This window comes from Prinia subflava, chromosome 1, assembly GCF_021018805.1.
Source record: "Prinia subflava isolate CZ2003 ecotype Zambia chromosome 1, Cam_Psub_1.2, whole genome shotgun sequence".
NCBI lineage: Eukaryota > Metazoa > Chordata > Aves > Passeriformes > Cisticolidae > Prinia > Prinia subflava.
The window spans coordinates 97155316-97227404 of NC_086247.1; the positions used below are offsets into that span (position 1 = coordinate 97155316).

The 72089-nt window shown below is 41.1% G+C and overlaps 1 long non-coding RNA gene across 2 annotated transcripts; it reads right to left on the minus strand.

Moving 5' to 3' along the window:
* Window positions 1-32056: 32056 nt before the first annotated feature.
* Window positions 32057-53537, minus strand: LOC134562742 (uncharacterized). 2 transcript variants are annotated; one of them, XR_010083250.1, is made up of 4 exons: window positions 53338-53537; window positions 43474-43560; window positions 39446-39579; window positions 33523-34425 (listed from the first exon to the last, which is right to left on the minus strand). It is a non-coding gene; the product is annotated as an uncharacterized LOC134562742 (long non-coding RNA). The 2 variants fall into 2 exon arrangements; XR_010083257.1 differs by lacking the exons at window positions 43474-43560; window positions 53338-53537 and adding an exon at window positions 32057-33514 and having other exon boundaries at window positions 34328-34425; window positions 39446-41356.
* Between the last annotated feature and the right edge of the window lie 18552 nt (window positions 53538-72089).

A 72089-nucleotide genomic window follows, 5' to 3' on the forward strand; every position in this document is an offset into this window, starting at 1 on the left:
GAAGATATTTGGTTGCTAAAGTAAGCACTTGTTTTAGCTGGTATACATGTACCTCTTTCCTCCACCTGGTTTGTAAGTACAGACTTCTTCCCCATACTAGACAAGATGTTGCACTTAAAAGTATATGAGTGAGGAAAAGAGGACTGTTGATTTTAGCTCAAGGGGATTACCATTTCTAGCATAAGTAGTCTCTCCCCCAGACCTAAATGATCCATTTATTCAGATAGTTGTTAACAGATCTGCAGGAGGAGTCCAGACTGGGATATGTTTGTCCTGATGAACTGTAGTCCACCACAGTGGAGCAAGCAGGTGAAAAGAGTGAGTAAGCAGGAGTGACAGAGAACAACTGAGATAAGTGGTGAAGCTGATTTCCTTAAAGGGATGGATTTTATCGAGTGAGACCTTGACAATTTTAAGGAATGAGCCCATTTGAACACCATTACATTTAACAAGTGCAATGCCCTGCACATGGGTCAAATTCAATAACAATGCAGATGGGTCTCAGGGTTGTTGATTCCCTGAGATTCTCCTTGGGGTTGGTGTTCCCCAAGGTACTAAGGTTCCCCCAAGGTTGCTGTTCCCTGGGAGTTTCCTCTGGGTTGCTGTTCCCAGAGGTAATAAGGTTTTCAGCCTTCTCTTTGCCCTAAGTGTTACACACCAGAGGTAGAGACGACAAGCTGAGTCCACCAGTGCACATTTCCGAGGCTGTTTATTCTTCATTATCTCAGTCCTTTTTCAGCTCTGCCAGGCCTCCCTGGCAGGGTACATTATCTTAGTTCTTTCTCAGCTCTGCAAGGCATCCCCAGCAGAGCAGGACACGCGGCGGACTGGGGCGGATCAGAGAGCCCCGCACCTTAAGTACGGTCCCCTTGACCCAACCACTGTCCGAGACGTATTTTTTATTTACAAAATTTTACCAATACCTACTACCTATACTAACATGTCAGTTCTACTCTAAGCCAATCTCTAAAACCCAACTGAGCACAAGATGGGGGACAAGAGCAAGAACAAGGAGCACAGGGGCCACTCCCCAATTCCTCCATCTTGTCTCTTCAGCCCCATATGCTAAGAATCCTAATTTCTATATTTAAATTCTATAATAAACCGTCCACTACTTATTTTAAATTCTTAGGATTTGTGATTCTTCCTGCATGTGAGTGTTCACTCCCATGGACAGGAATCAGAGTCAGTGTCCTCCTGGGATCTGTGTGAGTCTAACTGACCCCCCTGTACAGATCCCAGACCCCCCTGTCTGGTCTCCAAACCCTCCAGGGTGGCCAGAGGGATGTTCTAGACTCCAACAGATGGGGGCATGAATGTTTTGAGTGCAGCCCTACAGAAGGCAACTTGAAAATACTGGCGCATGTGAAATTAGACATTGTCTTGGTTTGAAAGACAGGTGTCTGCTAGGGAGGGGCAGGACCTCCCTAGAGATGGAGAATTCAAATCCCTCCAAATTATTCTAATTTAGAAAACTAAAGGGGCTTTCAAGAAGAGGTGTGGGGGTCGGAATAACAGTTCTTTACTAGTATATATGACAAAACAAACAAACAACAACAACTACAGCTTTAATAATAAACAGAACCAGGAACCTCAAGGGCTTTCTTTCACAAAAGGCCCAGGGCAGTTTGATCTCGGTGTCCCTGTAGGACTCTGAGAGGCCAAGCTGGAAGGATGGAAAGTCCCAGGCTGGTGGATGAGATCAGATGCACTGCACTGGTAGATAGAATGGCAGGGATATCCCGGCAGGGCAGGGCAGGGCTACAAAGTAGCAAAAAAGCCTCAAAGTGCCGAGGAAACAACAGCAGTGGGGGTCGGGCCGGCCCAGCAGGGCAGAAGGCGAGCTCAGGATTCCAGGGTACACAAGCAAATGATGGTAGATTTCCCAGGATGAGATGGAGTGATGACAGTGAACTCTTCCCGCAGCAAACAGCTGCCTGACCATCCTCCCCGATGCCAAGAGCAAGAGCACCAACCTGCCCCAAACCCCTCTTTTACTTCCCCCAAAACTCACGTTAACTCTCCTCTTTGAGGGAAACTCCTGGAGACCCAAAAACAAGAGGTGTAGCCTTGTGCTGCCATCTCCTTTGGCCACTTCTTTGTTTTAGTTAAGCACTCAGTTATTTAAGTTTCCTAGAGACTTATGGGAAAAAAATCTGTGAGTGAAAAAGAAACAAATCTAACTCCCAACACACATGTGCTGGCAATTTGCACTTGCAGTCCAGGAAGTCAATGGTCACCATAGAAAGAAGCTTGCCCAGCAGGTACAGGGAGGTGGTTCTCCCACTCTATTCTTCTCTGATGAGACCTGCCTTGGAATACTGCATTCAGCTTGTTGGGGGTTAGATTTATTTTTTTTTTTTCTTCTCACACAATTTTTTCCCATAAGTTTCCAAGAAGCCGTGATGACTACTTAATCAGAACAAAAGGAGTACTTGAGGGATATGGCAGCACGAAGCTACACCTATTGTTTTTGAGTCCCTGGGAGTGTCCCTCAGAGGGGAGAGATGATGAGCTTTGGGAAAGGCAAAAAGACAGATCTGGGGGAGGGGGAGGCACTCTTGCTCTCAGCTCCGAGGAGGACGGTCAGGCTGCCCTCTGCCTCTGTCTCGTCCTGGGAAATCTACAGTCATCTGCTCGTGTACCCGGGAATCCTGAGCTCGCTTTCTCCAGCCTCCCCCCCCACCGCCGCTGCTTCTTCGGAGCTTTGAGGTTCCCCTGCTACTCTGTAGCCCTGCACTGCCCAGCCCTGCCGGGACACCCCTGCTGCTCCAGCTGCCAGCGCAGAGCTCCTCATCTCATCCATGGGCCCGGGACTTTCCATCCTTCCAGTTCGGCCTCTCGGAGCCCTGCAGGGGCGCCGAGATCAAACTGCTCTGGGCTTTTGTAAAAGAAAGCCCTCAAGGTTCTTGGTTCTGTTTATTATTGATGCTATAGTTGTTGTTTGTTTGTCGTTTTGTCATATATACTAGTAAAGAACTGTTATTCCTACCCCCATACCTCTGTCTGAAAGCTCCTTTAATTTTTTTTAATTGGAATAATTTGGAGGGAGGGGATTTGAATTCTCCATCTCTAGGGAGGTCCTGCCCCTTCCTAGCAGATATCTGTCTTTCAAACCAAGACAGATTATTGGCGCCCACTGTGGGGCTTGAGGCCATTGAGAGGAAAAGGAATAACAGTTCTTAAGTGACCTTGTGCACTGGGTATAGAAACCTCCCTAAATAGCATCATGTGGTCTAGCTTACCTTGGTTTGGGTGGCATGTGGTTGTGGCTGTGTTTCTCCCATTTGCAGGTCCTTATTTAAACATGGGCCCTATAACTAAGGCTACTGTGGCTGTTATCCAGTTTGCACTATGGGTTAATAAGGTGAGGAATTCATGGATTTTTAACTTCCTCTGGAAGGCAGGCACATGGATACATGGCTATCACACTCTTAAGTGTTTGTTTGTGAGGTTACTTTAACAATGGTACCTATTGTGAGGAAATGACAACAGGGGAAATTTTTTCCCAACCCTTTACTCAGCTGTTTGGGTCTATTCCACCAGTTTTTGAAGGGTTTAAATCTTCTCTGAATGCTAATGATATCATACAATGGCTAGTATTGCTCACAGGCCTATCCTATTTAATATTCCGAGATAAGGGGAGATTGGCCTGGATAACCACCCTGATACCTACCCCAGAGAATAAGGATAATGCCCTAGAGACTGAGGGTGCTGCCATGGAGCCTGACACTGCCCTAGAGACTGGGGATGCTGCCCCACCACCTGACCCTGACATAAAGCCCACCTCAGAAATTAACCACCCAGATTGGGTGGGAGTTCTAGTGAAAGAGATAAACCAGGTGCTGAAGGAGCACCTTTCCTCAGCTGGTGGCAAACCCTCCCCCTGCCCTGAAGAGGGAGAGTCTGAAGGTGCAGCAGTGGAACCCACAGACGTTACAACTGTCCAGGTTCCAGCTGAACCACAGGGGCAGTCACAGCCAGCAGCAGTTGCCCCTGTGGAAAGAAAGAAATATAAGGTGAAATCAGAGCACTCAAGCGATAAGGATAAAAAAGGAAGGCACTCACAACCCACAGGGGAGCCAGAAGTTGAGATCATCACTGAGTCCCTGTCATATGAAAATCTCCGTACTCTGCAAAAAGATGTTGCACGACGGGGACGTGAGCCTTATACAACCTGGTTACTTAGGGTCTGGGACCTTATGGGTAGAGGTGTGCAACTGGATGGTGGTGAGGCAAGGAATATGGGACCCTTGACCCAAGACTCAGGTGTGAATCAGGTATTTGTAATAGAGCAAGGACCCCTTCACCTTTGGGACCGGCTTTTAATGAGTGTAAGGGAGAAGTTTGTCCACAGAGACAGAATGCAGGAGCACCACCTCAGCATGCGCTGGAAGACTGTTGAGGAAGGGATGCAACAGCTGAGAGAAGTGGCAATACTGGAGGTAGTTTTTGGGAGGGATGGACAGCATAACAATGACCCCAACAACGTCAGGTGCACAGGGCAAATGTTGTGGAATCTAGCAACTAAAGGGCCATCTGAATATAAAACATTCATGTCAATGATTAATGCTGATACCAGCCGAGTGACTGTAGGTTCTGTAGCCAGCAAGCTTAGAAATTTTGACAGGATGATCAGTGGCCCAATGCAGACTCAGGTCTCTGCCGTGGTTAAAGAACTCCAAGAGGAGATAAGGGAGGTGAGGGAGGAGATGAGGAGGAACAGTTCCCATGTGGCACCGGTGCGAGCCACAGGCCCCAGAGTCAGAACCCAACGTCCCTCAGCTAGAGAGAGAGGGTACATCCCACGAGCTGACCTGTGGTCCTTCCTGCGTGACCATGGGGAAGACATGGGAAGGTGGGATGGGAAACCCACTTCTGCCCTAGCAGCACGGGTGCGTGAGCTCAAAGAGAGAAACACTAACCGAGGGGGTTCCACTAGAATGAAGGTAGCCTCAGCCTCCCATGACCAGGCTGTCAGGTATTACAGAAATGAGGATGCTCTGTCAGACCCCCTTGAAGGAACCTCTACTATGTATGCACAGGAAGAGAGTAGTAACCGGTGCTAGAGGGGCCCTGCCTCTAGCCAGGAAGAGGCACGGGAAAACCGAGTCTTTTGGACTGTGTGGGTTCTATGGCCTGGCACATCAGAGCCACAGAAATATAAAGCTTTGGTTGATACCGGTTCTCAGTGTACCCTAATGCCATCAGATCATGAGGGAACAGAACCTATTTCCATTGCCGGTGTGACGGGGGATCACAAGAATTGACTCAGCTAGAAGCCAAGGTGAGCCTGACCGGGAAGGAGTGGCAGAAACATCCAGTTGTGACTGGCCCAGAGGCTCTGTGTATTCTGGGCATAGACTATCTCAGGAATGGCTATTACGAAGACCCTAAGGGGTTCAGATGGGCTTTTGGAATAGCTGCTGTGGAGGCAGAGGGCATTAAGAAATTGAACACCTTGCCTGGATTATCAGAGAACCCATCTGCAGTAGGACTCCTGAAAGTAGAAGAGCAACGAGTACCTGTTGCCACCTCGACAGTGCATCGCCGGCAGTATCGGACGAATCGAGATGCTGTGATCCCCATTCACAAGATGATCCGAGAGCTGGAGAGCCAAGGGGTGGTCAGCAAAACCCACTCACCCTTCAAGAGCCCCATTTGGCCTGTGCACAAGTCTGAGGGAGAATGGAGACTGACTGTGGACTATCGTGGCTTGAATGAAGTGACTCCACAGCTGAGCGCCACTGTGCCAGACATGCTGGAACTCCAGTACGAGCTGGAGTCCAAGGCAGCAAAGTGGTAAGTCACAATCGACATCGCTAATGCATTTTTCTCCATTCCTCTGGCTGCAGAATGCAGGCCTCAGTTTGCTTTCACCTGGAGGGGCATGCAGTACACCTGGAACCGACTGCCCCGGGGTGGAAGCACAGTCCCACCATCTGCCATGGACTGATCCAGGCTGCACTGGAAAAGGGTGAAGCTCCAGAACACCTACAGTACATTGATGACATCATTGTGTGGGGGAACACAGCAAGGGAAGTATTTGAGAAAGGAGAGAAGATCATCCAGATTCTCCTGGAAGCTGGTTTTGCCATCAAAAAGAGCAAAGTCAAGGGACCTGCCAAGGAGATCCAGTTCCTGGGAGTAAAGTGGGAAGATGGGCGGCGTCAGATTCCCATTGAGGTCATCAATAAGATCACTGCGATGTCTCCACCGACCAGCAAGAAGGAAACGCAAGCTTTCCTAGGCGCCATAGGCTTTTGGAGAATGCACATTCCTGAGTACAGCCAGATTGTGAGCCCTCTCTACCGGGTTAGCCGCAAGAAGAACGATTTCCACTGGGGCCCTGAACAGCAACAAGCCTTTGCCCAGATCAAGCAGGAGATCGTTCATGCAGTAGCCCTTGGCCCAGTCAGGACAGGACCAGAGGTGAAGAACGTGCTCTGCTCTGCAGCCAGGAACCATGGCCAGTCCTGGAGCCTTTGGCAGAAGGTGCCTGGTGAGACTTGGGGTCGACCACTGGGATTCTGGAGTCGGAGCTACAGAGGGTCTGAAGCCAACTACACCCCAACAGAGAGAGAAATCTTGGCTGCCTATGAAGGAGTCTAGGCTGCCTCAGAAGTGATTGGCACAGAAGCCCAACTCCTCCTGGCACCCCGACTACCAGTGTTGGGGTGGATGTTCAAAGGAAAGGTTCCCTCTACCCACCATGCCACCAATGCCACATGGAGCAAATGGACTGCCCTCATCACTCAGCGTGCCCGTATCGGAAACCCAAATCGCCCTGGGATTTTGGAGATAATCACAAACTGGCCAGAAAGTGAAAACTTTGATCTCACAGATGAAGAGGAACAAGAGCAAGTGACACGTGCCGAAGAAGCTCCGCCGTATAATCAGCTGCCAGCAGAAGAAACATGCTACACTCTTTTCACTGACGGTTCCTGTCGCATCGTAGGGATGAAGCGCAAGTGGAAAGCAGCCGTATGGAGCCCCACACGACAGGTTGCACAAGCCACTGAAGGAGAAGGTGGATCGAGTCAACTTGCAGAACTCAAGGCTGTTCAATTGGCCCTGGACATTGCTGAAAGAGAGAAGTGGCCAAACCTCTACCTCTACACTGATTCATGGATGGTAGCCAATGCTCTGTGGGGTTGGCTGGAAAGGTGGAAAAAGACCAACTGGCAGCGTGGGGGGAAACCAATCTGGGCTGCTGATGAGTGGAAAGACATTGCTGCTCGGGTAGTCAAGATACCTGTAAAAGTCCGCCATGTAGATACCCATGTCCCCAAGAGTCGGGCTAATGAGGAGCACTGAAACAACGAGCAAGTAGATCAAGCTGCCAAGATAGAAGTGTCAAAGATAGACCTAGATTGGAAACACAAGGGAGAGTTGTTCCTAGCTCAATGGGCCCACGACGCCTCAGGTCATCAGGGCAGAGATGCCACCTATAAGTGGGCACGAGACCAAGGGGTGGATCTAACCATGGACAGCATTTCTCAGGTTATCCATGACTGCGAGACATGTGCTGCAATCAAGCAGGCTAAGCGAGTGAAGCCCCTATGGTATGGCGGGCAGTGGTCCAAATACAGGTATGGGAGTAGCCTGGCAGATTGACTACATCACCCTTCCCCAAACCCGCCAAGGCAAGCGCTATGTGCTGACCATGGTGGAAGCCACCACTGGATGGCTGGAAACCTACCCTGTGCCTCACGCTACTGCCTGAACACCATCCTGGGCCTGGAAAAGCAAGTCCTGTGGAGACATGGCACCCCTGAGAGAATCGAGTCAGACAATGGAACCCATTTCAAGAACAGCCTTACAGCAGCCTGGGCTAGGGAACATGGCGTTGAGTGGGTGTACCATATTCCTTATCACCCACCAGCAGCCGGGAAAATTGAACGGTGGAATGGCCTGCTTAAAACCACCTTGAACGCACTGGGTGGGGGGACTTTCAAGAACTGGAAGATTAATTTAGCAAAGGCCACATGGTTAGTGAACACTCGAGGTTCCACCAACCGAGCAGGCCCTGCCCAATCTGAGCCCCTGAAAACAACAGATGGAGATAAAGTTCCAGTGGTACACATGAGAGGTATGCTGGGAAAAACTGTTTAGATCCATTCTGCCTCCAGAAAAGACAATCCCATCTGTGGGGTTGTCTTCGCTCAGGGACCAGGATGCACCTGGTGGGTGATGCAAAGGGATGGAGAGACCCGATGCATACCTCAAGGAGACCTTGTTTTAGGATGAACTACCCACATCATGTGTCTGTACCCATATCTGTATGTATAGATGTATATAATTTAGGTCATGCATGTGTGTATATATATATATATATATATTAAAAGTTTAAATTCAATGTAATAGGTTGGTATGGGAAAAAATTCGGGGTGGATGATGTTGGGGGTTAGATTTGGTTTTTTTTTCTTCTCACAGAATTTTTTCCCATAAGTTTCCAAGAAGCCTTGATGACTACTTAGTCAGAACAAAAGGAGTACTTGAGGGATATGGCAGCACGAAGCTACACCTATTGTTCATGAGTCCCTGGGAATGTCCCTCAGAGGGGAGAGATGATGAGCTTTGGGAAAGGCAAAAAGACAGATCTGGGGGAGGGGGAGGCACTCTTGCTCTCAGCGCCGAGGAGGATGGTCAGGCTGCCCTCTGCCTCTGTCTCGTCCTGGGAAATCTACAGTCATCTGCTCGTGTACCCGGGAATCCTGAGCTCGCTTTCTCCAGCCTCCCCCCCACCGCCGCTGCTTCTTCGGAGCTTTGAGGTTCCCCTGCTACTCTGTAGCCCTGCACTGCCCAGCCCTGCCGGGACACCCCTGCTGCTCCAGCTGCCAGCGCAGAGCTCCTCATCTCATCCACGGGTCCGGGACTTTCCTTCCTTCCAGTTCGGACTCTTGGAGTCCTGCAGGGGCACCAAGATCAAACTGCTCTGGGCTTTTGTAAAAGAAAGCCCTCAAGGTTCTTGGTTCTGTTTATTATTGATGCTGTAGTTGTTTGTCGTTTTGTCATATATACTAGTAAAGAACTGTTATTCCTACCCCCATACCTCTGTCTGAAAGCTCCTTTAATTTTTAAAATTGGAATAATTTGGAGGGAGGGGATTTGAATTCTCCATCTCTAGGGAGGTCCTGCCCCTTCCTAGCAGATATCTGTCTTTCAAACCAAGACACAACTCTGGTGTCCCCAGCACAGGAAAGACACAGACCTATTAGGAACAGGCCAAGAGATGGGCCATAAAAATAATTAGATAATTGGAACACCTATTCTGTGAAGAAAATCTGAGAGGTTTGGGGTTGTTCAGCCTAGAGATGAGAGTTTTTGGGAGACCTTATTGAAGCCTTTCATACAAGGGGCCCTAAAGGTGTATTGCAAGAAAGTCAGCAAGATGCTTTTCACCCAGGCCTATAGTGACAAGAAGTGGAAAGATAATTTTAAACTGAAACAGAGTAAATTAAGATTGGATACAAATATTTTTATGATAATGGTGGTGAAACACTGGCATAGGTTGCCCAGAGAACTTCTGGATACCCCATACCTAGAAGTGTTCAAGGTCTGGTTGAAGGAGGTTTTGAGCAACCTGGTCTGGTGAAAGATGTCGTATGGCAGGGGAATTGGACTGGATGATTTTTGAAGATCCCTTCCAGCCCAAAACTTACAATAATTCTATGAGTCTTTAAATTAAACTCTATTTTTATAGGCAGTAAATTAATTTTCTCCAAGCTGAGTCTGTTTTGCTGATGATGGTATTTGATACTTGATTTTCTTGTCCTTATCTTGACCTGCAAGCTCTTGTTTGTCTTATTTCTCCTCCCATCCTCTTGTAGAGGGGGATTGAGAGAGTAACTGTGGATATCTGCCAGCCAGCCAAGGTCAACTCTTTGCACCATATCTCTTGAAAACAACCCAAATTACCCTTAACTGATATATCTGGAATTATAAACTTCAAATAAAATTTTGTCTGCAAAATATTAATAAGAGTTTTTTCTCTTTTATTATTAAACTTCTTTTGCCTCTCATGTATCTATTGTAACTAATCAATTGTGCCTTATTTTGTTAGAAAATGCTGCACCTTTACTGCCTATTGGGAGATGTCTTGGGTTGCAATACGCAACCAAAAATGTGTATTATATTTTCCATCTGATGAAATGGGTTGGGGAGGTGTTTTTTCTTTATCTCTTGTATAACCCATTCCTCATAACTCCAGCGGGGAGGGGGTGGGTGCCTTCTGTTAATGGGCCAGCTTTTAAAACCAGGTAGAGCAATATTCCTTATCTCTTTCACAACCCATCCTCCCTCTGGGGGATATCTTCTGTTAATGGGCCATTAAGGCTCACCACATAACTGATAAAATTAAATCATCCCATTTTGAGATGCTCCACCCAGTGGGAGGAACCAACTGTTCCTACTTAGATAAAAACTGAGCAGCAGAAACACCAGAGCAGCCTGTTTTTCCACTGGATTTCCCAGAGGAAGACCAGACTCATCTTACCACCACTTGACCTTTCTACAGGATCATCTCTACTCCAACAGAACCACATCTGTTACTCCAGGAGGATTATTTATTTGGACTGCTTCCAACACCTGACCAACAGGGTGTCAGGTTGTATTCTGACTGTCAGGGTTTCTAGGATTTTTGTTGGTTTGCTTGGGGGTTTTTTTTTGTACTACTACCTTTGTATTTTTAATATTCTTAGTAAAGAACTGTTATTCCCATTCCCATATCTTTGCCTGAAATCCACTAATTGCAAAATTATAATAATTTGGAGGGAGGGGGTTTACATTCTCCATTCCAAGGAAAGCTCCAGCTTTCCCTGGCAGACACCTGTATTACCAGACCAAGACAGGAGCTTTACCACTGATGTTGTGATTCAATAATATTGTCCAGCATAAAGCAAATCCTTAAGGAAATCCTTAAGAGGTTGATGACAACGCCTCCATGACTGTTGTATGATGAAGCTGGGGAAAACTGTTTAATCACATGGCTATATGTAATGTCACTGAATGAACCGATATCAAGAACTTAATTAAGATTGGTAAGCATTTTAATTTAACTACATTCAAGCACTTCACTTTCTATCAAGTCTTTCCTCAAAAAAAAAAACAAAAACAAAAAACAAAACAACACAACAACCCACCGCACAATAGCAATATCTATGCTTTTATAAACATCCAAAAAAGAATACAGTGAAATTCTAAAGAAGTTTTGAAGTCAGGGAAAGATATTATTTCATTAAATTATCTAGTGTCCTCTAAAATTCATATGAACCTTCAATTTCATGGTTTTGCTTATGTTTTTGCTAATATGGCTGTTTCTTTTCCTGAGGAGAGTGTTGCTGTGGAAGCAGTTTTGTATGTATTTGTATATACTCAGCTTTTTTCTTTGGGCACTTTTATAATTATAGAGATATTTCAGTCAGATACATAATTTTATTCTTAAAATTGTATACACGTGAAAAGAAGCAAAAAGGCTTCAAAAACTGTTCAAATTAAAACTCATCTTCCAGGCATGACATCAATGTGTATTAATCTACTCATGATTACTCCACATTCCTGTAGCAAACATGTTTATACTAGGTAGACTTATTCTTGAACCTTTTCTCTGTAAAAGAAGGACAAACCCAAAACATCTTAAAACCTACTAATTGAAGACATTCGCCAATTTGAGTCTACATGTACCTCCAGCCATTTATTTTAGGTTCTTTATGAGTAGAAACAGAATGAATGTAATTGAATGCATGAAGACAGAATCATTTCACTGAGCTAAGTATATGACAGCAGGTGCCTGGAAAAAATTGCTATGACATTGTGCCAAGGAAGACATGAAAACTCCATTCTCTCATGTAAATTAGAAGGCAGAGAAATTAATATTATTTCTCTTATCCAATCTTTTTCCCCATAGCTGATTTTCAGGGAATTGAAGGCTCAGAAAAAATGTATTGGCAATGAGAGGACCAAAATGGATGTTTTCTCAATAGTAGAACTGTCACATATATTGAATTCCAGGTTAGCAACAGGTAAATATTAAAAGGCTTGACTTAGATCTTCTCTTTTGCATTTGAGAACTGATTCAAATCTGCCTAAGCAAATGGGAATAAAAAATTAGTGTTCTGTGGTTCAATTCTTTAAAAAATTATTTCATGTAAGAATCTCAATATAGTTTACTCAGAGCCTTTATTACATACACTGGAGATAAGCACTGAGCCTTCAAAAATTAGATGGATCACAATGCAATCTGTAGTTTTGGATGCCCATAATTTCAACTGGTTCTTTCATCCAAAACATTGAAGTATGATTTTCAGAATCATCATTTTAGATCATGTCATTTATAAATTTTCAATTTTCAATTGAATAAATTTTCAATTCTTCCATTGAGAGACTTGACTTTGAAAGCCACAATTTCCTTGAATTCTAAGCATACAAATGAAATATTTGCCTAGAGAAATTCTTTTTTGGCTTGCATTACTAACTTGTATATTCAGTAAAGACCACAAGTACAGACAACATCTCTCAAACATTAAGCTGGCATAAGAATAGGTATGCAAGAAGGTATGTGAATAACCACACTATACCAACTGCAAAAACATCAGTGTAAACCTAATCAAACATGTGATTCATCTCTTCAACCACAGTTTTAAAGTTATTTCATAAATCATCATACCCAGTGTTATTTCAAAAGACAGACCCTCTCTTTAATCATACATGATAGTGAAACCTTTGTAGCTTGAGAGTGGAGGTGAAGCATGCCAGCTCCTCTTAGAAGCTACAGGTCTACCTCTTTCCTACCCTGGACAAAGAAGGAAGCTGCCCAACATGGTGCAACTTCATTGTGAAAGCCGTGCTCTGTGTGCTAGGTCAAAGAAGAGTTTGGTTGTAGCCAGTTCTGTAAGGAGAGAGTTGTTCTGCTAGGAAAGGATGGCAGAATTTCACAGGGACTATGAGAAAGCATTCCCAAATGAGTTCCTGCCTGAGATAGTACTACACCGATATTAAGTATTTGCTTTCAGAATACGTCTGTTGTTTCAAAATTTCTTTGACAGGTTAAGTTACAAGACATTATGCTTCTTTGTAACCCACATAGTTTCTGTCTACAATTCTCAGTTTATTATGATATTCAGTAGTTGTTAAAAACCCTGTGACTGGATACATAAAAATTTTAGTGAAATTGAGTCTCTAAGGGAATCGGATGTTTCATCTGAGACATGGACATGTCATACAAAAATCAAGGGAAGCTATTCCTTCTCTTCCTGTGCCTGTATTTCCCATCACACACACACACACATCACTAGCACAATTTTTATCTGACAGATAATTTGAAGGCATTACTATTCTTTTATTAATGTAAGAAAAGTGAGTTTAAATATATAGAATAAAAAAGTTTAGTTTTATTCGATATGCCAAAAGCTAAGGTTGCATTGCTAGCAAGTTTTCATCGCATCTGAATAAGCATATTTGGCTTGCAGCTCCTTAGAGAGATAATTCACTGAAGAAAAGTGAATTTCAAAAGCCTCAGCAGATGTTTAAAGTTCCACATGTACAGGAACTGAATAAATATTTGCATGAATATGAGGTGTAATAATCAAGGAGTTCTAAGTCAAATTTTGGTCTGCTTACTAATATTGGTAAAGATAACAGGACTTTTAAATATTCAAAGGCAGAATAAAAGAACTTTAGGAAAACTAAGCGTTACACATAACAAATACAAAATCTTTCAGCTTTCAGAACTCCTAGGAAACCTTTAGAGCAAGTCAGTTGAAGCAATAGGGACAGCAATGATCAGACAGATCATGATTAGTTTGATTGTGTATCATCCTACACATAACCCCATAGTGTTGTTTTATGCTATCTGATATAAAAAGACAGGGCTGTTCAGAAATAAACACAGGGCTGTTGCATTGTCATCCATCAAATTCTCCTCTTCCTCTGTCAGACCTGTGATTGTGGTCTAACTCTAGCCAACAAGTACCACACAAGATGATCATACAATCCTCACTTCCTCCCCATGTTGAACAGGAGGAAAATAGAAGAGAAAAGGTAAATCTTGTGTGTTAAGAACAATTTAATAATTGAAACGAAACAATCAAACAAACAAAACCAAAACCAAACAAACAACAAAAACCCACCAAAAACCAAGCCATATTTACATATTGAGCATGACGTTCTATGGTATGGAATAAACCTTTGGTCAGTTCCAGTCAGCTGTTCTGGACATGCTCCTTGCAACTCCTTGTGCAGCTCCTCACCAGCAGAACACAGGAAACTGAAAAGTCATTGACTTAGGGTAAACTCTACCAAGTAACAACTGAAATATCAGTGCATTATCAACATTATTCAAATACTGAATCCAAGCACTGTACCAGCTACTATGAACAGAACTCTGTCCCAACTGAAAACAGAAAACCTGTAGATAGTAAGGCATCCAAATAAAGAGTAAGTCTTTACTATTTCATTATGTCCAGCTCTATCTCATGCATTTCATTTGTTCTGCCACTGTCTACAGTCTTGCAATTAAATATTAACACTTTGAAAAGAACAGTAGAACAAAACAGCATTTTACTCTAAGGACAATAGAACTGAGCAATTGGAGCCTTGGAGAAGTAGATAAAGAACTTAACTTAAGCAAACAAAAGTTATGCAAGACAAGCAGGATGCTAGCTCATCTCAGTGAGGCTGACCAAGTAGAAGTTATGCAAAACAATTATATTGTGCTTACTCAAAAGGGAGGGGGTTGAGGGACAGCTACCTAAAAAGGACACTGGACTTTAAAGACCACCAAAGAAGATCCCCAAAGAACATATTGAGACTTCTGATAAAGGGTGAGACTATGTAAAATAAACTAATACATATGCATCAAGGAAATAGGGACAGCTAATGAATATGCAATTAATTTTTGTGATGAAAACTATTCACCTGATACTTGGCACAGTCAATTAGATGAAGTTGCCTCTGAATGACCAGTTCACTGCAATGAAGAATGTCTGTTTTCTAATACTCAAAACTGTTAGAAAATTTCTGTCTGGCCAATTTTGGTATCAGCTTCAAGTCTGAAAGTTACAATTGTGGATGCAGATTGAATTCAGAATTCTTGAACTCTTCTCAAATTTCATGAATTTCATCACCAGTGATGTCTCAGAGTAATGTACTATAGGACTTCACTGATATATAGTGCCTTAATCCTAATATTTCATGGCTCTTGATATTAAATGCTGTCCACCAGGTGGTGTAAACTTTGATTCTGTCCATAGGGAAGCATGAAGACAGAGATATTTCTTTAAAGAAATTGCGTATTCAGAACAAGTGGGGTTTTCCCAGATCTCTCCTGGCATGCAGCAAAGGAAATATTCCAGTTTTAAACAATTACCATTTCTACCAGCTCTTATTTTGTATAATGAACTGTAGTGACCAAGGAGGTTTTTCTACACAAATTACCAGACTTAAGCAACAAAAATCTATGATTGTTTTGAAAACCAGGGGTTTCTGAATTTTCTTTGAGAAGAGCACATTTTTTAATTTGAATGGTTAGTAATGCACTCATAGAAGATAACCTTAAAATCCTTCACAGAGATGAGATTTTACCATTCCAGCACCAGGAGAAGTGGCAACGGCAGTGTTATAGCACGTGTCATCATTTTCTTCATGTATCTGCTAAAGCCAGTATAGGTCTTGATAAGGGATGTCTGATGTTTTCTCACTAGTCATTTTCTTTTTCCATTTCTCTACACATTTTTGATATTGAGATTTTTTATTCACAGGTTGCTGTTGTCAAGGAGATGGGGTAAAAGCCTTTTCAACAGGAACTGTGAAAAAGAGGAAGAGAAAAAATGAGTAAGAAATTGAAATGATAGCTTTGGTGATGGCTTTTTGTTCATCTAGTCAACTGTACTATAGTACTGCTGAATGAGCAACTTCTACTGTACCTCAGAAAAAATATGAAAGAGCAATGGCTATGTATTTCTTCCCTCCTTGTAATGCTGCATATGATGTTTTTAGTGGTGTTTCAACTTCCTGAAATAAAATTGTTACCAAATGTTTCTTATGACAGAAGTTGTCATTGTCTATGAAGTTTTGGAGTAGTAGTACACATAAAAATATGTCAGCACTTAACCTTCCATGATCCTGCAAGTAACCTGAGAGAAAAGTATCAGTATGAAAAGCTCCTATCATGTCTTGCTGAATTCAATTTTTACACTTCTTGTATCTGTTCAACTGGATAATGCAACAGGCCATTTCTACAGGTTAAAAGATCTTAAAGGTCCAAAGACATTTTAAAGTTTATGCCGAGTTGTTTATTACATAAATGCTAAGGAAGGTCTGAAGGAAAAAGAGTTCTGGATAAGAGTTCTTACAATAGCTATGAGCATAAAATCCCAGAAAGATGAAACACTAGGGTAAACAGTAATTTAGCACAGAATCCCAGCCTCAGAGCAAAGCAACCTCCCGCTCCAGCTCCTGTCCCCAAGCAGCGTTCCCAGCAGCAGGGCCATAGTGCAGGAAAGAGTCCCAGGGTCCCGAGCCCTAAGCAGAGTTCTGGTGGCAAGCGCTGCAAAGGCAGAGGGGGACCCTGGGGCCCGGATCCCAAGCGGCAAAGTCTGCAATAGACAGCACCTTATAAATCCCAGTCTCAGCTCCCCAGCAGGGCTCTTCCCTCAGGCTGTGGATGGGAGAGGTTGGATCGATAGATTGGAAATCGATCGATCGATACCTCCACTCCCAACCCAGAGGCCTTTTTATCCATAAATCATAAATGCATATTCATATCCTCATCTGTAAGATACCCAATCCAAATCCAGTTCTTAAAGTTTGTAAAACTACGAAAACCTACAAAAAACAGTATCAAAAACTTAGGCATATAGCGTATCATATAGCATGTCTATTAACGTAAAAAGCTTTATCTTACTAATGTAAAAACTCTATCTTGTTGTGCATAAAAAACCTTATCTTACTTGCGTAGAAATTGTATCTAAAGTTATAAGCAGTACTCTACTATATTTTTGTTATGTCTAAAGTTATATCACTAAGCCTGAAGCTCTGAACTCTATGCTAGCAGTTAGGCACTTGGACTGTATTTTCTTACAGTTAAAGCTTAAACCTCTACTTTATGTATACGTGGCTTAATATATTCTAATTTCTCTAAAGGTTTTAATTCAACCCCTGTATTTTTCTCTCTCTGTGGAGAATCCATGGAAACATGGGCTCCAACAGGATCAATACAGTACAAAAACAGTTGTGTACGTGCATTTTAAACTGATTTCCAAATACACCTCTTTGTGTCTCATACTTACATTTTGAAGAGTGTATAGAGTCATAGAATCAGGGAATAGTTTTGGCTGGAAGGGACCTTTAAAATCATTTAGTTCCAACTCCTCTGTGATGGGCAGGGACACCTTTCGCTACACCAAATTTCTCAGAGCCCCACCAAAACTAGACTTCAACACTTTCAGGGATGAGGAATCCACAGCTTCTCTGAGCAACATCTTCTGGTACCTCATCATCCTCATAGTAAAGAATATTTTCCTAATATTTAATACAAACCCACTCTGTCAGTTTGAAGCCATTCCCTTTTGTTCTCTCACTACATGCTCTTGTAAAAAGTCCCTCTCTAACTTTCTTGTAGGCTTCCTTCAGGTACTGAAAGGCTGTCATTAGGTCAGCCATAAGGCTTTGCTTTTCCCAGCCAAACAAACCAAATTCTGTCAGTCTTTCATGACAAGTGGCATGCTCCATCCATCTAACAACTCTGTGGTCCTCTTCTGGATGCTCTCCAACAGGTTCATGTCCTTTCTATGCTGGGGACCCCAGAGCTGGATGTAGCACTGGAGATGGGCTCTCACCAGAGCAAAGTAGAGTAGGGGGACAGCAGCAGCTCACTGCTCACCTCACTCATCCCCCACCACACCCAAGTCCTTCTCAGCAGATCTGCTCTGAATCTGTTCATCCCTCAGCCTGTACTGATAGCTGGGGTTGCCTTCACCCATAGGCAGCAGCTTGTACTTGGTCTTGTTAAACCTCATGAAATTCCTATGGGCCCACTTCTCGAGTTTGTCCCGGTCCCTCTGGATCCTATGTGTCAACTGCACCACTCAGACTGGTGTGCTTGCTGAGGATGTACTTCATCCCTTCGTCTATGTCATTAATGAATATGTTAAATAACACTGGCCTCAATATACATCTTGGAGGGACAACATTTTTCCATAATATCCATTGGGACTCTGAACCATTGGCCACTACCCTGTGGATGTGACCATACAACCACTTTCTCATCCATCCAGCAGTCCATGCATCAAATCACTTTCTCTCCAATTTAGCAAGAAGGATGTTGTGGCAGTGTCAAAGGCTTTACAGAAGTCCAGATTAATGACACCTGTACCCTTCTCTTTGTCCACTGATATAGTCACTCCATCACAAAAGGCCATTAGGTTGGAAAGGCAGGACTTGCTCTTGGTAAAACTGTTCTAGCTGTTGCAAATCAACTCCCTGTTCTCCACATGCCTTAGCATGGCTTCTAGGAGGACCTGTTCCAGAATCTTCCCAGGCACAGAGGTTGAGGCTAGTAGGCCAGTAGTTCCCAGGATCATGCTTTTTATCCTTTTTAAAGATGGAGACAATCTTTCCCCTTTTCCAGTGACATGGGACTTCCATTGACTGCCATGAATTTTCAAATATCATGGAGAGTGGCTTGGCAACTGCATCAACCAATTCCCTCAGGAGCCTGGGATAGATCTTATCAGGTCCCATAAACATTCAGACTCCTCAGGTAGTCATTAACCTGATCTTTACATATAGTGTAGGAGACTTTGTTCCCTCATTCCCCATCCTGCTGTCCATCCATCCACTCAAAAGGTGTGGGAAGAGATGCTGCCATTGAAGACTGAGGCAAAAAGCTGTTGAGTATCCCAGCCCTCTCCTCATCCATTGTCTGGGGTTGCAATGCAAGATGTAATCAAAAGTATGTATTCTATTGCCATCTGTTGAAACCGGTTGGGGAGAAGTTTTCTTTATCTCTTCTATGACCCATACCTCATTACTTCAGTGGGGAGGGGGCGGGTGCCTTCTGCTAATGGGCCAGCTATTAAAACCAGGTGTAGGAGTATTTTTTATCTCTTCCAACACCCATTTTCTCTCCAGGGCATATATTCTGTTAATGGGCCATTAAGGCTTACAACATGACTGATAAAATTACATTATCCCATTATGAGACACTTCATCCAGCAGGAGGAGCGAAGCATTTCTACTTGGATAAAACCTGAGATTCAGAGCAGCAGGACAGGCTGTTACCACTGGATTCTCAGAGAAAGAACAGACCCATCTCATCACCACTAGACCTTCAGAGAAAATGACACCTTTCTAGAGGATCATGTCTGCTCCAACAGACCCACATCTGTCACTGCTTGATGACTCATTTAGACTGCTACCAACACCGTGACCAACATGGTGTCAGGTTGTATTCTGGCTCTGTCAGTGTTTTCTTTTTTGTTTGCTTTTTTGTACTACTGCATTTTTAATTTTAATATTCCTAGTAAAGTACTGTTATTCCTATTCCCATATCTTTGCCTGAAAGCCTGTTAATTTCAAAATTATAGTAATTTGGAGGGAGGGGGTTTACCTTCTCCATTCCACAGGAGGCTCCAGCTTTCTGTGGCAGACTTCTGTCTTTCCAAACTGGTACATCCATTGTTACCAGTTTTCCAGCATCGTGCATCAGGAGGCCATATAGCTTCTTTCACCTTCCTTTTCTGGTTAACACACTTGTAGAAGACCTTCCTCTTATTCTTTGCATCCCTTTCCAGGTTCAGTTCCAGCTTTACCTTAGTCTTTCTCACCCCATCCCTACAGAACCACATTCATCTCCAGGTCACCTGTCTTAGCTTCAACTGTCTATGCATTTCCTTCTTTCCCTTTAGTTTGACCAGCATATCTCCATTCAGCCGTGCTGGGCTGTAGGCACACAATTTGTGGTGATTTGGAATGGGGCTGAGGTCAAGCCTCATCTTTAATGGGCTACAACTACGTAGGACAGGTGAACAGTATTGAAGGCAATGAAACATGGAGTGCTGAGGCGTACTGACAAATCACAGAAGGGTAGATAGGGCACACAGGTGTAATGCATGTAAGATGAAGGGTATTTAAGGTTGTACCGGAAAGCAATAAAGTGTTGATGCTTGAAGCCTTCTTTGATGTCAGTCTTACCTCCTCTGTCATCTGGTGTACCTGGGGTGATTTGAGGTGATTTCAGCAGATGACTGCAGACCTAAGAGCAGCAAGACAGTGAACCCCAGCTGAACTGAGTTAGGTGGAGAGCCTGTAGAACTGAGAAAGGCAGGAGCCTGAGGAATTGAGCAGATGGGACCAAAATCCTGGAAGTTCAGTTGACTTTCAAACAAATGCATCACCACACCCCATGGGAGTGGCTGGGAACTTAGGAATGGAGCTTCAGATACTGGAAGAGAAAGAGTCCATATTGGACATCCTGCTATGAGTATTAAAAAAGAAAAGGTATTAAGTGTGAAGAGCAGGTGCTACATGCCTTGCTTTGGTGCAAAAGAAACAGCATCAAGGTGGATGCACAGACTGCCTTTTTTGTTGAACCTTGGGTGGAAGCAGGATGTATGCACTGGGAGGCAGCCACAACAGGAGACAAGATAGCGACAAGATCACTTACCATATGGTGCCTGGTTTGGGATGCGCTGCTGCAAGTACTTGCTGACAGAGAGGCGGCAGCTGTTGCTGCTGCTCCCTCAGTCCTGATCACAGCCTCTGCTCTAGCTGCTGACTCCCTTGCTGCAGTTGTGTCGTCCTTGCCACCCCCTCCCTCTGCGACTGGACCTTCTGGGAAGGGTCCTGTTCTACCAATAGCACCCAAGAATTGCACCCTTCCCCCAAACAATGATGGCAACATTTCAATGTCTGGGGGTGGAAGCACTGAGCGGGTCCGGCCATGGTGGAGTTGTCTCAGCTCTTTCGCCTGTGTGGGTTACTTAGAAAGGAATGCCGGCTTCCCTTGGCAAGCAGCTGCCTCTGCTGCTACACGGGTGGTGCAGAGCTAACCAGGAGCCGCTTCTGCATCAGATGGAGTGGGGATTGCAGAGCCCTGAGGATTGTTGGTGGGAGTGTACCAGCAAGATGCAATGGCCCCTGTCTGTGCTCTAGAGCCTGTTAGTCACTGTGGCAGAGGCTTTGCAGAGGCTGCAGATGAGTGACCTCACTCCCTGCAGGTAAAAGCCAATCCCATTCACAACCAGAGCATGTTTTGATCGATTTAGCAGGGCAGGCAGAGTTACAGGAAATGAGATGACTGCCAATCACCCCCCCACCCCACCCCCCCCCACTGCAGGATTACATTCACAGTAGATAGAACTCATTATCATTACGGTAAGAGGGGCAAATCCAAAAACATTCAGAGTAAAATTGTATGAGCAAGCTCGGGAGAGTTAGCTTGGTGAATCAGATTCTAGTATGTCCCGTGATACGAAATAATGGCAATAGCCTGGAAGAATGGGACCCCTTCCATTGGAGTATGATGAAGGACTTAAGAAACATGGTGATGCAGCATGGACTTGCTTCTCATTTCGCTCAGTCTATGATGCAAGGTATCTTTACAAATGAGTTAACCCCCTTCTACTGTCAGCAGATAGCACAGATTTGCTTCTCTGTGACTGAGATGTGATTTTTGAGTCGCAGTGGAGATGATTAGTGAATGAGGTTGCCCTGAGTAATTTAGAATGCTCTCAGGATGATCCTCGCTTTGGAGCGGGTCTGCTCCAGCTCATGGGGGATCCTCCAAAAAACACCCTGCAGCTCCAAGCCCAACTGCACCCCTTCGTGCTAAAGCAAGGAAAAGAGCTCACATTTCTCATGATGCAGCATGTATTGGATTTAGAGGCTCCTCGTCAGACATAGACAACGATTAAACAGAAGCTTATGATCTATATATCACATTTATAGATCACCTTAGGGAGGCGATTGAGAAACAAGTTGATAACGTAGCAGCCCAGAAAACTCTCCTTTTGCAATTGGCTAAAGATAATACAAATGCAGAGTATAAACAAGCCTTATTGCCACTGCAGATTCCTGCATTAGATATGATTGAGGCTTGCAGCAAGATCGGGACGACACAATACGAGGGGTAGCAGCTTGCAAGCCTCTGCAGCTGTACAAATCTCTAGAAGCTGTTATTGATGCGGGCAAAAAGAGTATTTCAAGAGTACTTGCTGTAACCAGCCTGGCAACTTTTCAGCATCAGGAAACGATGGGTGGTGCCCTGTTGGACCTTGTGCATGCTGCACCCGATCAGGACATTATACCAAGCAGTGCCATTCTAAGTTAGACAGCCAGGGATGAGCACTGCTGCCCAGAGAGCTGCTGGGAAATGGGAAGTGAAGTGCAATGAGGACATGCACTCAGACACAAATGTGTCCAGACAACCTCTTCCAGGTTTATGCTGCCAACTTAGCACCAGAACCAAAGGGAATGCTGAAATGGATGTTGTCATGGCTGCCTCAATCACCATAAGGTATATAAGATACCATTAGATGCTTTTGGGCCTTTGGGATATGGGTTGAGTGCATTACTGGTGGGATGTTCAAGTGTTACTTTGCAAGGATTGTTTGTGTTACCTGGAGTTGTTGATGCAGGCTATCTTGGGCAGATTTCTGCCATGGTGTGGATGCCATCACCTCTGGTCAACATACCTAAGCAAAGCTGTATTGCTTAATCGATACCTTTTGTGGCACGAGTACCTAGCTCCAAATCTGTCGGGAGAGAGACTGGAGAGTTCGAGTCCACAGGCACCCTCAAGGTTTTTTGGACCCACATGGTTACTGGCTCTAGAATATGACATGTTCTTTAAAACTTGTGCAAGGTTTCCCCCTGCAGTTGACTATAATTGGCATGATTGACATGGGAGCTGATGTCACTACTATTTCAGAGAAACAGTGGCCTTCTACTTGGCCCAGAGTAATTTCTACAGTAGTGGCAGGAGTTAGGGGAACAACTGACAGTTACCAAAGTCAGCTGCCAGTGAGCATTATTAATCCTGATGGGCAGGTAGCTACTCTCTGCCCTTATGTAATTTTGGTGCCTTTAAATTTGTGGGAATGTGATTGTCTGAGTCAATGGGGAGTCACGTTGACAACAGAAATGCAGGATTTTTCCTAGATGCCACTGCGGAGAGCAGTCAGCAGAGACCGATGATTCCATTACTGTGGCTGACCACACAGTCTATATGGATCAACCAGTGGCCTCTGAATTATGAAAAATTGACTGCTCTCAAAGATTTAATTAAAGAGCAGCTGGCATAAAATCATCATATTAAACCATCACAGAGTTCTTGGAACAGTCCAGTATTTGTGATCAAAAAGAAGGCTGGTAGGTGGAGACTATTACATGATCTCTGCCAGGTTAATGATGTGATGGAACATGGAGGCATCGCAGCAAAGTAGGCCATCTCCCACCATGATTTCAGTTTAGGATGTTTTTATTGTTGATCTGAAGGATTTATTTTTTATTATACGCTTGCACTCAGAAGATACTCCCAAGTTTGATATTTCTGTACTCTCTGTAAATAATAGTGAGCCTGGAAAAATATACCATTGGATTGTATTACCTCAAGGGATGTAAAACAACCCTACCATTTGTCAGTGGTATGTGGCACAAGCATTATCACAGGTCAGGGAATGATTTTCACAGGTTTATTGTTTTCACTATATGGACGATATCTTAGTTGCTGTGCCAACTGTAGAACAGCTCGATGTAGTAATGCCTGTAATGCAAGAAGCTTTAACAAGTTATGGTTTATGTGTCGCTCCTGAGAAAGTACAGTGATGAGCTCCCTGGAAGTATTTGAGAATGAAAGTCTTGGACAAAAGTGTTGAATCTCAGACAGTGGTGATTCAGCATTCTGTAAAAACATTGAATGACTTGCAAAAATTGCTAGGCACAATTAACTGGATTATTAGGATTATCAAATGTGCTATTGGCACCACTTTTTGACTCTTTAAAAGGTGATCCCTCCTTGTTATCTTCCAGGAGCTTGTCACCAGAAGCACTTGCTGCATTGAAGCAAGTAGAATTAGCAAGACAAGGAAGAAAAGCTTGGAGAGTGGTTACCACCATACCTCTCAGTGTATATCTTTTACTGTCTCAGGACCAAACTGTGGGGCTCATAGCCCAATGGCATGATGGTTGGCAAGATCCTTTGTGTTGTTGTTTAAATTTATGGGGGGTCCCCGGGGAGTGCCCCCCGGAGACCCCCGGGGTCTTTTGGGGTCGTGGTGTTCCCGGGCTTGCAGGCAAGGAGACTCAGACGCCGGTGGGGTGCTGATGAGGTGAGGGTTTATTCACTGAGGGAGAGGGGAAGGGGAGGGGGGAGGGGGAAAGGGGGAGAGGGAAAGGGAGCGTCCGAACGCCTCCAGGGGTAGAGGGGCAAGAGGGGGAGAGCCTTCTGCCTTAGCATTCTTATCACAGAGGTTCAAAGGGGCGCGGTAACATTCTCCAGCCAATGAGGTTACAGATACAGGATACTGCAGGGAGGGTACAGACTGGGGATAAACCATACATTTTCCAAGGGTGAGCCAGAGCAAACCATTTCCATAAAATGCAATCCCACAAGTCACCCTTTTTTTTCTTTAAAATGTGAGAAGAGAAATATGACATATGACAATTAACAATTTAAAAAATGAAACAGTAATTACACAGTTTTGCAGCATGAAACTAAATACAATTGCAGTAAGGATTATGTTATAAGGTGAACAGTTGATCTGACCTTGTAATTGCAGTAGACGGGTTATGTGAGTTTATATTGCAAGATTTGAAACAAGTTAACAAATTTGTTTGAGCCTTTCCAGCGTGACTGGCCTAATAGTGTCTAGTCTTTTCCAACTGGCTTTTCAGACCACCACAGCCCCCAGCTTAGGCTGAGGCGCTGACCTCTGCTCCCATTCCAGGGACAGGAAAACACGTGGAGTTCCCCGGGCTCCACACACGGCCTCAGATTCTCCAGGTGGCCTGCTGCAGTTCCCCCATTGGGGCCGGGCAGGGGCAGTGAGGAATTTAAATCAACTCAAGCTGCCATTGATCTGTCACGGAATTCCCCGTAAGGCCTGAACAGCAAGTCACCAACACTCACGGATCTGAGCCAAACCACTCCTTTCACTTTCCAACTGGTTCAACCAAAACAAAAGACCCCCAGTTTTAGGTCATCAAAAGAAAAACAAAAGAAAAAAACTACAAAAACCGTCAAATACTTTCTCAGACACCACTTTAGGTTATCAATCACCCTCAGAACTAACTGAGGACAGCATAAACCCAAAAGCGTTACAGATTCAATAGTCTACACTACTGAATCGCGCCTTACAAGAAGACAATTCAAAAACTGCTTCCCTTGGATCCACACTTGTGACCTGAAAAGGCCTCTGCTTTCTAAAACAGAAAACAGGGGAATCTGCAATATTTACACACACAAAACTAGAAAGGCATAATTGTAAAAACTACTTCATGGGGATGGGAAGGAAATGGAGGGGTTTGGGACACCCTGCTGTTTGGCCAGAACAGCAAGGGACAGGGGCAGAAAAACAGGGAAAGGGAATCAAAGTAGCATTAACAATTATACAAGGCTGCAAAACTGGTATTACAAATTCACTTTAGCTTTGGGGTTTGGTTTCTTAGCGTTTACCTTGTGGGACTTGGAAAGCGGAAGATGGGACTGAGAGCACGTGGCCATGGTGGCCATGCGGTCACAGCGCAGCACGTGGTGTTAGCTGTGCCGTGCCGGGTTTAGCAGGAAGGGGTTAACTATCGGGGCTTTGTTAAGGGAAAGGGGGTTAGGGAGAAGGAGCAGCGAGGGGAGGAGGGGGTAAGGGTAAGGAAGGAGGTTACACAATTTACAAAACCGAGTTTTGGAAGGTGCGGGGCTTGGGCACAACTGAAGACTGCTTTTTCCTTCTCTGATGGCCGTCTGGCTGAGTTCCTTTCGCTGCTGTCCAGGGCTGCTTGTCCGCGCGGCTTCTCCCGGTGCTGGGGCCCGCGCGCGCTGCGGCGGGGCCGGGACCACGTGTTGGCTCCGCCGGGACTGCCCCGCGCCGCGGCCGCTGGGCTGGGGCCGCGCCGGGCCGGGGCCGCTCCGCCGCCGGGGCCGCGCCGGGCCGGGGCCGCTCCGCCGCCGGGGCCGGAGGGTGCCGCGCCGCTGCCGCGCAGCCCGCGCCGCCGAGCCGAGGCGGGCCGGGGCCGCGCCGCCGAGCCGAGGCGGGCCCGCCGCGCCGGGGCTCATGCCGGAGCCTCGCCGTGGCGGAGCCGCGCCGGCCCCACGCCGCGCCACCCGGCGGGGCTGCGCGGCCCGTGCAGCGCCGAGGCGGGCCGGGGCCCCAAGGAGCCGGGACCCGGGCCCGCGCCGGGCTGGTCGGCGGTGGTGGGACAGCCGCGTGGTGGCTCACGAGGTCTCTGCGCGGTGGGGGAGGGGCCGCCCCGGGCCGCGATGGCCCAGAACGGCCGCTCCACCGGAGACGGCACTGAAACGGAGTTACCATGGGCCATCTGGTCTCAGGGTCGCTGATGCTGTTGCCCCCACGTTGGGCACCATCTGTTGTTGTTTAAATTTATGGGGGGTCCCCGGGGAGTGCCCCCCGGAGACCCCCGGGGTCTTTTGGGGTCGTGGTGTTCCCGGGCTTGCAGGCAAGGAGACTCAGACGCTGGTGGGGTGCTGATGAGGTGAGGGTTTATTCACTGAGGGAGAGGGGAAGGGGAGGGGGGAGGGGGAAAGGGGGAGAGGGAAAGGGAGCGTCCGAACGCCTCCAGGGGTAGAGGGGCAAGAGGGGGAGAGCCTTCTGCCTTAGCATTCTTATCACAGAGGTTCAAAGGGGCGCGGTAACATTCTCCAGCCAATGAGGTTACAGATACAGGATACTGCAGGGAGGGTACAGACTGGGGATAAACCATACATTTTCCAAGGGTGAGCCAGAGCAAACCATTTCCATAAAATGCAATCCCACACCTTTGCATTTCTCAGAGTGGGTATTTCTATCATATCAATGCAGAAAGACAGTTGCCACTCAATTAGAACTGGTTGCCTATGTAATTTGTAAAGCTAGACAACGGTGTATCCAGCTGTCAGGGCAAGAGCCAGCCCTTATGACTATACCCTTGTCCTCTGAATGTTGGGACTGGTCTATGGCCTATAGTTCTGTTATGGTAGAGCTCCCAGGAAAGATGTTATTCCATCAGCCTGCACATAAATTTTTTTAGTTGCATCTAGAATTGCAGCTTGTGGAATTGTCACTGTATTCAGCAACCCCTTTACAAGGGAGAATGGTTTTTACTGATGAATCAGGGTGGACAGGGAAGACGGTTGTCACCTGGATGGAGGGGTGTTGGAGTCCATGTTTCCATGGATCCTCTGCAGAGAGTGAGAAGTACAGAGATAGAATTAAAACCTTTAGAAAAATTAGAATATATAAAGCTTTAAATGCATAAAGTAGAAATCTAACCCTCAGCTTTAAGTTTTACATGCCCTAAGTCCTAGTTGTTAGTGTAGAAGGACACAGCTTCAGGTCTAGTGATAGAGTATAGACATAACAAAAATAGGGTAAAGTGCTGCTTGTAGTTTTGTATGAACTCTGTGTAGGGAAGACAGAGTTTTTCATATATGCTAAGATAGAAGTTTTCTACATAACAAGATAGAACTTTATGCTAGTAAGATAGAGTTTTACGTTAATAGATATGCTATGTGCGTAGGTTTTGATGCTGTTTTTCGTAGTTTTACGAACTTTAGAATTGTACCTAGATTGGTTAGTGTGTAGATAAAATATATGAATATGAATTTTGTAATTTGGCATAAAAAAGCCTCTGGGTTGGAAGTGAAGGGGTCAGTCAGTCGGTCGGTCGATTGATTGATCAATCTGATCTATCGATCCAACCTCCACTTTCTGCAGCCTGAGGAAGGAGCTCTGCCAGGGAGCTGAATGGGATTCTAAAGGTACCAACTATTGTAGCCTGGCATCTGGGCCCTGGGGTCCCGTCCCTTCCCCCTGCGAGGGTTCGGGACCCCTGGACCCCTTCTTGCCCCTGCGATCCCGTCCCTTCCCTTTCCCCCTCTGGCGTTTGCCCCGGAACTCTGTTCGGGGCTGCTGGGGAGTCTGCAAGGGTTCAGGACCCTGGGACCTCCTTCCTGTCTCTGCAACCGGGAACTGTGTGGGTTTGGGACCCCGGGACCCCTCCTTGTCCCTGCGACCCCCCGGATGGGAACTCTGTGCGGTTCGGGATTCCCCATCACCATCACAATTCCGCGAACGAGGGCTCTGCATGGGTTCGGAATCTCGGGGCCCCTTTCTGTTGTTGTGATCCCCACGGCTGGGACCCCTGTCTGGGATCTGTGATCTTGTGATCCCTTTCTATTATTGTGACCCCACAGTTGGAAAATCCTGCTTGGGTTCAGGAGATGGGAGGCTGATTTACCTAGAGGCTGTAATGTCAGATTTATGCTTGCTTATAGTCTTACTAGAGTTTTGCTTGTTAGGAATTCTGTGCTCTGCTTGTTGTTTCATTAGAGTTTTGTTTGTTAAGATTTCTATGCCTTGCTTAGTGTTTTACTTGGACTTCGCTTGCTTATGTTTATAATTGGTTGTATTGTAAGGCCGCTCTTAGAACTCTCATTCCTTCAGATATATGCTTTTATATAATAAACCACTTTGCTTAGATCTTAAAATGTTGAAAGACCTATAAAAACTTTTACCTGTAACACAGCCTCGGTAGAGGGGGATCAGTGGCATGACCTTATAGGTCACCAAGATCCCTCAGTTAGCAGAAGTACAAGCAATCATGATGGCTTTTGAAGTCTGGCCTGAGAATTTAAATGTTAAATGTTGTAGCTGATTCTCAAAATGTATGGAATATAGTTCGTTGATTAGATCATACTGTTCTGAAAGAGGTAAGTAACAAGGAATTGTTTCATTTGTTAAAAACTTTATGGCATACTTTATGCTGACGAACGGCACTATTTTATATTCTGCATATTTGTCATACTAACTTGCCTGGGTTCATTGTGGAAGGAAATGCCCATGTGGATAAGCTGACAGCCCCGGCGTGGGCTGCCCTAGTACCGGACACCTTACAACAGGCGATCCAGCCACATCAATTTTTCCATCAAGGGGCTCATTCTCTGTGACATCAGTTCCATCTTACATCTGCAGCAGCATGTGATATTGTTGCCTCATGCTCTGATTGTCAGCAGCATGTCACTATGACTCAGAATGGAACAATCCCTAGAGGGCTACAAGCTCTTCGGCTATGGCAGTCTGATGTTATTCATGTTTCAGAGTCTGGTCTCCTTAAATATGTACATATTTATGTGGACACCTATCCTAAGGTCTGTTGGGCGTCTGTACATACAGGAGAGAAGGCAAGAGATGTGATCTTGCATTGGTGTGGTGCTTTTGCAGCCTTAGATATACCATGTCAGTTGTCAAGACTGATAACGGACCTGGTTACATAGTTCAGTGTCCCCAACAATTTTTGCAATCTTGGGATGTTGAGCATGTCACTGGTATCTCTCATTTTTCAACTTGTCAAGAGTGTTTCCATTCTACTCTTAAGGCCTTTCTTCAAAAACAAAGAGGGGCTATGATAAGTGAAACCCCACAAGCAAGAGTTTGGAAAGCTGTGTTTACATTGAATCATCTTACAAATCCTCCCTTGTGTACTACACTTGTCATTCTAATGCACTTTTTGTCATTACAGTCACCAAGTATCAGCGATTGAGAGATGGAGACATTCAGAATTCTGATCAGAAGCCAAATTTATTGAGCGTACAAGGTGTTTATATAGGGTTTTTCTTGTATGGCACTTATATAGGGTTCTATTTTTTGGTAATAATTTCTTTCTTTATGACATCAGTTTCTTGGTAATCATTACAAAGTTTCACATGTTTCTTTGTCATTTCTACCCTAGAGAGCCTTTATCTGTGTCTGTCTCTCCCACAGTTTCTGCTTGATCAGGTCTAAGATACCAAGCTCCTTTATCAGTTCCATTATACTCTGTTTCATTCCTCATAATCAAGTGACAGGACCTGTGGCCCAGCTCCAGTCTGAGTTTTTAATTTGCAGACACGAGCCTGGGAGGGCCCATGGGATCTTGTCACCTGGGGATGTGGATATGCCTGTATCTCGACAGATACTGGAGTATGGTGCCTGCTCATTGCATTCGACCTCTGTTGGATTATGCCCCTTGGAGCAATGAACTTGGCTGTGGCTCACCTGACTCCTTGGAATAAGTAAAAATGTGCGAGTGATGGGAACATATAGAGTCCATCTTATGTTTCTTTATAAAGTTGTATAGCTACTGATAGAATTATACAGCGGTTGTTTTCATTAATATTCTAATATGTTGCAGCCATGAGACCTAACAGGCCTCTCTGGCGGTCAGTCGCCTAAAGGTAAAGAAATGCCTAGTCATGGTGATTAAGCCAAATAACCCCTCTCCCCCACTTTTCCCCCAGCTCAGTAGAAGAGCTGTCCCTGAAATCCTTCATGGAGGATGCCAACAAAGATTCGTCTGTGGAACTTCATACAGTGCTTCTCCTCTCTCTCCCTCCATCTGCTAAGGCACTTAGCAAGCTTATGAGCTGAATACCACTAAAGCTGAAATCACTATAAGAGCTATCACTGCTGAGCTGAATATCACTGATAACTAAGCTTGCTAAGAATACTTAGCCTGTGCCTGGGAGCTTTGCCTGAGGTGCCTGGGCAGGAGGTACTTAACAGTATACCCTATCCAGGAACACCTAAGGCAGCCAGGATTGGACTGAAGCTACTGGGAGAAAACAAAACTAATACATAACATTCAGCTCATTTTTGTATGTTGCTTTACAAAGTTGTATAGTTATTGATATTGTTAATATTCTGTAAGTGTAGGCATAAGGATTTTGATGCCATGTGATGTACGTTTGGGGAATGAATCAAGGTCAGTACACGGACGCATTCCAGAATTAGTGAAACCAAGACAAAAGATACTTGTACCATGTTTGATATTTCTTCTGCAAAGGCCCTGTAGAAGGATAGTAGACAAGGCATTTATTTAAAAGAAAAGGAAGGGGGAATTGTAGGCACACAGTTTGTGGTGATTGGGAATGGGGCTGAGGTCAAGCCTTATCTTTAACGGGCTACAACTACGTAGGACAGGTGAACAGTAATGAAGGCAATGAAACATGGAGTGCTGACGCGTACTGACAAATCACAAAAGGGTAGATAGGGCACACAGATGTAATGCATGTAAGATGAAGGGTATTTAAGATTGTACTGGAAAGCAATAAAGTGTTGATGCTTGAAGCCTTCTTTGGTGTCAGTCATACCTCTTCCATCACTGTGCTCTTGTCTTCCTTGACAGATTCCTTTCTTCTGGGGATTGCTATCTCTTGTACTTTGTGCATGACTTGCCTTTAAGATCTGCCAGGTCTGAAGCAGAGCCTCCAAGGCAATTCCACTGACTATCTCCCTGAAGAGCTGGAAGACTTACAGCTAGAATTCCTAAACTTCCTAGAGTTCAGGGTCTTAACTTTATTCCTTATATGACCCATATCCCTTAGGACTATAAATTTCACCAGTGCATGACCACTGCAGTCTAGGCTGCCTCCAATCTCGATGTTCCCACCTTTCACTGGTGAACAACAGATGCACAAGGTATTCAATATGAGGGACCTAAGTTGAAGTTGTAATGAATACAAATTGTTCACTAATTAAGAAGCTGATTTCAATTCACATCTTAGTATTCAAGGATTTCAAGAAACTTTGGATTTGCTTGAAGGCAATGTATAAAACAGTTAAAACCAGCAGTATTTTCTACTTTCCACACACAAAATTTTTTATTAGAGTAAATAAGAACCTTTGCGTACAGCCCCATATATAGCAATTATATTGTATATATGCATGCATTAACTCCTGGAAATCCTGAAAAATCTATAATAAAAAGTAATTCTAGGCACTTATGAGCAATCTTAGACTATGTGATCATAGATTTTGATTACATTGGTTAAAACATTTCCTACAAGAAATGAAAACAGGAAGCAAATTGTAATGAAGAGTGCACAAAAGAGAGAATGGAGACTATCCCAAATCAACCCAATTTCCTTTCACTTTTAGTAAGGTTATTTAGCTTAGGCAGCTACTTCAAACAAACTGTGCTTACAGACAGGCATTATGAAACCACTCACATAGAAAATGGGATGGCACAGTAAAAGGGTTAATAAACACTGAGACCCCATATCCATAAGCTACACTGAGATGAAAGAGCATATGCAAAGCTGCTGCCCATACTTTGATAGATGCAATTTATTTGAGTTTAAAATTTAGCCTTGTGGGGATAGAGAGGGCCATTGCTTTTCTGCCCTTGTGCTTCTGTTGGTGCATGCTTTGCTTCAGAGGTTCTAAGGAAGAAATCTGCAGTCCTGGGGAAAGCCTGTATCTGCTTGAGCTTTGATTAACAGAAACAAAATCAAACATTTGATTCTTAATTCTACATGATACCTGGACAGGCATGAATTTCACATTTACTTTATCTCATCCACTACATGCAATACTGTGAATTTACTGCATGAGGTGAAGGCTGAGACACTGTTCTCCTCATAAAAATACACACACCCCATTTGCATGTATGTTTGGCCCAAGATACTGGATGTTGTTTTGACTTTCTACAAGAAATTGTACTTTGGCAAATGATTTCATAAAGAAATTATCATCTTATGTAAAATGTAAATTCTGCCTTCAAGAAAAATATTAAAAGACACAAGAACTTTGCATTCACTGAACAGTACAAAACAGCCCAGTTGGCACAAGCCAAAAAGAAATCCAAAAGCAAAAAACCCTAATATGTCTACAAAAAGACAGATATGGTCTGCTTTGAAATTCTACTAAAGTTAATTTTTCTTTTTTACTTTCTTTTCTTCCTATCCTTTGGGAAGATCACTTAGGATTTGGTAGAAATGTGAGTTTTGATATGTGAGAAATAGCTATCTGCTGGAGATTTACACTGTTCTTGGAAAAATAGCATAACCTTATTCAATGGACAGGGAAATGGAGGAACAGCAAGCTGGTAGCTCACCCAGCAGAGCAGTATCAGAAATAAAAGTGGGCATACTCAAACCACAGCTTCAAATCCTATCAGCTAGGACACTTTCTTGTCATTTGTAGTGACAACAGTCATGCATTTTCCACTTCATTTATCCTTTTAGATAAGTTTCTGTAGTGTTTCTACCATTATCCCTTGAAGTCTTTTCACAGTGTTGCGTTTTTTACCCTGACCTTAATACACTAGCGTTGTTCATGTTACACTGTAGAACTGCATCCCAGCTAAACAAAATATGGGAAGTCTGATTATGAGCAGATTTGAATCTGTTCATTTAATTTATTACTTTAATGTTCTTTGAATGCTAACTTTTATAGTGAATGACTACTGTAATTGATCCACTGTGAACAAAATGCTTGAATTAAGTTCATTGCTGCTGAAAAGCCTTGCCTTGAGATTACAGGCCCTGGAATTAATAGAAAAGTAAAAAAGATTTTAAGAACGTGATAATGAGCAGATCAATAATATGTGCAAAAAGATTACAAGGTAACAAATTCTGTAAAACTGAAACCTGAGATGCTGCTTCAGCATAACACAGAATCATCTTGAATTCTCTGTTATGTCTTCTCTACATGAAACAGACATGGGAGGGGGCTGGTAGGTATAAATGTTTGGTGAACTCTTATTTGTACAACGCCAGAAAAATTATGCACGTTGTAACCAAAGTATCTAATCAAGATGCAAATCAACTATTTATTTATGTATTCCCACCCTATCAGATCTACAGAATTCTGAGGTTGCCTATTAGCCTACCAGCTTTTACATTTTTGAGGAAATTGTCCTCAAAATGAAGGTCTGTTCAACCCATAATTCACAGGCATTCCCATGCTGATAAAAGGACTTTCTGTTTCCCCTTCCGTAAGAACCCAGAAATGTAGAATGAAATTAAATATCTTTATCAACTAGTGACCTATGCAGCTCCTCCTATAAATTGCATCCATCTCTGCAGCAATTAATGTGAAATGATATTCAGTCCCTACTTTGATTAGCCCCTATCTTCCCCTTCTACAAGTATCCTTTCTGTCCCTCTTCACTTTAAAACTGAGTTTTGTAAGCTAAGCCTTATTTTTTCCAAAGTAATTGCAAAGCTTTTTTAAAGGTATCATTGGAAGAAAAGAAGATAACAAACAAAAACCCCACAAACAAAAACCCCAAAACACCCCAGTCCTAAAAAAAAAAAAAAAAAAAAAATCACTAAAGAGTGCATACGAGATACAACCTGAGTTTGAAATGAAAAGCTCTTTGGAGACCTCCCATTTTAGCTCTGTGAGATTTCCCATGGTGGAGCTTTAGATTAAAGCTTTTAATGAAGTTCATCTGTAGAACACAAAAAATACAGATCTATTATTGCTGTTTTGCTGAATTACCATTAATTTCATCTGATAGAAAAACAGCAAAGAACACTGGATTAACAGTAGCTATAAGAGGCTAACGTAATTTAGGCACTAATTTGCACAGCATGGAAGTTCCACCCCCATCACATTTTCTAGTCCCAGCTCTCTAATAGGAATGAACTCTCTGGCTTCTCTTTTCAGCAGCTCCATCCATGCTGGGAAATGTCAAAGCTCTTTAAGTAGGTAATGGCTGCTGCATGGACAGTAATGGTTTTCATTTCTATTATTGATTCTTTAAGACAGAAAAAGAACTAAACAAAGCAGTTACTTTTTATTTTGTTAAAGTACTTGTGCATTTCCAACACTGTGGTTATCTTATGTTCCTCCAACCAAGCATAGGCTCTGGTGAGAACAAATTTTATTTGAAACAAATCTAACTTCATGTCTTTAGTGTTACCTTGAAAGACCACAAATAACTTTATAAACTGCAGACATCTCAGTTTTGGAACAAAAATTTAAAAAGCCAAAGATTGTAACAAACTATCAGTTATGTTTTATTTATTGGAAACTAAAGAGAGACTAAGTAGGTAACACGCAGTTCCTGAGTGGCCTGGAAAATGGGCAAGCTCTTCTAGGGCTGTACAAAATCTGGCTGGTATTGAGTTAACTGTCTTCATAGTAACTCCTGTGGTGATGTGGGTTGGATTTATGCTTAAATCAGAATTTATAATGAACCAGTTAAACATTGTTTGCACAGCATCAATGGTATCTCCTTTATCATTGTGCATCCTTCCACAGAGAGTAAGCTGGGTGTCAGAAAGAAGTTGATAGCTGTCTGTCCCAATTTTTTCAAAGGGAAATTCCATAGCATATAACATCATAGCATTAAGACTGGGCTAGAGGAAGAAAGATGTGGAGCTGCTTGGTTTCTAAGGTGGCCATTATGTGGGGACTGGGCATCAGTATGCTCATGGGAGATGGCAAATGATTAGATTGCATTGTATAGCTTTTTTTCCTGTCCTTCACCTATTAAACTGTCCGTATCTTGATCCATGAGTTTATTAGTTTCAGTCTTTCTATTCTCTCCCCTGTGCTACTTGGTTGGGCTAGGTCAGGGAGGAATGAGTTTCTCTGAGTGCTTAGCTGCTGGCCAGGGCCAACTCATCACAAAAGAAAAAGAAAAAAAAGAAAAAAAAAAGAAAAAAAAAAAAAAGGAGGTAGGAAAAAAGAAAAAGAAAAATCATATTTTTTGTAGAAAAAGTCACTTTTAGCTAAAAGGGGACAAGTTCAGAGTGGTGTAGATTAAATCCTGTATAGTAGAATAGACAAATACATCAAATGAAAATCACCCCAAAAGGAAATTTGTTTGCCTGGAATTTTAGTTCATTGAGGAAAATCCCCAAACTCAACCAAAATAAACCAAACCCCAGAACAGAAACATCAAAAGGTCTGGTTACAATGTACTTAGGAGAAAATTATTTTTTTCTTTCCCAAAATCTCTCTTTTATTTTGTAATTCCTGTCTTACAATGTGCAAGGATTTAAACTTAATATCCAAATCCAAGCAAAGCTTTTGATAGCTCTGTCTTTTTGATAGTAATTATTTTAGAATGTCTTGTTGTTCACTTAACTTTGGAAGGAAGCCCATACAGAATTTGCTTTGAAATTAACAGAATTTAAAATGAACAGCAAGCAAGTTTTTATTGGCTTACTTTAGTTTCATCTGTATTGATCTTAAGTTATTCCCAGCACTTTAAAGCATGTCAAACTTTTATGGTCTTAATAAAAAAATAAATTTCTGTAGAAACATTTTTTTCTTAAATGTATTTTTTTTTTACTTCTACTTCTTTATTTTCCAGCTTTACTGTGCTATATTTCACTCAGTGTCTTCCTAACTGGCTTTCCTATCACTTAAAAGTGAGCAAAACTTCAGACAAGAGTCTTTTGTTCTTGGTATAGACAGAATGTCAATGACAATCAGTCATGTAAGTAAACTTACTTAGGAAGTAAGTTTAAACCCAGCTTGGCTAACATCAGTGTGGCAAAATTACCAGTGATTATAGCTCCAAACCACAAAAATTCCCAGTTCAAACTTATGCTAGCTCATCTTTAATATGAATGTATTAATCTCCAGCATGTTCAGTGGGACCTCAGCTGATTCTGTGTCCTTTCCATCCAGGATTTTTCAGAATATGGCTAGTTTATTTTTGCCTGCTTCTCATTCTCAATCTAAAATCCTAAATACTTAACAGTAGCAGTTTTATCTGTTGGTACCACAATACTTCATTGGGAATTTATGTGTGTTTTTCCAAGAGGTCTTAGAACCTCCATGATATCTAACCCAGCCATCAAATCTTTATTCATTCATGGTCTGTAACAGTATTTCTGTTCCCTCAAATTCTTGCAGTGTGCAAGATTTAATTCTCCAAGAGTGTCTCAGAGGTCTATGTCTTATTGAAACCCTTCCATACAGGAAATAGCAGAGAGAAAAATGTTGTCATACACTACTGCACAAAATTAAAGAGGAACTGAAGGATATACTGGGAAAGATTAATTTCTTTGTTGTGAATGGAAACATTATGTACTGAGATACCACAATCACAGCCACATACCAAGGCACATCTTCATATTAGTCTTTCAAAGTGCATTCAAAATTAATTAGAAATTCAAGCACCACCATTCCTTCTGGAACACAAATGTTTTATTTCAGCTGCAACCAGAAAGATAATAACCAGCATGTGCATTTGAAGAGAAATTGCATTTCAAGATGATAGTGTTCAGAAGCCCCAGTGCCTTTACAGTGCTGAAGCAGAACAAAATTTTTCTTTCACATGACAGCCTGGATTAAAGCCATTCCTGGAAAGAAGTGCTTTTTAAACTAGCTCAGTGTGATTGACTGGCCTTAAGCATGATTCGTGTCTGTGTTAAAGTTCTAGCATATCAAAAGTTTTTGCTTCCAGCTTTTTGCCAAAAGAAGTGACGCTCAGCTGCTTTATTTATTTTATTTCCCCAGTTATAGCCTGAAGTTTTAGAGAAGCTATTCTGAAGTTCAAGCCTTCAAAGTGTAATTACAAGGAAAAAGGGACACTTCTCACGTACTAGCTCACCTTTTTTACTTCAACTACTTGCTTACCCGCACATACAACGAATTAATCTGCTTAATTCATGTAGGTCAGATACTAACTTGGGCAAGACATAGCATAAGATTAACCCTTTTCATGACTGTGTGACTAGTGCAGAATTGTCACTTTCAGCTACGGACCTCAGTGCTGCTGTAGTGGCTTGGAGCAGCTCAGGTTGCACCCTCAGTTTATTTGATCAGTAAAAAACCCAATGTTATAATTTTGTAGGCTTCAATGAAAGAAATCCTGAAAAATAACTTATAATACACTTATCTTAGAATTACATTTATGAGATTACAGTTTTTAATACTTGTCAGATTTCCCGCTGTCTTGAGTACAAGGAAAATTAACACGATAAGAAATTGCATAGGGAAAGGTTTACTTGTGGAGTTGTGTGCATATCCTTATTTCCAACGCTGAAGAAAAAAAACTGTAAGTATAGCTTCACTAGTGGAACTTTAGCATTGTTGCCTTGGCCAGATTTTCAAGTTACTAGTGGGTGGATCAGGGAAATCCCTAGTAAGAGGAAATAAAAGAGATGGGAAGGGTATGTTCCCCCAAGAATCTTAGAATTCCTGGGAACCAACATCTAATCTTGTGTCTCCCATCTCTCTTCCTCTCCTACTTCTATGTATTAATTTCTTGATGGATATGCTTCTGAAGGCTTTGGCCATTTAAGAGGAAAGAAAAAGGAATGGCATATAGTTTCACATATCAAGTTAAGCATAATAATTAACGGTATTAATTTTTTTAATAGTATGTAAAACCATCAGTTATAAGCTTCCAATTTCACAAAATGTATGATTTAATCTTGATGAAACCTATTCCAGCAGGTTTCTGAAGTGATAAAAGACAGAACCTGGGATAAGAAGTTGAATTCAATTCTACTTCCAGGTTTTCTCTTTGAATGCCTGTCGTGTAGACAGTGGAGGACTATTTTCTAATTCATTAATAGAAGTAATGATATTGGCTGTCAAAAATGTCCATAGAAAAACTGAGTTAAATAATCTATTATTATTTTGGTGGCAGCTCAAAGCAGACAGCAAAATAGGCATTTTGCTGCTCTTGATACTGTTGCCTTCAATGGCTGTTAACCCCAGTTCTTCCAAATATTCAGGTTTTCAAAACAACATGAAGCACACTAGTTTACAAGTATCAGATTCTAACAGTAGCAAGGACATCTCTCATCCGTATCTTGGTCCTTGGTGACAAGCATGAGTCTGGTCCCACAGCTGGTTCAGCAAGCAGAATCTGCAAAAACCTTCATAGTGAGGGATGAGGAGTTTGCCTTGAGTTACCTGCAGCTGTAATTCATCTCAGAAGAGACTGGAGACCTTGAATATTGAATGTTTTTGCTCAGTGACAGAATGCCTACTTGATCACTGAAGTCCTCTATTTCAAGATGGTTGCTAACTAGAAATGCAGATATTCCTCTTGAGTTTCATTAGTCTGAAGCAAATGTACATTTACTTGACAACTAAAGAGCCTGACTCCAGTCATTAACTTCTGCCTTGTGGTTGTATTCTGTGGTACTGGGAACTGCTAAGCTCCTAGTTGCTGTGCAGTAGCATAGGAGTCTGTCTCCCTCTACCTCTCTTCCATTTTCAGAGCTGGACGGAAGGTGCAAAGCTCTGCAGCTGTGTGCTGGGTCTGACTGGGATGAAATTAACTCTCATCACATAATCCCATATGAAGCAGTGGTTTGAATTTGTGACTGGAACAGTGATGATACACCAATCTTTAGCTGTTGTTAAGCCACATTTGCACAGCACCAAGGCCTTTTTTCCTCCCATTCTATAGGTGTGGGTGGGGGTCCACAGGAGTCTGAGAGGGGACACAGACAGGATAGCTGACACAAGCTGACCAAAGAGATATTCCATACCTTACAGTGTCTGCTCAGCAATGAAAACTCAATGAAAGGAGGAGGAAGAGCTGATGCTCAGTGCTATGGTCTCAGTCTTCCCAAGCAGCCTTTACATGTGCTGAGGCCTGGCTTCTCAGGAAGCAGCTGGACATCTATTTTCAACAGGAATAGTGAATTAACTACTAAATTGCCTTCTTTGTGTGTGCATCTTTGTTTCACTTATTCAATTGTCTATTTAAGCCCACAAGTTTTTTCACTTTTATGTTTCTGATTGTCTCTTCAATCTCAATGTCAGGGAATGAGTGAGCTACTGTTCGGGGAGGTAGCAGCTGGATGGAGTCATGCCACCACCACCTGAAAGAATACATTATAAATATATACTTCCATACACATATACTGCATCTTCTGCCTGCCTCATTTCTTAAGGTTCAGGTCTCCAAATAGCCCTTTCTATTCATGGGACACATAGATACAGTGCAACAGGAGAAATCAGCCTATGCAACTCAGGTCAGGGAAGATTTCCATCCCATTCTGATGTAATATACTTTCAATCAACTTTTCTTCACTTGAAGAATCAACTCAATAAGAGTAAATGAATGTGTACTTCTGGTAGGCAGGTGGTAATTGAATGGCAGACATTAAACCTTTGGTTAGTGGCTTATTTCTCACACAAGCAAAAAAAAAAAAAAAAAAAAAAAAAAAAAAAAAAAAAAGCCATAAAAAACCTTTCCATTTTGTCTGTCTAAATCTTCTGATTCTGTCTGTCTAAACCCTACTATCACCATCCATCTCTTATCATGTACTCAAATAGATGGGTATTTTTATAGCTTAGCATAGCTTTAAGCATATGATTGCTACAAATTCATTTCAGTCAGTCATTATTATTAATTCTTAAAATGGAAGAATAGTTCTTAAACAGGAAACCTCATGAAACAGGGTTTGACTTCACAGCAGTCTGTACGGGCCCTGGAACAAGACTGAAAGTTATGGGGAGGGCTCTTACTAGAAGCAACAGTACAAATACTGGCAGAAGAAAATGTGATACCAAATTTCTTTTTAATTTTTATTAGAACATGTAGTCTTTGCAAAAAGTTGTCAGAAATTTGTCCATTTGCTAAAATAGTGGTGACCCCAATTTTTTATTTTTAAAAATAGTGTACTGATTTTGACTGGGATAGAGTTAACTTTCTTCATAGTAGTTTGCATGCTGCTATATTTGGTATATGTGATTGAGACTGTGTTGATAACACACTGTTGAACACTGCTTATGTAGCATCAAGGCCTTTTCTGTTTCTCATGTTGCCCCTCCAGTGTCTAGGCTGGGGTGGGCAGGGAGTTGGCAGGGGACACAGCCAGGAGAGTTTGTCCTAATTAATGAAAGAGATATCTCATGACATAAGATGTTGTACTGAGTAATAAAAAATGGAGGGGAGGAGAGGAAAGAGGGACAAAGGAGTGACATTTAGACACATGGTGCTTTTATTTTGAAGTAATCATTATTCTTGGTGAAGCTCTGCTTTCCTGTGCAGGCTTTGCTTGCATGCTCAGATTTTACCCATTAGTTTTCTCACTTTTACCCTTCCAATTCTCTCTGCCATGCTGCTGCATGGAAGTGACCAAGCTGAACTACCTATTAGGGTTAAACACAGGAAATAATAATTGTTTTACATGTATGAGACATATATGATCCTGAAAACTTGAAGAATTTATTTAAAAATGTCTCCTTTTCCTATCCTCTACTGACTTGCGTGTTGCCACATGCCTTCAGAATTTAACTACAGACTAAAAAATCTAGAAGGCTGGTCTCAGCAGTAAGCATTTTATTTCTATATATTGAAATATGTCCAGAGAAAGAAAATAACATAACCTCCTTTAATCTGGTCACTGTCCTAATAAACCAAAGTATAATATCAAAATTTTGCCACATCAGTTTAGCAGAAATTGATAATCTCTATGCCCTTTACAAAAGATTTTCCAGGAAAACATATCCCATACTTTATACATAAATATATTGCTTTGCATATGACTACATCACATTTGAGCATAGACTTTACTACTTTTGAATACAAATATTCTATATTGAGCATGCTCGTTCTTTTCTCTGATCATAAAGCAATAAAACAAAAAACCTTCAAAAAGTCAACCTGGTTAACAGTCCTAAAACTTAAAAATTTCAATTGTAATTGAAGTAAATTAATGTAATTGAAAAATGAAGAAATTAGAACACTATTTTTTAAATAAAACATGTTGGACTACTGTCAGTGATATTCATTTTTTCTTTTACATGAATAATGTACCAGCTAGTCTGTTGTTTTACTTGGCTAACAACCTTGTAGACAGTCATATAATTTCCTAGAATACTAAGAGAAATATTTATTTAGTACTTAGGCAAAGAGTGGCACAAATGGAGGAGGAAGGCTTCTAAATCCAGTAACAGCTTCTGCTCATGTCTAGTCATGAATGAAACACAATGAGAAATGGATAAGAAGGTCAAGCAGTTTTTCATTTCTTGGATGAAGCTGTTACAGGTTTGCGCAGGTAAAACTAATTCCACAATGTAGAAATATAAGGGAATTTCAGAAATAGTTACCTGAACTTTATCATGGGAGAAATCATAACATATTCTCCCCCTAATAGCAGATCTGCTTCTAATTTACCCTGGCAATAAATCTGATGGTAATCCCATCATTTCGCTGAATGACAAAGATGACTCAAAGTACACCCGGTTTTCAAATATGTTTTCAGTTATGCTGATTCCAACATTAAAAATCCTAGATCAGTTCTTTGATCTGTTTGACCATGTAGTTCTATAAAAATTAAGCCAGCACAACTGAGAGGGTGTAAAGAAACATGCAAACAGTGAAAACACAGAATAGTTCAAAGTGGGCTTGACTCCAAGGAAAGAATTTTCTGTAATAAAAATCAATGAGACCAGTGGGAATTGATGAATTTTTCCCCCTAATTGAATCCAGAGTTGATTTCAATTAGAATTCATAGCCCATGGCATTAGTGTTACCATCACTGCAAATCGCATTACAAAGGGCATAAGTTATTCAAACTAAGATTCAAAATTTTCCATAGTTTCAAGACTGTAATTAGAGTGTATTACTTGGAGGCTATTAGATTAAATTACACATTCACATTCCTCTTAAAGTTGATGAATTTTCCAGATTGAAAAAAGATGTTAGATTCAATGGTAATGAAGGAATATTAACCATGTAGTAGTTGGGTAAGAAGAGTGAACAAGTGATTATTATGACATATATTCATTTATTGGTGACAATCAAGACAAAATTTAGAAGAATTTATCTGTGGAAGAGCTTCTTTTTTTGATCAAATCTATACTATCTTTATAATATTAATTCCTTAAAAACACAGAATAAACCTCCCTAGAAAAGTAAATTTTGAAAATTTTCTGGCTAAGTATAGACATTATTTTCACAGGTTATTTTCACAAGTTTATAATTTCCAGGCTATAAAAAGTAGAATATATTAGCTGTTTATTCAATACAACGTCAAAAAAAGCCCAATTCAAAAAAGTTTATTAGGAAAAAATTAATGATGAGGGGGGAAAAGCAATTTTCAGAAGAAGACTAACAATATTCTTCTCAGTTTAAAATATTAAGAATATAAAGAATATGTAAAAAGACCTATACCCTGCTCTCAATTCTGTTTGCATGTAAAATCACACACTGAAGACAATTTGAATGCCATGTTTTTTAGTTTGGAGGCTGTTGTGGGTTTGTTGGCTTGTTTTGCTTTGCTTTGTGTTTTACTTTGAAGACTTTAGTAACACTTGATTGTTTGTTTGCCATTCTAAGACTCAGAAATACAGGGTGGGGTTTTTTTTCCAACAAAGCCTTCATTGCCAATTCATCAAAATGATAAACTGAGCTTTTTGCAGTCTAAGGGGAATTAAGTATAAAACAAAATGCTAACAGGAAGTACACTTGCAATCTCACATTGACTATTACATTTTATGGAGATATTTCCTAATGATAAGTAAGAGTTTGCTGAAAATATGGTTATGTTGTGCTATGTATTACCTGGCAGTTTAGTTTTGATCAAACAACGTCATGGTCAACTCCTTGTCTCAGCAAGAATTCAGAGCAGAGTTATTAACTGGCATTTTTCTGGGAAAAATATTAAGCAGAAGAATAAATAATCTCAGAAGTGCTCACAGAAAGTGAAACAATCAAATGACAGTAAGTAAAGAACTACTGCAGAAAGTACTCAAATTAAAATGATGTAAAAATATATTATTTATTATATATTGTTTTTAAAATACTCTTTCCCTGACAGACACACCAATTCCACTTCCAAAATTTATCATTAGCAATTCTCTGTTTACTTAATAGAGAGCATTACTCATGTTGACAATTAGTATGGTACTATTTTGGCTGCAGTTCTCAGTGGAACCATTTTCAGAAAAACTTACTGCATGACACTGAGGAAAATACTGACTATCTCAACACTGCATAACAAAGCAAAGACTTTTTCACTAGGGTAGACAGGAGAGACTCAGGGCAATTTGGGAAATGTTACTGCAAGAGTAGCAAGAATTATGCATTTCCTGGTATGCAATAGTGAAAAGAAAGTTACTTGTTTGTGCTTGGCAATGTTTGGAAAAAAGTTCTAGATGCATGCAGCACTGTTCATCACATCAAGTGTCCACAGAGAGAAAAATGTGCTTTGTATTCAGAAACAGGGAAGTATTTTTGCTTTCTGCTCCTTTTTCCCAAATCCACTACAAAGCTATCTATTTTGTTTTACGGTTACTTTTCCAAGTCTCAGGCCATGTTTGCTTTTAGAAATAAACACAACAGAAAGGAGATATAGTATTCCTTAGATTTGGTAAATCTATGCGTGGTATAGTATTCCTTAGATTTGGTAAATCCATCTAAATCTAATCTAATCTTACATCAGTGGGTATTCGTACCAATGGCATACTAATGAGTGCAGTAACCATTCTTGTTTAGTGGCATCTAGGGGTCCATCCTGAGTCTAGTCCTACCTAAGATCTTAATCAATGGACTGAATGATGGGACAGCATGTACACTCAGCTAGTGTGCAGATGGCATAGGATTGGGAGAAGCAGTGATACCTCAGAGAGTTGTGCTGCCAAGCAGAGGGGCTGACAGGCTGGAGTGATGGGATGACAGGAGACCCATGAACCTCAGCAAAGAGAAATGCCAAGTCCTGCACCTGTGGAGGAACAACCCCATACACCAACGTATGCTGAGGCACACCCGCTTGGAAAGCAGTTGGGCAGAAAATGCCCTGGCGTTCTCAGCTGAACACAAGACAGTGATATGCCCTTGCAGCAAATGTTACTGGCATCCTGGGCTGCATTAGACAACATAGAACCAGCACATCAACAGGGGTGGTCCAATCCCTCTGCTCAGCACTGCTGAGATCACACCTGGAGTACTGTTTCCAGTTCTGGGCTTTGCAGTGCAAGGGAGACATGGGTGTGTTAGGTAAATTCCAGAAAAGAGAAACAAAGATGTTCAGGAGACTGGAGCATGTTACTGGTGAGGAAAAGCTGAAATATCTAGGACTCTTCAGCCTGGTGAAAACAAGGCTCAGCAATAAGGTTACTAATTTTGCTAAACACCTGAAGAGAGGGTGTAAAGGAGACAGAAACAAATTCTTTTCAGTGGTGACAAGAAGACCAGAGAGGATTAGTGTAATTGGAAACACAGGAGGTTCCCTATTAATATCAGAAAACACTTCTTATATGTGAGTGTGACTGAGTACTGCCACAGGTTGCCCAGGGAGACTGTGCAGTGTTCCTCTCTGGAGAACTTCAAAAGCTCTCTGGGACACTCATACTCTGCAGCCCTGCTTTACTGAGGATATTTGACTAGATGACATGCAGATCCCTTCTAACCTCAACCATCCTGTGGTTCTGTGATTCTGTGATTCTCTGGCTGTTTCTATTCTATTACTCTGAAATAATTTTAGGTGATTAACATAGTGGTGATTTAATATTGGATGTTTGTTCCTCTACAAGATATTCTTGAGAATAAGATCTATTAGAAGTCAGAGATCTAGTAATTAAGTTAATTGTGTCTGAGGGTTTTAAAAAGGACACAATCCATTTCTCTTCATTTAAACAACCAGATACCAGAAGACACTAAAATATCTTTGATTTTACTTCTTTCTAGCAGATTCATTAATATCCTGAAGTACACAGGAAATTTCAAATAGCATCTTCTCCAAATATGGTTTTGCAATTTTTACCACCTTACCAAAAGGCTGCTGAACATATTGACCAGCTGTAATATATTCACTGTGATGCTGACTATTCTAGTCTCTAATTTTTTTTTACTAGAATGCACAAAATACCAGCATTAAAAACAGACAAAAATCTAAGCCTGCATTCAAAACCACTTAGCCATTCTTTGTGGCCTTACTTTCTATGAAAATTTGCAAGGACTTAGGGGGTGGAATTTTCTTGGTGAAGAGTCTGGTAGACTTCACAATAATATATTTGAAAAAGTATTTTTGTATCATGTCAGATAATTAATAGTTTAGGTGGTCTCAAATACCAGTAGCAGTTCCAGGATAACAATGTTATCTTCTGTTTCTTGGATTTTTAGGAGAATGGCAGTTAAATAGTTCTTACAGAAATGATGAGAAAGAAAAAAATGCTCTCAGATTTTCTTCTTGAATAAACACAAATGTAAGTGTAATCAATAACAAGCCATGAGCCACTCAAGTAAAGTCACTGAGAAGTCCAATTACTTGAGAATAGTTAATCATTCAGAATGGTACAGGACATAAGAATGGATGTGATGAACATTTTTTCTTTTAGGGAGATGTCACGATCCAATGGACAGTCATGATGGTTCATTTTGATTTCAAAGTGCAAAAAGAGGCAATGAGAACTTAGTTCAAGTAAAATCAATGTATCTTTATTGATACACACAATATGCGATAGAAGAGAAGGGAAAGAGAGAGAGAGAGGGAAAAGAGGAAAATGGGGGATATAGTTACTGAAAGCAGACGTGAGTCCTCGTGATGCTGAAACCAATAGATCACGTTTGCAGTCCTCATGGCTTGCGCCAATAGATCCATCTTCTCCATTGGGGAGGCCTCAGAAACTCTCCTTCTTGGGGTGATTATTATAGGTTTTGTTCAATGTGAGGGGCAACAGGCCAATGAGGAGGGGGAGACCTTGTGAGCGCTGCAGGTGTTCTTGCACAATGTAGAAGCAGGGCAGGCTGGGCTTTGCAGCAGGTACAGCACAGTCAGTCAGAGCAAACACAGCCTCTGCAAACACGGCCCAGGAACCATAACAGCCCCCCATTGTTCCTACCCAGGTCTCTGAGGGGGGCATCTCAGTCTAATAGATGCACCTGCAGGGACAAACCTGCGTCCCACCTCAATCAGGCCAGAACTCCTGTGCTGCGGCCTGGGGTCCTTGAGGTCTCAGCCTCTGACAATCGTGAGACAGGTGAGGGATCTTCGGACCGACTCTTACAGGAGGTAATTTTGAAGATCCATAAAATTTTATGATATATAAATAGAAGTATTTTCTTGATTTTTTTTTAATAGCAAGGAGAGTACATTGTATTGGAAAAGCTTGACACATTAGATATAGGTCTAGAAATCAGTCTGACTTTTTGCCACAAAATTATTATGCAGCTCTAAGTGGTTACATTTTTGGCAATTTTCTTCACAGTAGCTAGTATGGGGCTATGCTTTGGAATTATGCTGAAAATAGTGTTGATAATATAGAGATGCTTTTCTTATTCCTGAGTAGTACTTTCACAGTACCAAGGCCTTTCCTGCTTCTGGTACTACTCCTCCAGGTAGGAGGCTGGGGCTGCACAAAGAGTGGGGAGGGGAGACAGCCAGGGGAGCTGACCTCTATTGACCAAAGGGTTATTCTGGACCCTAAGGCCTCGTGATCACTGTGTAAAGCTGGGGGAAGAAGAAGGAATCAGGATGTTTAGAATGATCGTGTTTGCCTTCCCAAGTCACCATTCAGCATGATGGAGCCCTGCTATCATGAGGATTGCTGAACATATGCCTACCCATAGGCAATGGTGAATAAATTCCTTGTTTTGCTTTGATTTTGTGAGCAGTTTTGCTCTAAAAACTTTTTTTTATCTCAACCCGTGACTTTTCACATTTTCACTCTTCCAATTCTTTCCCCCATCCCACCATGATGGTGGCTGTGCAAGCACAGCAAGTGGCTGTGTGGGACTTAGTCAGTGGGTGGGGTTAAACCACAATAGGAATGAAAAATACAGATTACATTTTTGCCTGAGAGTATTTTATTAGGCCACTGATTTTACAAAAATTCAAAATGCCATTTGGATACAGCAAAAGAAAATACCATACCTTTTCACTAGCCATTTCTGTAAGAAACTGAATGCATATTTGATGAATCTTTCCATTCTACTGAGTAGTTGCTAACATTTCTCTGAGCATCACATCCACAATCAAGAAAGAAGCTAGCCAGAGTAGTCTAGAAAGTGAATACAGAAAGGATCAGGTATGCAGTTTAGTAAAAGGAAAGCTTGACTTACAAGGAGAGACTATTCTCCTTAATAACTTCAAAACAAAACCACACTTCAATGAACAGTTACCAGGCGAGACACTGATTTACTTTATGATATACTGCAATTCTTATGTGCCCTCTGACTGTTGCAGGTGGAGTGGAAGCTTCAGACAAAGTTTACTAGAGAAGTCCTCCCACTGAGTCACAAGGTGCAGAAAGGACCCCCGTTGTTTTCTAAATTCCTTCTCAGATAGGAACCTGGTTTGGCTGGATCCCATCTTAGCCCCAGACTTTGTCAATGGTTTAAATATAAGGAGTTACAGAGATGTGACAAATATTTGTACAGCTTCGTCCTTCAAGATTAAGGATCAGAAACCAGATATGTTTCTATAAAAATGAATGATTTAAGGTGATAAATGATTAGGCAAAAAGATCTTAATCGGAATTATTTACTGCAGAGTATAGACTCTAAAACTACTAATATAGTAGTATACGTATAGTATAGTATAGTATAGTATAGTATAGTATAGTGTAAGTATAGTATAAGTATAGTATAGCACAGTAAAATGTATTATGTCAAAGCAATTATATTAAAGCAATCATATTAAATCTAGTAAAAAACCCTCAAACCCCCAAATTTTAAGTAGAAATTTATGCCCATACCAATGACTGTGGGCAAATCTCTTTCTCTCAGCCTCAAGGAGAAACCTCAAGGGGCTTCCTCATCCAAAGGAGAAATTTCCACATACACTTCAAGAACCTACCGGTTGAAAGTGGAACTGGACTTTTGGAGGATAGAGTGGTTGACTGACAGTTGTATATTTCTACACCAGCTGTGCCAGATTAGCATTTTTAGATAAGGATGCTTTACAATATCTGCCCCATCTTCACCTCACTATCAAGATGTTTAACTTTGATGTTGATGAGTCAGACTGATTTTAGTATAACTCAGCATCAAAAGCAGCATTGTAATTCACCAATTATAGTTTTGCAAAATAGGACATTTCTGGAGTTTATTTCATTCCAGGCAGAGCATCATGTTACACTGACATTGTCACAATAGGGCACTTTGTATTAGGCAGAAGGTTTAAGGCTCCATCTCAAAACTGGCCGCGCTTTCATCCCCCATCACCTGTTTTTCTTCATGCTGACTGTGAAAACCCTGTGACATGCAAAGGTAACATGTTACTGTGAGCAGTTGTGAGACTGCCATGATGACCAGTGGTCATCTTGTTCCACATGCTCTCTATCCTGGTAAACTTTTAAGAAGCTGAGAGCAGATGTTCCATGGCACTAAAAGTTCTTCCCTGAAATTTTATTGATTGTGGCAGGACTTTTAAAAGGTGTTTTTCTCTGTGAAATATAAAAGGTGCATCCAGCATGGACTATCATCTATTAGCTTTAGACAGACTGTCTGATAGACATTTTTTCCCAGCCTTGAAGTGCAGAAATGCTGAAACATGCTTAGAAGCAGAACATAGCAGGAGAGATCAGTCAGGGAAAGACTAGCAAGATGCTAAGCAGTATTTCATAAAGTGTTAGGGACCTGGGCTTAGACACTTCACATGCAGTTTTAAATAAATACATATATCACCATCTTCCTTACTGCAGGGGGAGTCATAGACACAGTCTTTCTCAATGGCATGGAGCTACATCGGCATTTTAGCATGGCAAGACTAAACACAAGGCTCCCATGTGACATGCTATCAAGGCCACTAATGTTGCATTTGCATTCCCAAAGACCTATTGCTGGTTGCATCTTTTTTGCTACAACCTTAATAGGTAGCCAGCATGTCACAGACAGCATTAAGCCACACAAAGCTGCTCACCATAACACCTTACAGTCTGCACATGTACATCATTAGCTACAGCACTATGTAACACAAGCTTCAGCAGGGTGTGCTTGAGCACTGCTTGAAGATGCCATGCTATGACTTTGACTTTTTCTTCCATCTAGGCCATTCTAAACCTGGCTGATCCTATGGAGTCACTTTTTAGAACAGACTTTTTAGTAAAATTTTTATTGATGCTAATTGGTGCCATTCAAAAATAAAAAAGAAATAATACCTTTTTATAATATTAAAAGATTCTAAGGAGAATGTACTGAGTTTTCCCATCTTACATTGTATATGGAGAGAGCAAAACTTAAAATGGAGATGGAAAAATGCCCTTTTAGTAGCTGAATTCATTATCCTTGTTTCCAGCTACTTTTGACTTTTTTTCTTTCTAAGCAGTGAACAGTTGAAAAAGTCACTCTGTTTCATCTTCCACTACAGACAGTTTTCAGATGGTTTCACCATTCTATTAAAAACTATGGTTCTATGCTATGAGATTAAAAAAAAGGTAATTCAGCTATCACTGAGAGTATTGTTCCCACATTCTACTACTGGTTGGCAGGTGGGCAAAACACCTGGTAAGGAACTAATGTAAATTGGAAGGAATACTTAAAAGGCACTAGAAATGTCAGTAAAGCATTAAATATTTTACAAAAGCTGTGATCCATAGGCTTTACCTTCAGTCAAAATCCACTCAAATAAAATGGGCCTAAAAAAACTCTTCTGCAATAAATAGATATCTCCTGCAGGTATTCTAGCCAGCAAATCTCCACCTTTGTGTTTTGAACAAAAGGTTCAGAAAAACTTTGAAAAATCCTCCATGAAAGATAGAAGAAAATGGGAGATTTTTTTTTCTACCTCTGTAAATTTTTCTAGTTTTCCTCACAAAAGATCTATTTTAATAGCAAAGTCAGGCCAATTTGGTGTCAGCATCAAGGTCTGAAGTATGTGTTCTAAAGTGCTGTTTCTCAATCCACATGTGATGCCTTGAGAGGCTACCTAGAACAGAGGCTAGACAGTGTTAAAGGAATAAAATAGGTATTTACTATAAAGGCTTTCAAAGAATATGCCTTGGGCAGTACAAGAGCCTGGCTGGGGCTGCATCCAAGATAGACAACGGGTCACAAGTTTTTACACTTTTTAAAGTTTTGGTCCATTTACATATTGAGGTTAATTGTCCAATTACAACTTCAGGTTATGAAGTCCCATCCTCTCATTTTGCTCCTCTCAATTCGCTGTTGTTTATACTTTTTTGGGCTTGAAGAGGCAACGGTGTCCTTGGGCTGGAATAAGATTGTTTTGTCTAACTATACTGTGAAGGGAACTTGCTAACCCTTTAGATCAGAGTTATATACCATACAGATTCTGGATAATATGAAAGCTAAAACTTAAGGCATCACTTCATGCTATGCTCATAAGAAATAAGTTTTCAAAAAAACATAAATGGTTTTCTTGATCTCAGCACAATGACAATGACAATGAACTTTCGGGAAAAGATAACATGCAGAGAAAATAAACTCATATATATTTATTTATATTTATATTTATATTTGCTACGTATACAAATTATAATATTTAGGATACAGATATTGTGTTACATTCCTCTGTGGGAATGGTTTCTCCCCCCTCAGGGACCCCTAGAGCATGCAACCATGTAGTTTGACCCTTCCTTCCCTTTCTGACCCCATTGGCTGTGTCCCAAACTGCTCCTCCCTGGCAAGAGCTGAGAAAAAACCCTGTTCCTCTGTGCACGCCCTCTTTCCCTCTGGAGACCACCTGGAATAAACATCTATACTGCAGCTGAGGGTCAGAGCCTCTTTTGGGTCCTTTATCCTGTCTATGAAATATTCCTCCAAAGCCTTCTAAGGCCTGAGCTAGCTTGGAACTTCGGAGGGGTTAAAAAGGAGGATTTATTTCAATATTGGTAAACCTAGATGCACTTATGTTGTAGGGTTCTCTGTTTTCTATTGTACAAGATGGAAAATTCCTGGCATTTTAAATTTGAGGTTGAATATTTTAAAGTTCATCTGAATATTTTAAAGTTCATCCAAGTTAGGTGAGGTACTATATGATTGGAGAATAGTAAAGGGTAAGAAGTGATCTTAGCTAAAAATCTGGATTTTTGCTCTGAAGAAAAGCAAATTGGGAGCTAAATAAGATAATAGAAGATGGCTCTACTAGAGAAAGATAATTCTGACATGATATACTTACTTTCTTCAACATGTAACTTATGTCCATACAGGAAACTAGAAAAAATAATCTCACTGGACATCTACAAATGTCTCCTATCATGCCAAGTGGAAAATAATGGTGAAGTTTAGGAAGTGTGAGTGTCAGATATATGAAGTAAATGAGCAATTGGCTGAAGAAATAGTCCAAAATTAGTTATACTGAAAAGGGAGTTTTGAGACTGTAAGGCACATGCCCAATGAATTTCTCTAGAATACAATTTCAGATGGCTTTTATTTACACTTTCATGTAATGATACTGACAAACTAGTCAATATACACTCATAATATTTGCCATCACTGTGCACTTGGTGAGCTGTCAATACAAAAGAAGTCTTGGAGAAAGAGTGACCTTGAGGACTGGAGCTATATAAATGGATTGACCTCTTTGTTACGAAACAGAGGTTCACAACCTTGGGAAGAAATAAAGAGCTGAGAGCTCACTAACTGGCAGCAGAAATTAAAAAAGTATACAGACTTCTTGAATTAATCACAGGAGGTGAATTGATGAAAATAAACTTGGCCTTGGCTACTAAAAAAATCAAATACAATCCATAACTAAGAGCATTGTCTAGCAGGTGTAAGGAGCTAGCTAAGAGAAGTGTAAGAGACATAAGTGACAGAAAAACAAAGGAGAAAGCAAACAGAGAAATCTCTTTGAACCCTGTCTTAAATGACAAAATTCAGAACATCAAATGACATTATCAAAAAGAGCTCAATAAGAATATACATTTTCACAATATGAATAATTAATATTGTGGATTTTATCACATGAATGAATTCCGTGATGTGATGTTGTAGATGTCAGAAATATTAATGGAGTATAAGATAGTCAAACTGGATGCAGGATCACACAGAAAATGTCTTTACCTATGCTCCCAAAGTCACATATTTTTTCACGCCTTTCCCCGGTGTTTATTTTCATAGCCTATTCCCATTCTGTATTTTAAAATAAAAATGTTGGCATGCTAATTTCATTTTTAATTGTAATATAGTCATAGATGTACACACATATATGTTTAAGTGTGTATATAATAGATATTAAAGTAAATCATCTGTACACTATTTCAAGAAGAAATTGAATCAGAGACATTGAAATCTAAAAATCTTATGCATCATATTGGGGAAGTAGTCTACAAGTGTAGACTATATTTCATAATTTTAAAGGAAATATTAGTCCTTCTACTAAGCCTCATTAAAATAAATCTCATTTCATCTTTCCCCTAATATAACAAATCAAACTGCGGTTACCAATAGAGAGAAGACAAACACACAAAACAAAACACCAGAAGACTAAACTGAGTACTAGACTATTAAACAGATTACTAGTACCTTAAGTTGACGCTATAGTCCAGGGAACTCTGGCTAGCTCTCACCCCGGCCATGTGTCAAGAGTGGCTGTTCTCAAACTGCTAGCAGTCGAAGTAACAGTGCAAAGCCGAGCTGCCTTCTGCTCTATGCAGTCCCTGTATATTGTTGGCATCTAGGTTTGAAGGAAGAATCAGAGAAGGCACTGTTAGAGATCTTTATTCTCCAAAGGGTGGTGCAAGAGAGAGGGCCAACAGGGCCCCACACCAACTTTTAAACTGGGTGATGCCTGGCAACAGGTGGATTAAGGTTTCTAACTGAACAGTTAAGAAAGGTCATAGTAAACAGAGCCTTACAAAGTCATTGTTGTGGACTGTTGATCCTGACAACCCCTCTCTGTTTTTCCAAGGTCTTTTTCAATGTCTGGTGAGTTCTTTCTATCACTGCCTGGCCAGTAGGGGAGTACAGGATCCCCTTACTGTTTCGCCCCCCACTCCTGCAGGAAATTATCGAACATCTTTGAAGCATAAATTGGGCCATTATCGGTTTTCATCTCTTTGAGGATCCCCATCATGGAGAAGGCCTGCAGAAGGTGTTTCTGTGCATCAGTGATCTTCTTGCCTGTGTGGGCTGAGGCATAAACAGTGCCAGAGAAGGTATCGACTGACACATGAACATATTTGAACCTTCCAAACTGAGGGATTTGTGTGACATCTCCCTGCCACCTCACAACTGCCAAGCCCACTGGGGCTGACCCCTGATCCCAGCAAGGGTAAGGAGAACTTTTGACAGTTTGGGCATGTGTCTATGATTGCCTTGGCCTGGTCCCGCCTTAGATGGAATTGGCGGATTAGGCCTGGGACAGTCTGATGGAATTGCTGATGGCTCAGTTTGGCCTTTGCAAGATGTTAGGTAGGCCACCCAGCTGCACAGGAGTGGCTAGGACATCTGCTTTGCAGTTACCACCTGCAGTGAAACCAGGAAGATCAGTGTGTGACCTCACATGCATAACATACTAAGGATGCTCTCTGTGGGAGACTACGTGTATCAGCTTTGAAAGCAAGTTGAAAATGGCCTGATTTGAGACTTTTTTGAGAACTGCATTCTGTGCTCTGGACATTACCCCTGCTACATATACTGAATGAGTAATCAAATTTATGGGTTTCGAAAACTTCTCAAAAGCCCTGACGCCTGTGGCCAACTCAGCCACTTGAGAGGCATCAGTTGGGTCTAGGGGAATTTGGAAAAAATGATCTTTTATATCAATCACAGCCAAATTCCAATTTTGGGGGAGCACTGAAGGGGATGGCATACCTGGTTGCAAAGATTCCACGTCCCTGATCACCTCGTTAATCTTGTGAAGGTCACGGAGGAGACACCACTTGTCCTTCCCCGGCTTTTTTTATGACAAACACCGGAGAATTCCAGGGACTATTAGTTTCCACAATGTGAACTTTAACTAATTACTCCTCCATGAGTTCATGGAGCACCTTCAATTTCTGTTTGCAGAGTGGTCACTGATCCATCCAAACTGGGGTATCAGTTAGCTGATTTTGTTTTTGGAAGAGGCACTCTTCAGTGGCCACAATTAAAAAATCCCTAGGGTTTTTCAGGCTCTCTAGCTTAACTCCCCATTGGGACATGGTGTCTCTTCCCCATAGGGTGAATATAGAATCTAAAACAAATGGGCATAAAGAAGCTAATCGCCCAGCTGGTCCCTCAATTTGCACAATTCTCTTCAATGTGCCAATTGTGTGCCCCCTACACCTGTAAACTTGCCAGCCACGGGTTACCGCTTCCAATGTGACAAGCACTTGTGTGGTGGGATGACTGTCACATAAGATCCTGGGTCCATCAGCCCTTTGAGTTGGATGAAATCCCTCTCCTTCTTAAACCCACACCAAATGATGGGCTTGTCCTGTCTTACCATTTCCACCCAATAGACTGAAGGTTCTGGATCATTATAGGGCATCTGGGGCAATGGTATGGCCTGGGTGATGACTTGGCCTTTTGGTAGAATGAGGGGAGGATGAACACAAAGTGCTAGGAGGGCAAGTTACTCCAGATCTGATGGCAAAACTCCTGGAGCAATCTCAGTCTCAGGGGGAGTGGTCTTAGAATCCCCAGTAACACAGTATTTACTGTCAGGCTGCTGTAGATTGGTCATCGGTCCAGGATCAACAGTGACCACTTGCCAGTCTGGTGTGTCGAAATGCATGCCTGTTGTTAACTCAAGCCTAAATGGTCCACTTACACTCTTAGATGTTACCAACCCTGAGGTTTCCTTAGGGTCCCATACCTTCCCAGAATTGGGTTGCCCCACAACCCCAACAACCTGGCGACCTGTCCTATTTTTCTTTTCACACGGGACAGGCTCACACTCCCTCCTTAGTTTTTTGGAGCTGGAACATTCTTCTTCTCTCCTCCCCCCTGCTCCTGCCAGTGTGTGTGGTGTTTTATTCTTAAATGGGCAAAAGAACATCATATGTCCCTCCTGCCCACACTGGAAACATTTGACCGTCCCAGCCCCTGGTGGCTGAGGTGGAATGGTGGCTGGTGATACAATCCAGTCTCAGAGCCTGGGCCCTTTCCACTGTTCATCTGGGTCCATGATGGCTCATTTTGTGCAGGTCTAAATGAGGAGATCCAGGGCTGGAGGTGGAGAAACAGGAATGTCCAAGATGATACTCTTGCAGACATCATTGGCATTGCTTTTTGCTACTTCCAGGATCATCTTTTGTTGCAACACCTGGTCCTCTATCTGATTTTCCGCCACTGCACGCAGCCTATTGATAAAATCTAGGAAAAGCTCAGAAGGTGATTGTTTAATAGAGATATATTTTATCTCTCCATGGGTTGCTTTCTCCAACCCAGGATAGGGGAAGAGGACCAGGTTAAAGAGCTTGGAGAACAAGAGCTTTGGGTATGAATGAGGATGGCCACAATGACTGCTTCTCCAGTTTTCCTCTCTCTTTCTCTCTCTCTCAGTTTCTGACCATCTACTGAATTTTCACAAACATAGAATAGAATTTATCTCCAGAAGAATCTCCCTTTGTGGTCAGCCCAGTCAATACAATCCCTACTGCATCCCCAAAATTCACAGTTCTAACATCTTTCAAATCCGTTTGTGGAAAATGGAGAAACAACCACCTCACAAACCTCTTTACCCATTTGAAAACCCCCATTTTCCTCCCACTAGGATTTCCCTAACTTGGAGGTACACTTCTCTGTGTTGTGCAGAAAGGCAAGCACCATTCTTGCCTGCACAACAATTGACCTGCCTTTCCTCGGAGTAAAAGGGAAGAGTAAAAGGGAAAAATAAAAGAAAAAGAAACGCAGGAACTCGTCCAGGGGTAGGCAGCTGACTTAGCGGCTACCCTGGCACCATGTGGTATGTCCACCACATGGCACCACATGCTACCCCTCCTGCAGGGCTAACACCCATACCCCCCACCTACCGTGCAGTCAGGCACTCATCAACTGACAGTTCTGGAAATAAAACAGCTGCAAAGAAGGTCTCCAAAACTGAGAGAGGCCTCGATTGCTGAGGGGCTGCCTCTCCTTCCCCTGCAGGCCCGTCGCGAACAAAAAGCGGGCTGGTTGGGCAGCGATGCTGACGTTCCACAAACTGTAAACATCCTCAGTGCTGTGGGCTGCGAGAAGTGTCAAGATGCCAGCGGCGTTCCTCCAGCATGGTGGGCAGGCAGCAGGCAGCCGGTGCAGGCAAGCACGTGGCAGGCACAGGTGGTCCAGCCCTGCCATGGTGGCACAGGCGGGCAGAGCACAGGCTTGGTGGACCCATGGCAGCAGCCCCCTGGGCTGGGTTGCGGCAGCTCTCTCCTATATGGCCAGGCAGTGCGGCTGTCTCCCAGCGCCATGGCTTCTCAACTCTCCCACTGCAAGAGCTGGCTCTCCAAGGCACAGTCTTTTTGTCTGGGGTCTTACTGCCCCACGTTGGGCTGCAGTTAATGCTATAGGCCAGGGAACTCTGGCTAGCTCTCAGCCCAGCCACGTGGTCAAGAGTGGCAGTTCTCAGACTGCCAGCAGTCTAAGTAATGGCGTAGAGCAGAGCTGCCTTCTGCTCTATGCAGTCCCTGTATATCGTCAGCATCAGGGTTTGAAGGAAGAATCAGAGAAGGCACTCTTAGAGATCTTCATTCTGCAAAGGGTGGTGTAAGAGAGAGGGCGAAAGGAGTCCCACGCCAACTTTTAAACTGGGTGATAACAGGGGGTGGTGCAATAATTAGGTGATTGGCCCCTGGTATGTTGGGCAGCTGACCAAGGGGCAGGGTCAGGGAGGTGGACAAAGGGACAGGGTGGGGAGACAACCTGGGACAACACCAAACCCACCAGGGGGTGGGGGACAGGGGGGATGACAACAGGAACAAACCACTGGGAAAACAATCCAACAAAAACACACCAAAACTTATCAAAAGCCCACTACTACATTAAGAAGCAAGGCATATAATTTGCTGTATACAATATATGTCCTCTTTCACCACAGAGAGTATTTCAACAAATGTGCTAAATAGTATTTTGGTTTTTATTCCTTTTCACATATTCATCTAAGACTGCCCTGTCTCCCTATCTCACTCCCCTTTACAACACTGCTCTGTTATATATTCTAGGTTTCATGTTATTTGCAGTTACATGTTTCCAAATTAGGTCTCTAAATAATTTTCTACTACACTTACAGTACCTAGTTTAACCCAGCACACACCCCTGCTGCAGGCTTTGGTTTTTTACTTTGAGTAAGTATGCCTATGATAATGCTTATGTGCCTGTTTGCATTTTGTTAGATGAGGTTGCAAATTTCCTTCCAAATTGCAGTGCTTGCAAGTACACCCACATAAGCTGATAAATGAAATGCTTACAACACATGATTATTATGAGCAATTTTAATGAGACAAAATTCAGAGGAAGACCAAGCAGTTCTGCAAAAGTTCCATATATGGAACACTGCTGCTGTCAAAGAAAGCTATGAATTTGTTGTATAGAATGAATCAAGGTCACAACAAAGACAGTGAGACATCTTGAGGGGTAACTCTCTTTCTACTCCTGATCCATTAGCATTACACTGAAAAGTTATACTTTTCAGTGTAACTCTAAGGACTTAAGACCAAAAAGTATAGGTCATATTCAGTAAGAAATACAGTTCTGCTACCCTGCTACCCTAAAATCTACACAGCTCCCCAAAGCAAGAAGTGGGTGATACTTTACATACTTTATAAACCTCATCCAGTTCCATCCAAAATAAATCTTTTTTATTTAGTTAGACTTAACAGTCACATCCAATATTTAGTTGGGATTTATATACTTCAGTATAAAATGCTTCTGTGATCATCATTAAGAGTCAAATTCTGCCTTTCAAATTCTGCACCTGCTCTTAATGCAGACTGAGGAGAGTGAGGAGTTAAATTCCTCATTTTTGCTGCAGTCTCCTGGATGCCTGTGTATGTTAAGTAAGTGGAGCATGAAACAGAGCAACCAAGAAAAGGAAGGAGAGAGGAGGGGGGAGGGCGAAAAGTTTCCTAACCACTTACTAATCTGTCTGCTGTTAAATACAACATAGTCTAAATTTGGTGGGAAATTCCGTTGCCGAATTCTGAAAATTACAATTATAAATTGCGACATAATGCTCCATTTAAAGGGTCTATCAAACATCCATTTTGCTCAAAAGCACACACACAAAACATTTCTTAATAATATACAAGGATAATATTAAAGACCAAGGAAAGGAAGAGACACCAATCACTAGATCTCTGTAATAGCAGTGACTTTATAAAACAAAACTCCTAAATGATCTTAAAGGCAACTGCAGTCAGGCTGGAGAAGAAGGTAGAAAGAAAAAAAAAAGAAAAAGGGTTGCCAGCAATTCCTGCCACAGTCCCATCCCACACATCCCAACACCTCTGTTCAAATAATCTAATCCCCATTTCCATGAATAATGAGCAAAGTGCCTCAGATAAAAGGCATGTCCTACTAGACCCTTCAATCTTAAATTAAAACCAGTAGCTCTTTTACAGAATTATGGGACATTTTTTTTCCTTGCTATTCTAATGCAAAGCTTTTTGTGTGTGTGTGCATATTCATCGAGAGGGAGCAGAGGGGCAAGTACTGATCTCTTTACTCTCATATCCAGCAACAAGACTCAAGGAAATGGCACATAGCTATGACAAGGGAAGTTTAAATTAGAAATCAGAAGCTTTTTCACATAGAGAGTTATTGGGCACTGGAACAGTGTGTATTCTATGATTTTATGAGGATTCTTTCAGGAGTGCAATTTGCTTCTATCTCAGCTTACAGAAGTATATGCATAGTGATGCTGTAGAAACTCATCTGCTGTAGGTAATGTGGCAGTGAGCAAATTAAGTTTATTAAGTTTATTGTAATAGTTAATTTTATATACCCTGTTCAGCCTCATGGGCATTCCTTTGTCTCCCTCAGTTGTGTTAATGCATGCACCTGCTGCTGTTATGTAACAGTCCGTTATTTGTCTATCATTTTTCCCGCCATTGTGAAACTCATCCCAGTTATCCCTAGTTGGTCCAATTTGATTTTCCCGCTTGTGTAACTGCCCCGAAGACACTTTCCATTGGTTGCTGTACTTCACCACTCCCTTTCTCCTATCTGGATAAAATCCCGAGTCGCTGAGTTCTCCCGCCAGATTTGGGAGTCAGTGACCAGGTGCAATAAACCCTGTCACTACCTCAACAGTCTCCTTCCTCCCTGTCTCTGTCTGTGTCACTTTATCCATCGCTGCTGAGAAGATTCTCTCGGAAACCAAGAACCCCCTACAAGAATCAGCCCAGCCTGAGCTGCTCGCTGGCTGATCTTCCGTCACTGTACACTGTGTCTGTGCCAGTCCGAGGTGCAGGGACGCAGAGGTCTCGAGCGGCACAGTGACAAGGTAACAATTTTCTCTGAGGAAGCCATATTCACTTCTTTTTGCAGAGATGTTTTGAGTTTCTTTTATTGAGGATAAGATTATAAGTCTTATTGAGAGGAATGGAATAAATAAAATATGGTAACTGGAGCATTTTTACTGTTTCAGTTGGCATAGACCTGACATCAATGAATGAACAGAGATTTCTCCAGTATCTTGTATCACTTTGTTTATCCACCTTTCATCTCCTATTTGTCTGTTATGGAGTTCTGTTACCCTCTACGTTCTTGATACATACCACAGACACTGGAAAGATTTTGTGATGTGCCTGAATGTCAAATTAATCAGAACCACAACAAAGAAGTGGGAGACAAGAAGTCAAAGACAGGGAGAGCATTAAAAACTCTTCTCAAAATAATCAGTATACTGTGGGGTTCCCTCCTATCACACAGCAAAATGAGGCCTGAGCAATCCCAAGACTGCTCCCACTCCAAACTCTTACCACACCAACATGTGCATTTATCCACTGTCAGAAACTTGGGTAAATTCAGCCATGATATCAATGAATGGATAGGAACTAATATAGTCTTTCTCTCAATATGATATAAAACTGTACCAGGCTAATTGGAGATAACAACAGCCCTCCTAAGTCCTTCAGTAAATTTAAGATTGTGTGGAGCTACATAACTTTCTATTTTAAATTTCAAGATAATTAAAATACTCCCCACAGCCTTAGTGTTCCCACAGGAAAAATAAAATAACCTTCTTTCTTTTTAATTTTTAGTTGTCAATTGTTACACTACAGATGTAGATCTAACACATCAAGTGGAATAAATAGGCCACAATTGAGGACACAATTGAGGTTACCATCCCTGGGGTTCACCTGTACTGTAAAAAGCCTCACTGACAGTGACATTGTCCCACATCTACATGACATACTATGTTTGCTTATAAAGCAACTACTGATGCATAAACAAACCATAAGGCTAACAGTGTGAAATGAGATTTTTTTTTTAAACAGATTACTTTGGGACTCCAAAGTTAGTCTTAGGAATAAGTAGGAAACAACACCATTAAAATTTTCCATATTGTCAAAATAAAAGTAGTCCAAATTCAGGGAAATATACCAAGAGATTTTAAAACTTAGGAAAGCAATCAATGTAATAACATAAATAATTATATTTTTCTAACTAATTTTAGGAAAAATTGCACAAATATTAAGGAAAACATGTCTTCAAGAATTTGAAGTACTCATCCCTAAGTCTTACAAGATCATTAGAAGAATGATAAGCCAAGTATTTGCAGACTTTTCTAGTTTTGTTTTAATTGTTCACATTGTAATCTTATATCTTATTCAAAATGTGATAGAAATATTCAATAAAATTAAGCTTAAGTCAGACCACTGAGGAACCCAGTTTGAAATAGCCCCATTTAACTCATAAGCTAATGATAAGTTCTCTCCCAGATTGCTTTTTTCATGGACTATATATACTCACTTTATCTCAGTTTTGTAGACTGTATTTCTGTAGTTTAAAGATACCTCTAAGAGTATATTATTATAAGCAAAGATACAGAGCTGCTTGACAATATTAGTCTGCCAGAGAAAACAGCAAATTAGCAAAATTAGACCAAAAGGTGATATGCACATATTGCCTATTTGAAAAACCAACTGTTCTACTTTCTTATATATTCATAACTCATGTTGGGTTTTTACCCAAAATCTAACTTTGGTTAAAATATTTGTGTTCTATCTTCCCTGCCTCATTCATTTCATGCTTTAATTTCAACTACTTATACCACTGGATTTTTCCTCATTCTCTTCTTTTTTGCACAAAGTTAGCTGCTGGTGAAGTGCAAATTGGTTTAGCTCTTCACATATATTTATCAAGATATCTCTGGTACTTATAATGTGTGTAACTCCTCCTTGACTCAATTTCCCAATAGCTTGCTAGGTTTGGGATAATAAATAAATGGAATTCATTTCGAAAGAGCTTGCATGTCTTCTCCTTCCTCAATTGTAGTGCAGATTCAGTGACAACCTGCAAGAGGCCTTTTGCTAACTGCAAGGTGCCAAATAACAGCTGAACAACCACCAAGCATCACAAAGATCTGACATGACTTAAGTAATTGTGGTCATAGGGACCAATTATTTTTCCATTCAGTTCTTATAGAGCAGTACAGTGGTATTTCACTTCACATATGGCCTCCTACTCTTTTTAAAAACTGAATCTGTTTATGCTAACCTACAGCACTTGTGTCAGCCTATACTGTGGTAATATATAGATTCATTTGGCAGTAAATTGAGCAGCATCACAACAGGCACTGAAAGGTTCACAAGATGCATGAGAAAGTTAGATATCTCTAGAGCGATATTACACTTGTAAAGAACAAATAACTAAAATATTGAGTATGCTAATATATTTCTGAAATAATAGTAGCAATTAAACCTTTTCACTAAGTCATCCAGAATCCATGATTTTCCAAAGGCATGTTACCAATACATACTCATTCTCAGGTTAATCGAACTGTGTAAATCTAGTATTGTAATTTTCATGGCAATAAAAATTATTACACTGCAATTTATAATATAATAATTTGAAAAAAAATCACACAGCAGCAATATTTTTTTTAAACACGAATAATCAATTAAAGAAAAAAAAAAAAAAAAAAAAAAAAAAAAAAAAAAAAAAAAAAGACCAGACAGCCAAGTTATCAAAAGAAAGAGTATTAATTTAGAGACCGTATTTTGGTGGCAGCAGGATTGTTGTTAAAATTAATAGCAACAATGCCATTTTTATAATGGATGCTCAAACAATTTTAAGTATTTTCTGTAAAATAATGTAAAGACATTCCTCCTATCTTGGAAACATCATCTTTTTAAAACCTAAGTCATTCCCACCAGCCTGTAATAGACCATATCTGATGGTCTCTAGTGACACTAAACAAAAACAGCATCAAAGATCCAGCGAATTGTAGATATTGATGTAAAAATGACACACCCCTCAGAAACCCTATATTTGACAAGTGTTCTCCATCTCAGCGGGCAGAATACTTTTATTTGTCTGTGCCCTTGTTACTCAGAATGATGCAGACTAGAAAAAAAGTTGTCTGCGACAAATATAATGCAGTTACTGTGGATCCAAAATACTGGCCAGGAGTTTCTCTGATGTATTTCCCTTGACTGGAGTAAATCCAGACTAATTTCTGTCTGAAGTCCCTGTCTTGCAGTGATAGAGTACCTTTAGATTCACCTCATGTAGTAGAGCAAGTTTGATGTACTTGAGTATTTACTAAATGACTGTAATAGTGCACAAAGGGAAGCATGTGTGAGAATCTTTGCAGAATCAGGACTCAGGAGAAATTTACCTTTCTAGATGATAAATGTGGTAGCTACCAGGTGCTAATTTAGAATTTAGAAGTGCATGATTTTAAATGCACCAAGTTCTCCCTGTCCCAAATGGTTTCAACAATGGGAATTATTATTGACCCACTCTCCCCACTGCCAATAATTGCTTATTTTGTATCACATTTCAGTTACTAAATTTACAGGCTTGGAAATAAAAGTCTAATTGAATTTTAGATCTGCTTTGAAGCAAAATAACCAGAACAAGCATGAATTACGACAACCTGAAAATTTGAAAATTATATCAGATACAACAGCTAAGCAAAAAAGTAATTTATTCCAATAGTGTAACATCGATTGAGAAAAAAACATTTCTCTTCCAAGGTTCCTGTGTCTTGTTAATATAAAGTAGAAAACATGTTGTTGTAGTCTTCTAAATATTTAGGTGGGTTTTTTTTTACTGCCATTATCTTGAATACTGTAGTATTGGCCTATCAAATGCACTTATAATAAATAAATCAGATCCTTTTAGTCTGTCTAATGACAGCATACAAAATAGTATAATTTCAAGTGACTAACTTGCATTTCATACCCAGAGAACATTAGGAAATCAGTAGGAAATCAGTAATTTTGGTAAAAAATCTGAAATGTTGAGGAGAGCCTGATTTTCACATCTAAGAATATGCCTTATGAAATGTAGGTTGCTTTGGAGGTATTTCAGGTTCAAAGTCCTAGATGGAGAAACCCTGAATCAGCAGTCACATTTGGAGGTCTTGTCCATGAGATTCCTCCCCAGTCTCAGAACATTGCTGTCCGGTAGCTGCTCAGAAGACAGTGCTCTTCCCGCTGCCCTTTTCACAAACACTTGTGAAAAGGGGACAGAAGAAAGCATAGACTGAGCAGATTTCTTCTCATGACAGTGTGGACTTAAGATTTCAGAGAGACTCCACAGCTAGCATTTACTTGATTGCCAGATCTTAATTAATAGAGCCTTTAGGATTCTGATAGACATCATGCCCAAAAATAAAAGATGATGTTAAAGAAGAAGAAATTGAAGCAATTAATCTGATTAGATACCTTGGAATACCTTGAGAAGAAATGGAAATTTCTCACTAATAACCAATTGTAATAAGCAAAAAATATCAAGTTGAAATCTGTGAAAACTAACAAAACTGAGAAAAATATGTCACAATTAATCTTTCCTTCCTTGTAGAAAGACAATAAAAGGCTCTACATTTCACTTGTTCCCACAACTTATTCCAGAAGCATTTAACACTCCCCCATCTATACCCAGTTCTCTTAGCACAGGTGAGAGCATTCAAAACAAGAAACGAGCTGTAGACAGTAGAAAATTCCCATTTGACCTCAAGTTCTTGCTTTTGTTTGGAATGGATCAATTCATCTCCCAAGTGTTATTCCTCTACATTTTATCTTTCCTGTCTCCTGTGGGTCAAATATAAAATTATATTTTATATTATTATATAAAATTATATTATATTTTTAAATTATTATATTATATTTTATATTTATATTTTATAAAATTAGAAAATAAACCAGAATTGTTCTGACTGGATATCAGGCTCATATTTACAGCTGGCAAAGATACATTGAACGAATGTCTCAGGAGCTTAAGGTTCACCTGTAAATAGAATGTACACATCCTTAATAACATTTTTTTTTTTGTCAAGACTTTCAGATATTTGCCAGCCTGGTCAGGGATATTGTTCTGTGTATATATAGCATTAGTGAAAGTCAAAAGGGCATATAGAGGCGATCTGTGAAGAGTATCTATCTGTACACAGATGCAAAAAGTGGAGACAAATCTCCTACAGGATTATTTTATATTACTTCCATCCATAACTAGTTTTGAATATTTTGCATGCTAAATATAATTTCTGAGTATCTCAAATTGATGAGGCACATTTTCAATTAATATCAGAGCTCCATTTCTGAAATATAGCACAAGTAAAAGATTACATAGTGAAGTGGCATGATTATCTTGTTATGTATTATGCTGGTATTTACTTGACTGCAGAGGAATAGCAAGACAGAATTAAACAAAGAGAAAAGAGACTATAATGAAATGAAAGACACATAAAGGATAAGCAAAACATAAGTAAAGCTAAGAATATCAGTAGTTTGTCTCTTTTTTCCATGTTTTTGACATTAAAACCTTTTTCCCAAGATGAGTGTAATGGGTTGACGCTGGCCAAACACCAGTGCACCCGCAAAAATAATTTACTCGTTTTTCCTCTGATATAGTTAAGAAGAGGACGGGTAAAGAAAATTCATGGTGTGAGAAATGGATTAGGAGAAAACACCCTAAGGGCTAAACAGGCTTAAAACTTTAAAAAGGTATAAAGAAAAAATTATCAATAGAACTAAAAGAGGATAATGAGAACAAAAAATAAACCTTTAGAACACTTTTCCTGACCCTTCCTCCCCCCTCATCCTTTCTTCCTTCCCACCGACAGCATAGGGAGACAAAACATGGCATTTTTAGTCAGTTTGTCACTTCTAAAAATCTTTCTTCAGTTCACTTAGGGAGAGGAGTTTCTTTTGCTGTGTCATGGAGTCCCTCCCACAGGAGACAGTTTTAGTGAACTTTTTTCAATGTGTTTTTAATTTTCACAAATAGCAGTCTGCCTGAAATCTGCAACGTGAAGTTGCTCCTATGGCTTGCAGTCTTCTCTCAACTGCTTTTCATGGGCTATTTGGTTTATGGGGTGAAGTTTTTAAGGATGAGCTGTTCTAGAGTATAAAAACAAGGGTCTTCCTCTCTCTCTGAAAGCAAGGGTTCTCTCTCTCTCTCTCTGTTCAAGCCTCTCACCATATCACAGCTTTTCAGCATCCACACGCTTCAGCACGAGCGCCTTTTTCTCATGGGCTGTGGGTGAATGCTTCATCCCACCACGCACTTCCTGAATTACAGGGAAACAGTTTGTTCTGTTGTAGTCCTCACCACAGCTTGCAGAAGAATCTCGGCTCTGATTGGAGAACTTCCTCCTCCCCCTCCCTCCTTTGCACTGACCTTAGGGTCACCATGTTGTTCTCCTCACGTGTCATCACCTTTTTCTTTTTCCTGACTTGGGACAGAATTGGTGTTTGTAGGTTCATTTGTTTACCACTTTGTCTTATTGTCCGCAGCATGGCTGATTAAAAGCAGCTAAGTAAATAAAGTCCCTTGTGAGACATGCTGAGAGAGCTGCAGCTACATGGTGCCACCCTGGCCACATGGTCGTTCACAGCACTGGGATGGCCCCAGCACCACGGCCGGCCAGCCATGACCCCCTCCAGGAAGGGGCCCCAGCCCTGCCAGGAAGGGCCCCAGCCAGCACTGTCAAGAAGGAAGCACTGCCAGGAAGGAAGCCCAGCCAGCACCACCAAGAAGGGGGCCCAGCCAGATTCTCCCACCTCCTTTTAGAGAGTAGGAAGCAAGAGAGCTTTGCTCATTTTTTTCACTCATAAGCATGTGAACATAGAGGTGTTACTAGCATCTCTAATTGGCTTAGCAGTGTGCCAGTTCTCAGACCAAGCCAGCAATTGGTTTCATCAGACATGGAGGAAGCTGCTAGTGGCACCTCACAGAGAATCATTTTGTGGCTGACTTTTTCCCTCTTCACCACAAATCAACTAATGCAAAACCAGTACAATGATCTACTAGACTTGGATATCCTGGAATATAAAATCCAAAAGTTTACAGTGCTACAAAAATGAAGAAATGCTTCAGTGTACTTCTATCCCATGCAACATTTAAAGTATCTATTGTTAATGATGTTTTCTCATAGTATGAGCACTGATAGTATTGCTTTTCACACATTAGCAGTGGACAGTACTCTCCTCTAGAGACATAGAGGTTTTTTAAAATATTCTCCACCTCCAGCAGAATTTGTAAATGTCATTTGCTTTAGGTATCATGAACACCCTCAAGATAACTCATGAACCACTAGCCTATATCAGCACTGAAAGGGTACAAATGGAAAAGAAATCCTATGGAAGAGAGGTCACACAAAGGAAGACGGGAAGAAAAGTTCTCTAAAAATACAGGTTCTTGGAGAAATGAACAAAGGATCTGAGAAAGTACTAGGAAAGCTGACAAATTATTTGTTTGACATTATCTTACCTTCTGGTGATTCACTTGAAGTAATTGTATCTGGTAACTTCACCTCCATTGCTCTAGCTTAAAATGAAGTAGTTTTGTAAAGTAAAATTTTCCTGAACTGCTAAATAGCAGAGGAGCTTGCATTTGGGTGCATTATTAAGCATCCACATGAATCAAGAAGGAAAAGATGAATAAAAGGATGGATAAAAATGTGTTATTGTACAAGTACAGATATACTTTTACAGGTATACTGTCATAACACTTCCAATATTAAAAAAAAAAAAAAAAAAAAGAGGGATAAAGGAAAAGAAAATGTAATTGTCTTGCAATTATGCAACATGATTTGACAAGACAACAGACTAAATTAAATATTACTCTGGACATTATCTGCTCTTCAAGGTCCTAAAACATGAATTTCAACATGGCACTACCTATATCCAATAAACATATCCCAAATACTTGAAATAAATCTTTAATTCCAGCTTCTTCAGGATAAGCACAATCATGAGAATATTAAATGAAAAATTATTTTCCTCTTTGTATTTCATCAGAAAATTTGATTTGTGTGATTTTTTTAATGAAGCTATGTGAATTATTGAAGACTGTCCAGAAAAAAGCTATAAAACTCTTGCTAGATTGTGTGTGAGGAGCCAATTTAATTTTGACTTCTATCTCAACACTGTCAGAGGCATGTGGGTTGCATATGTGCCATTTGCAGGAGGCAACGAGGAGAAGATGGGAGGATTTTTTGTCCTCATTCTTGCCGTTTCTGGCCCCTGCATGCCCTTGCTCCCTCATCCTCCCTCTTGCTGGGCAATTGGCTGGACACTGGCTGACCTCTGAGCCTTGTGTGTAGTCTGCGTCCTGCCCCACCACCTCTTCTCCCTCACCTGCTCCAGCTGTTTCTGTCCGACGCCCTGCCTGCTTCATCTGTGCATTCCTGCCTGTCTCTAACCTTGCTTTGCCAATTCAGCCTGCCACCACGATCTCCACCTTGACCCTGTCCAGGGTTCTGCACTGAGTGCCTGAGTGCATATCCACATCCTCATTGCATATCCAGCCTCCCATCTGTGCCTGCGGAGCCACTCTACTCTCAGAGCTGAGCAGGTTCCCTGACAGGCAGCAGGCACACAGCACCTGCCCTGTGGGCGTTGACGGCACACCCCAGCCTTCTGGTGGTAAGGCCTGCTTCTTCTGTCTCCCCTCTCTCTCTTTCTGTTTCCCTCCATTCTTTTTCACTTCCCTTCCTCCTTTTCTGTCTTTTCTACTCTTCCTTAGCAGGGCAATGCCATTTTTGTTACCAATAAATGGTTCTCAGATATAACCTTTATCTTGTTTAGCTTAATTTTGTGCAAGACCATCCATTTTAAAAGAACTTCCTGCAGTTCCCCATAGTAGAATGCAACAGTGGTAAAACATTAAATTTAAAAATTCAGTTCAAAAATTTTGAGAAGTTCAATGCTGTGTTAAAAGTTGAGAAAAATGTTAATCTTTCTGTTACTTAGCTTTCTTGTGAATAAGTAAAGGAGGTATATCAGAAGAAAGGAGAACTCATAAATCACATTTATGAAGTAGGAAAATACAATTGTAGCAGATGTGTAGTAAAGAACTTGTATATTTTTCATTAATATTTTGCAAGGCACTCTATAGAAATTAAGAATTTTAAGATAGAGGGTTTTTTTAAAAGAATTTTTTGCTAAGATAGAATACCAATTAAATTGAAAGTAAAGACTAATGAAGAAAAAGTAGACCATGCTATATATATAAAAACCAGTAGACCCATGCTATATATACATCAGTCCCTACCAGTAACCACATCACCACATAGTCTTTGTTTACTGACATTCAGTGAGGAGATTGCACAAGTATAAGATGTTCCAAAATATTAATTTAGATTTTTTAATTTTGATTGTTGAACTAAATTTCATAGTCACATAATTTTTGATTGTTGAACTAAATTTCACAGTCACTATTTAGTTGACATCAAAAAAAAGCCCCAAAAACCAAAATAAAACCAAGAAAACAACCCCATAAACAAAACTACAGAAACCTTACATTTTTTTCTTTATAAAGAAGTTAAGACCAAATGCTATACTTGCTCCTTTTCCTAAACAAATATCCTTATGACATGAGCTTATGATACTTGAACTACTGAGCAATTTTCTTCACCAGAACCACTTGGACAAGACACTTGACTGAAAAAAAGGACTCTTAGAAATTTACACCCACGGTTGTTTTCATTACTGGGGTGGTGGGGATCTAATAGATTGAAAAATATGTGGATTCTTGAGTTTTAGTGGGTTGTAAGATGAGTTGTCCACTACAAAAATTACAACAGTTCTTTGGTTTTATTCAATTCTCTTCATACACCAACCCTCAAGCCACAACAACAATATGTATGGAGTCAGGCAATATTGGAAATTCCATCTAAAGAAATTTTATTATAAATATAGGGAAATTTAGATTATATACCAAATTAATGCTACAGTATTGCTGTTAAGCTGTAAGAGTAAATGTTTAGGCAGCTATCTTTGAAATTTTATCATTGGTATAGAGGATACAAGAGCAAAGCAATGCCAGTTACAACACAAAATACTTGAGTGTTTCATCATTTAAATTTTAGTTTCACTTGGCAGATTATTCTTCAGCATTGTAATTCCCTTTGATGTACTTAGGTAAACTTTATCTCAAACTACATTGAATTTGCCAGAAATACCTAAGCAAAGAAGCAGCCATAAGAGGGGGCAGTGTTCAAGAATAAAATACTGTCAAGGTCTAGGCTATGGGAGACAGTGTGATATTTAACTGAACTGCCTCTTGAAAGCAAAGGTAACATGGTGGTCTGGAGCCACACACTGGAGCATGACACACAACTGGATTCACTGCAATATCCCTCCATTCCAAAATATTGCAACAACTACCATTTTAATCAGTCCATGCATACAGCATAAGTGTATATTTAAAAAGAGTGGACTGACCAGTGAAATAGGGATTTGGGCTGAAGTGTTTTCTTTTTGGATTTTTTGTTTTTCCCTTTTAAAGCAGGTCATAGAGCTTTCCATAGTTCAGCTACTTAAGGGCTACATTGCTACCAGTATTAGGGTTGTCCCCATATAGAGTACAGCACTGGCTAACATGCCTTGGTAAAACTTGCTTTTTGGGTACACAGACACACACATACACGTTCTCATTTTATTACACCATGCCAAACATATAGATTCTACCAGAACCCTCTAACAACCTCTTCACCAACAACTCTGAAGTCATCATCAGTAGTATATTTACAGTAGTATATTTACCTGAATTGGTACCAGGAATGCTAGTGCAAAAGTTTGCAAATGTTGAGTGAAGAGCCAACAAGACTCTCCTAAACTTCAGGGTGGCAGCATGAGAGATATCTTTTGGGGGACCAGGGATGATGCAGCTTTAACCTCCACAGTGAGTCTTGAACAATAGCCTCTGATTTCCCTTTCTTCATAAGAAACAGGGTTTTTTACATGCTAAAAAACACAGGCAAAAAAACCAATGCCTGGTAGGTGAAGACAGATGAAGGCATCACTCCAAAACTGCATTACTTGTCTAAATTGACTAATTAGCATAGACACAGCCCTTATGATGGCCATTAGCTTCCTCAGAAAGAAGACAAGACAAGCCAATCATCTACCACACAGCCCTGTCTGACTTGACATTTACCTGACTCCTCAATCTAGATAACAGATCAGCAGTAATCCTATCATAAAAAGGACACTAGAATGTTAGTGTTAGGAAGAAAATTACCTTTCTGATTTTGCTTTACTTATTTCTAAAAAGGCATGGTTTTGATCTCTCACTGTTGCTGAGAAATATTTTAAAAGAGAAGACACATAAGAAGCCAATGTCTAAAACTGACCCAAAATAAACAGCTGCAAATCCTAAAATTTTCTCATTTCAATGACGCCTTGGCTGAGTTATCAATATTAAATATAGCAACCTGTGCACACAGGCTCAGGTAAAGTGATAGCCATAACACAGATGCTTTTTATCTTCTTCTTCAGCTTTCCCATTCCAACGTGATAATCTATGCCCACAGGTCCTCAGCATACCTTCAGCTCCTCAGGATTGTAGTGGTGAGTTGGTGCCTGGTTCATTGTGCAGACTTTTTGATTAAAATGTTACTAATCAGCTATCACTCTCTCACTGCAAAGGCAGCCTTGTAGTTCATCTTTCTACATGTATGCAGCAGTAACTATCACAATCTTCTTGCAGTAAAACCAAAGAAATCTAAATGAGTGTCAGAAGAAGAAAATATCTGTTTTGCTGATAATTTATATTAAAATTTATTTATTTCCTTGTCAAATGAAAAATGCAGCTAAATTCCTTTTTTAAATCAAAGTACGTCATATTGCTTTCACAAGTATTTTGACAGGTAATCAAAGATAATTCATTTGCAAGGAAAGATAAAACTA